Source organism: Anopheles nili, chromosome 2 (genome assembly GCF_943737925.1).
Source record: "Anopheles nili chromosome 2, idAnoNiliSN_F5_01, whole genome shotgun sequence".
Lineage (NCBI taxonomy): Eukaryota > Metazoa > Arthropoda > Insecta > Diptera > Culicidae > Anopheles > Anopheles nili.
In genome coordinates, this window is record NC_071291.1 from 27685852 (window position 1) to 27754635 (window position 68784).

Sequence of the window (68784 nt, forward strand, 5' to 3'; positions counted from 1 at the left end):
TTTCACGATATGATCAGCAGAAATACTATCTCGAAGATGGTTTGATCACTGGTTACATTGAAGCCTCTTTACTGCTACTACTGTTTTTACTTACTGCTATGCGAAGGGATTGATATTACCGGTCCTAGATTAAGGATGAAGGACTCAAGGGGTATCTCTATACGGTGTTGAAAAAGGATTTTACTAGAGTTTGAAAATGAATGCAGGTAGGAATCGAAAGAATTCGTAGATACATTAATGTTTGTATTACACAGGCATTCGTAAAAATACCCCCGTAAATTTTACCTTAAACAACATCACTCCGAATAAAACTGCGAAAAATTATCTAATGTAAAATAATTATACACTTCACTGGTGCAAAATGGCACTTACTAAATAAAGATAAGTATTTCAAACATTGTCCACAAATAAAACTCCGTGAATCTAGATACAAAAACCTCTTAAATGTAGGAAAAGGATAGCAACGTGCAAATTCAACTTGCATTTCGGTTATGACTCGGTTCAGACTCCATAATAAAACATGTCCTTTACATCGTAACGGTACCGTTGTCTCTGTAAAAGGTTCGCAAAGTGTCAAGACATTTGCTTAAACGATGGTTCAGTGTGGTGAATTTTCACACCCTCAGGATTGGGACGCGGCTCGGGATAAAAGCGGCCAGGCGATTACCTCATAACGCCCCGTAAGGTGTCCCTGCGGGACGAAGTGACTGCAAATACGATTGCAACTGCAATCCCTTATACCTGTACCGAATCGCCCTACCTGTCGACAGGCTCGAACTGTGTGTGCAATCCGGTTGACGGTGATCGCAGGTGGGTGTGATCCTTGCCGATTCAACCAACGAAACGTGCACCCCTTTTCGCAATCCCGTCGGTCAGCTGAGCCATCCGTGGTGCGGCTAGTCATGCGCGTAAGTGTGTGCGGGAAACGGGAAGCCTACATTCCTGCAGCTAGTTTTTCACACTGAGCTACCCTCCCAGTTCGAGCCCCATTTCATGTTCGCCAAAGGGGGTGAGGGTGCAGTTTCACCAGTCAGCAAACGGGTTCCGTTCCCGTTGCGACGGTGTAGGTGTACACTTGTGTCATTCCCCGGTGCACGAGGGAGTGACGGAGAAAGAAAAAATATAAAGAGAAAGAGAGAGGGATATCGTGGCGATCGAGAGCGATCTTGAGACGTTGAACCTGCGCTGAATGACGACGAGCTGCAGGTATTGGTGTGACTAAGCCTTGTCTGCTGCAGGGATGTCGAAGGAGCGATGCATTCTCAAAATGGAAGCTGTAAGTTTGCAGGATGATCTGTTCTTTATGTAAAATTGATGATCAGTAGTAACAACAACAAATTACAAAAGCTTAAGCGATAGCGATCGTGCAATCGATCATTTTCAATGCCTTATTTATTTGCAACACCGTTCTACCCATTGTCATCAGCTCATAATAATATATAGAACGGGAAATTAGGATACTTTGTAACAATGGCACAGTTTTTATTCGTTAAAATTAACATTTTTAGCAAAATTATAATTGCTAAAATTTTTGTTTCGTTTTTTCTGCAAATGTCCAACATTCAAAGTGCTTGTTTAATGGTTTTACAATGAAAATAGTGTACTGAAATGTCTTTTCAATTTCTAACAAGCCGCGTACAGACCTCGACACCTTCACCTCTATCGATTCTGATGCCTCGGACAACCCTGGGTGATCGTATCGCAAAGAAAATAAGGGAGGAAAACGCAGCAATGGAGAAACTCCGCACCAGGGTGGCCGCCTTCGCTCTCTCAGTCGAGTCTCAGTGGTCAAAGATGTCGGACTGAAGTGTTGGCAGCGTCATTCCATTTTCTTACCCGTCCCGTTGTTAACGTGTGTGTGTGTGCGTGTTTGTATTAGTGGTTGCTTGTAGGAGTGTGCGAGTCTACCATCGGTGGGCTTTTTTCTTCTTTGCGGCCATTCCAAGATCGCTGGGTTCCGTTCGTTCCGCGGTGATCTAGTTCATGTGCCTGGTGCGTACGCACCACGTCGATCACGATAAGCTTCCCGCACACTAGTCGCACCTTCCCTGACGTACCCTTCCGGCCCGGTGTAAAGCAATTGAGGTTAGGAAGGAGTCTACCGAAAACGGCAGTCCCTTCTGTCGATGTGATCGAGCCTTGCGATCGAGCGGTTTCGACGTGTGCATAGTCCTACAGGACGTGTCCTTCCGGCTAGGAAAGCTCGCTGGATCTGGCTCTTTCCTTGATACGGGGTGATCTTTTCCTCTTGCTCACGAGACTCATCGTCCATCATCACCAGTGCGAGCGATCATCAGTGATCTTGCATCCGCAGTGCCAGTGCTAACGTGTGTTTGTGTCTGTGTGTACGGTTGTGTGTGCGCTTTTGTACGTACACTACCAGTGTGAGCGAGAGCGACATCTAGCGGAGAAAAGGCGCATCCGGTCCTAGCAGTAGTATTATTTGATTTTCTTGTTTGATTTGCGCGCGCCCTGCAGCTTTTCCCGAGAGCTGTGTGGACGTGATCACGACTTGTGTGTGAGTGTGGGTGTGTGTACGCGACCAGCATCGACCCCGGTGATTCCCATCTCATCTTGTCGTCTCGTCATCTCGTTGAATCAACCGCGAAGATGCCCTGCAGTGCGGTAACGCTGTCGCTCGCGACGATATCCGCCATCATCGCCGTTGCCCTGTTGGCAATCGCCTTCTCGACAGACAACTGGCAGAGCTACGAGGTGAAGCGGTCCAACATACAGGTACGCCATACAGGTCGCTTTCTAGCGAGAACAAGATCTCCAACGCACGTTGGCAGGGTGGTTTTCCAGCACAAACAATGCGACACAAGCTACAGAATCGCCGCGAGCGAAATGGGCGAGAGAGACATCAACGCGAGCGCAAGTGACGAACCTGTTGCACGGGCGAGTTGGACGAACTCGCTGCACGGGACCGGTGCAATGGCGCGGTGGAACTTTCTATTCCTCGGCCCTTTGGCGTATGACAAACGGATGCTTTCATTGCGCATTTTTAGAGGGACAGGCTTTTGTGTGGTGACTTCGTCCCACCTCGACAGATGCATCTCTTAAAGAGGGGAGAAAAAAAGCTCGCAAAGGAATTTCGAGCCACAATTAGCGTCCATCCTACGGTTCCACGGTTATATCGTACCATCGTGCCGTTGCATCCTAGTAGCCCAATTATAACCTATCCCAGCTCCCAGGTTGCCATACGACAGTTGAACATTCCGTTCATTTTCGCAGAAATGACCTCCTGCGCAACGAAACGAACCTCAAACGTCGGAATGTTATTCAACCCGCGAAGATTATACAAACGGCCGGGCCATCTTCAGCCATGGGAACCCGGCAAAGGGGAATGGTAATAAACAAAACCAACAGCAACCGAATCCATTTTTCACGATCACGTCGCTGCGTTGGCCTTGACGTTGAGGCAACATTTTGCTATGTTTTGGAGACCGCAAAATTAAGCTCTACATCGCGAACCGTCAGTGTAAAAAATAATAACATCAAGCAGGGTATTGTTGATTTTTTGGCTACCAAAAAACTGCCAACCATTGGTATTCTCGTTCCAGCCGAAGGTTGTGCGTACGGTTGGTTGCAAAAGAAGAAAGTTCCCCCGGGGTGTTGGTTGTTGCTAACTTTCCTCGTGCCTACGTGTTGCTGATGCGGATGCGCCACATATGACCATTTTGCTTTCGTGTGTGGGCCCTAGCCCAGCGAGGGCAACCCCTAACGCAGCGTCACGCAGCAGCCAATTTGCATACAAATCGACACCAGCGGGAGTGTGTGTGGAATTTCTATCGTTTGACGAAAAGATGTCACCCTCTAGCGAAGAGCCAGAGACGCCTACCGATGGTTGCGATCGAAGAAAAGCTGCCTTGGAAGTTGCCATCCCATGGAATGGTGTTTCTTCGTTCGCACCCCGAGCCAAAGGGATCGTCTCCACTTCAGCACATCTCTGAGACGTGATCTTGCAGCGCTGCTGCCACGTATGTTTACACGATGCTAGCACCTCGAAGCGGGTGTGTTCCCGCATTGGACCATCCTGCGGGCTCATGCTGCATTCCTCTGCTCTGCAGCCATCTGGATTCCATTCCATTCAGGCAAACAAACACACGCGCACCCTCGAGACCCTTTGGCCACCGCACACAGGCACACAAATGGAACACATTTCGCACTCCCAGCACACATTAGGACCAGCACAATCCTGCGGCCTTTCGCTCGGCACAAAACCTGCCAAGGGAGCGCAATCGAGAGATAGAGAGAAGGCGATGGATAATAGCGAGAAGGAAGCAAAAAATCTCATCCAAGGAAGCGAACGATAAAAAAGGAACGTGAAAAAATAAATAAACACACAACATCGAAACCGTGCCCATCGACAAGCCACGCAGCTAGATGTATAGTCCGCAAGTGGTTTTTCCACTTTCCTGCCGCTTCCCGTTCGTCACCGTTTTCCGCCGTCCCGGTGCAAAAGCACCACTACCTGTTTGCGTCCGCTTTTGCTGCTGTTGCTGCTCTTTCTCAATTTCACCCCCGGTTTAGGGCCCACACGGTAATCGGTCCTCCGGGGGTTGATGCTTGCCTCCCTGGTGTTAGTCCCTGCTCTGTCGCATTCTTTTGCTCGATCGAGTGCCTCTCGCTTGCTCCCGGTCGATCGCATTCTCGTTCGCTCTTTCCAACGTCTCTAACGGGGAGTCAGAAGTGGCTCAGGACCCGCCGGTTCGCAATCACGCCGAACGAACGATCGATCGAAAAGCTGTTCTCATATTTTGTGCCTTGCAAGTCGTATGGAGCGAGCGAAGGAACAACAGAGCAAAAAATGGAATATTGAACCATTTTAGTACCAAAAGGTACACAGCCAGTTCGCGGTTGCTAATCGCTGACGGATCGCAAGAAGGAATTCATAAAAGCACCCACCAATATGGCGGCCACACGTCGCAGAACGAAAGCCCCAAGGGTTGGGAATTCTGCGGCCCAAATCGCTCGATGATTGGCCAGGCGACGAATTGTGGCATTCTTATTTTCATACATTTTTTCTTTTCATTCTCTCTCTAGTTCGTTCAATTTACCACTTCGCTGTTTGGATTTTTTTTCGTCCGCCCAAGCGTGATTACTTAAGCCCCCACCCCACACACACACACGGTTATGTGTGGGCTACAATTGGAATGCATGACGCCAGAACCCGGCGAACGGGTGGCCGCGAAAAATTCCCCAGCACCGGGGCATTTGAATACAATTTGTCATTGAAGCGAAGCGACGCCGAGTGCGGTTTATTTCAGCTTCATAACTGTGCCTTCGTTTTGATTCGTAGGCTCAGGAAGAGAACAAAAAAAAGCTGTGATACGGTATGAATTCTAAAAGTCACGTCGACTCGGCTGCGTGACGAGCCGATAGGTCTGGTGAATGGACGATTTTCGGCACCTAGGTGCTAAAACAATAAAAAAATATCATCATCATGGCTGACTTTTTGCCGCGAGCTTCACGTCCATGATGACTGCTCGTCGTGGAAGTGTGATAACACATGGTTTCTAATTTTTCTTGCCCAACAAAGTTTTACAACACATGAAACGGTTACCTTAACGATCATATGCCGACGTAAAGTAGCATATAAAATTGCTCCCTGTTATGCGTGCTTAATGCTCATATTGGAACTTTTCCTTCTGAGCGCTACTATAAAACGGTGGCAGCGATTATAAGTTCTTATAAAAAAATCTTTTTTATTCCACACACGTTTGCATTTGTACTTTACGCGTGCGTTACGGAGACTTACGCACAATTTTCCATCCAGCTGCATCGCTCGCGAGACCCTTAGATACATCCCTAGAAACGAGTCTATTTTCCGCTGCACCTCGCTAAGAACATTTCGCACCCTCGATCGCCCTTGAAAAGCGGTGTAAATAATCAACACAACACTACCACGCCGATGCAGACAGCGTCCGAGACCCGTAATTATCGCACCCCACGGCCAGTAGTAACTGAATTAATCTGCGCGTGCAACCATGCCAACGGTAGCACAGTTATTACGATTGACCGTTTGCGGGAAACGGCGTTCTTGCTCCAGACGGAGCTTCTACCAGGTTTTCCTGCTGCCTGTGGCGCGTGTTACTTCCCATACTAATTATCGAGTGATCTCCCCAACCGGGTGGGCCGATGCAACGCTTGATGCAACGCAGCAGGAGCCACGCGATCGCAAGTTCAGTTCTTTACAGTTCAGTAACCTTTCGCTTGGCTTGCGCATCGGCCGTCTGATCTGATTTATTTTCTGCAACAACCACCAAGAAACATTCGTGGCCCTTTTCCACGTGGCATTTCTTTCGCCGTATTTCTCTCCTGCGTGAAATATCCTTTTCTCCTGCTTCTGCTCCTGCTCGTCCGTTCGGTTAAACTGATTGATGGATTTCATGAGGCCATCTTGGTCAGTAATCGACTCGAAACCCGGTGGGGTGTGTGCGTTTGTACCCTTTCCACTCCTAGGCCACTTTCACGAACCGATCGCGCCATATCGAGCCGGTGGATCGCTGGTTTATTTTTGCTTTCCCGCCCCAGGCCCTCTGGTGCTCGTTTTAGCGCAAGTTCAGCCTCCACCGCGATGGGCCTCAGATGGGCTAGGTTGAAAAGACATAACCATTAACGGCATGCGAAAACGTGGACGAATCGGAAGGATAGGTGGAGTTATTTTTTGTCTTCTTTGATGTTACATCGCTACATTCGTAGGGTCTGGTGGGAAACCGGAAGAAAATGAGCAGAAGCAAAAAACATCCACCATCACCGATCGATCAAAACTTTCATTTTCGTCGCTTATCGCTCACCGGTGCTGTTACGTTCGTATACACAGATATATTTAATTCTCCTCCTTCTCTTCATCTTTTGCAGAGCTTTATTGCCAAACATCCGGACGCGGCCGCCCTGACGGATAGCTTCAACAACCGGCTCATCTACTACACCCGAACACGCGGCCTATTCCGGTACTGCTACCCGAAGGAGCGTCCTCCAGCATCGTCCGGTAAGTCGGCATCCACGAGATGGCAGGCTATTTTGGGGTTTTTAGGATGTGAGCTCAAACTCACGTACCCAAAGCAACCTCGAACCGGAAAGCGCACCCCATAAAAACTTAAACAATTATACAACTCATTCGGGCTCGGTCGGTCGTTTTTTCTTTCTTCTCTCTGATGCACGACCGGAAGCGGCTTCAGTGGCAGCCAGCCTCAGGTAGCCCGATTGCTTTGACCCCGCTTCGATTGCGGTGCGCTGGTCAAAGTGGAGGAAAAATGCGCTAGGCTAGGCTGAGAGCAGAAAAGGTTCGTCGCTTGCCGCGCGAGATTGGCCTTCGAAGTCTTTTGTTTCGTGGCCTCACACTAACACGAGCGGTGAGCTGCGGTCTCATCACGATCGTACACCGGTGACGAATCGCCAACGGTGGGTGATGCACACACAAATCCGTCTCCAGCGTAATGCGGATGCTGCATTGTGTTGGTTTTGATGCCACTTCGATTTTGTGGCTCGATCTTCGCCCATGCCATCATCTCGAATAAAGCGGGACGACGATAATAATGTATTCTTGTAGCATCATGATCGATCGCGTCTTGCCTCTCGTCTCCTTTCTGAAACACACATACACACCCACATAGCCATCAAAAGACGCTACCGATCGATCTACTGGAGCTGAAATGCTGAAATTGCTTCGCGGAACGTTTCCTGGAAATTTGAATTAATTGTTCTGACGCTACGAGAGGCGGTGGATGATGTTTGGTCGGTTGGTCCAACTTTTATGGCCCCTCGATCGCTACCACGTCGATCGATGTGCCGCCGGTGTGTATCTCAACTTCAGGATGTCTGAGATGTGGAGCAGTGTCTTTATGCCGTGGAAACGAAGCTCGGTTTCCATCTCAAGTGGACAGCCAGAACGGTGGTGGTCCGTTCTCACGGTGCTTTGAAAATTCACCCTCAAGTTCACATTTCCGTCGTCCTTGAGAGCTGCGAGTTTTCTGCCGTTAAAATTCTTATTTTTTTTTCAATGTTCAGCCAAGATCTTTCCCTGAAGAATATGCGACTTATTGTGTTTCTTTTTTGGTTCCCTTTCTGTTTCCTTCACTCACCTCCGAAATCAATTGGCACTGCCAAGAGGTGAGTGAGTTTACACTTTTCGCTTTTTCCGTTTTTCCAACGCACCACCCAGGCCGAGTGCCATCAAAGCGTTCGAGATGGGGGCCGAAATTAGCATCCACAATCGCGTACACTCCTCCGGTGGCATCGCACTGCCGGCCGAGAACGCTAATAGCCACTAAATGGGGAGCGTGCCCTTTTGGTAAGGCCCGAAAAAAGGGGGCCTCTAAACGGTTCGACGTTCGTTGGGTTCAGTTTGCGAGTGTTTGCTTTACCGCTAGCGGACGAAACAATGCAAGGGAAGAAGCGCACCAAGCAAACCTTGAGATGGGAAAGGTTGCTTCCCGTGGGAAAACGGCCGAAATGAAATAAACATAAACCCACCGCAAGAAGACAAAAACTAATCGTAGTGTCAAACAGCATCTCCTGCCTTCTCTCGCCTTTACATGTATATAAATATTGGGTGAGGTGCAATTTTTGCTTTCATCACCACCTTAAACACGTTTCGGTTGCTCTTCGGTGCGGCAGCTTTATGGTGGCGTGAAGTGAAATGAAGAAAGCGCCCTGCCGGCGGTGCTGTGTGGCGTAAATTATGCTCTCCGTTCAGCCACCCGAACCGGTCCGTAGCCATTTGGCGCGCCCGGTGGAGCTGATCGTTGGTGGAGCGATCGGTGCCTCGTCCACGGTCGTTGGGTTGCCGGCGAAACATAAAAGCGGTGAAAATGGGTCTCCCGAAAAGTGGAGGAAGAAAACAAAAAGAAAAAAAAGAATGAACACCCTCCCCGCACGTGACGGACGATCCTGCTGTGGGGCCGGTGTTGGGAGGCGGACGATAATCAGGTTCGCTTTCCGCAACACCGGCCCAAAGGGTACGTCCTCTCGACGAAGCAATCATAATTATCCGACCGTCGGGTTGAAGTTCCTGGCGCATTTTCGCGCAGTCCGCAATTTTCTAATCGTCCACGTCTCACGTGCCTATAGCAGCATATGGCAGCTACGGGAAGACACACTTACAAACACACACACAGTCACTGACACTGTGCTGGTCATATTTTGCCCCACTGCTTGCTCGTACACCCTTTCTTTGAGCTTTTCTGCAGCGATTGAGCGATCGTTAGGTCATGCTTTGCACCCAATCGAGGCATGCTCCCTTGAGACATTGCCCCCTTTCGCTGGGGCCCTGGGGAAGAAGGAGGTGAGAGAAAGGAGGAAAACGGGACGGGTGGTTGGGGGAGGAGTAAAGACACAGCTCTTGGAGATTGATTTTGTTTCGCGGCGTTACTGAACCGCGAACGCGATCGTACATACACACACATCAACACCGCGTAGTCATCGCGGTTACTCTTCGTGGTAAAGAAAGGAGAAAGCCCCCCCGGGGGGGTTTGGGACGGTACCGGGAGGGTGTGAGAGGTGAAAAGTAAGATACGGACTCGGTTACGTAAACGATGCGAAGCTTTTTAAGGGTAGCCCGTTAAGAAGCTGGAGGAAAACCACGCAAAGTGTAACCCATCTTACAGCACACAAAAACGAAGCTATATTTATGATACAGTGGAAAAAGAGCACAGATTTCGAAAACAAAACACGAAAAAAATCGAGAGGAAATGTACACTCGCGGATGCGCGGAAAATGAGGGAGGAAACTGAGTGGAATTACTCGGTTCCTTCGTCCGGCTTCTCCACCGCCCATAAATTGTTCGCTTTTAACCGATTTTATGCGCAATTAATGAGTTTCTTCACCGGACGCGGACCGAAAGCTAGAACTTTGCTCACGATCACGGCGAATAGGCGTTTGAGGGGGTAGAATTAATTGAATTTTAACCCCGTTTTAGGCAGCACTATCCACCCGTTTGGTGGTTCTGGCCGCCAATCGATCTTCTACGGAGTTTTTGAGAGTTTTTTTTTGAGATCTTTGGGGGTGGATTTTTCTATCGCGCCCTCCCGTCCATCTCTATCAAGCGGAAAGGCTCGTACCGCTGCGATACGATCGGTAAGGCTTGCCTCAAAGGAGAGGAAGGAAATTATTTTTCGTAGCAAAAAGATCACCCATTGTCCGATTAGGTGCGGCCCGATAGCGCGGGTTGTTTGTAGAATTTAATTCGCTTTTCTTTTGTGTTATCTTTTTGTGCTTTGCAACCATTCTCAAGACGGGAGAAGGCGTGAGGATTAGAAGTAAAATGTGCGGTACCTGCGAGAGTGGCCATTTTGTTTTGTGTGTTATCTTTTATCTTTTGCAAACCTTTCTCCTTTAGTGTGTGGCCAGTATGGTCAATCACCTTTGGTAAAGGATACCGCGGATGCGATTTAGAAGCTTCTTTTTATTATCATTGATCAAATATTTATTTTATGAGAGCTTTAATCAAAGGCTTAATGTGATTGAAGCAGTTTCAACTGTGTGCCTACAACAATAGAGCATGACATTTTTCTTAGTTTTGATGTTTACTAGTTTACTTTCAATGAGATGTTTAGAATGTAATCAAAAACGTTTGTAAACTGGAAAATAGGTCAATGTTTTTATCGAAACCTATTTCCCAGCTGAGTGCAGTTTGATTTTTTCATTGAATTCCATTACAAAATGGATTAACAATGCAGTAAAGGTATCCGTATCTTTGATAAGATTAAAATTGATGATATTTTTCGTTGCTTATTTTTCATCATTTTATAACTATCTCTAAACCTATTTAAAGCTCAAATGTAGCTCACCGTGTGGCGTAAGAAATGCTCAAGCACAACGAAGCCACTTCATTTTTCACTCCATGACACCTTTGCCTAGTTTCTTGTCCATCGGATTAAAACGGAGATCGGCAGATTGCTTTCCGGATCGCCAGCATGATTGATGACCGATCGCTTTTCAACAGCCAAAATCTCACCCAGCTCCACGCAGCTAGTGCTGATGGCCAGATGTGACATCTGAGATTTGGGTCAGACGCTGGAAAAAAAACAAGAACACAAAACGCTACTTCCCGTTGCACGGAAACCAATTTCAGCTAGGCGGATGTATTTTCCTCCCGCTAGCCAATGTGCGGTAAGCGAATTTCTGCCCCATTGCGAACGGGATCTTCGCGGTGAAGCGAACTTAAACGAGAAGCGTGCCAACCATTGGCTCCAAGGGAGGCTGTTCTGCCTCGTAAATCACTACATCCCGGCGTCCAGATGGGCTGATGAGCCCTAAACGATGTAGCAGCAAAATAACGTACCGCTTATGCGCGATTTATGGCAGCTGGCAAGCTAGTTTATTTTGCAAATTGTTTCCATTTTCTGCCACAAAACCCTCGAGCCCCTAATGGGCGTGTGGGCCAGTGGGCGAGTGTTTAACACCTTTTACTCTCGTTTGGCAGAGCGGAAAGCGTCCAGTTTCGCGTACGGTTAGCCCCAGAGCGAGAAGTTTTCCTATGCTCCTCGTGTTGCAAATCCACGGTTAATTAGTCACGGGAAACGGAGAAGCCAAAGCGGGCCGTTCCGGTGAGGCTTAGCCTGCAACAGTAGCGAATCAGCAATCTTCCTGGGGTCTAGACAACCCGGAACGCAGCCAGAATGGATGGCCGAGTCCGTTCGTTCGAAGTGGCCACCTTTTTGCTCATCCACCGAACCGTCAAATGTTTGGCCGAAGCCTCGCCTGCTTGGATGGGCTGATTGATGGCTCGATTGTTCGAACCGAAAGGCTTCCCACTCGCTCGTTTGGCCTTGCCGGATCGCACAAAAACGGTAAAGAATACGGGAATTGTGTAACGTGAATGTGCACGGGGTGAAACCAAACAAACAAAAAATTGCCAAACACACAAAGTTCGCGCAAAAATGGAGCACAAACATCGCAAGCTCGGGAGCCGCGTAATCCTCTCTCGGCTTCATCCGGTGTCCTTGGCGATCCACCGCGGACGTGCAATCTAAACACCTTCGATGTACGATTTGATGGACGATTGGTCCAATTTGCTACCAAACGAATGGCTTATCAACGATTCCGGCCACCGACTGTCCTTGTGCTGGTTGTTGTTTTGCAGAAGTAGCGCGAAACAAATCGAAATGTTGGACAAAAACGATCGCTTATTTTTATTGCAACCATTGCGAATTTCTCCCCACTTTCGGCGGACGTTTTTTGCACACCCCATTTGCGACCCCAGTCATTTCCATCCACCCCCGGGTTCGACTGGCCCGGTTGGGTATTGCGCCACATGAACCACATGTGTGATGCGCCGTAGCCCCATCCGCGTGCAAACACTTGCGGAACATGGCTTGCGTAATCGTGCCACGGATTCTCCGACTCGCGTGAACTTTGCCGCCAAACGGCAATACGCGCACGTGCGTGTCCACTGTTCGGGGGCGCCATTTTGTGCGGCGTGGTCCGACCGGCATTAGCGGATGATTGTTTTTGAAGGTTAGCGAAGTGATGCGATTGAGTCATTCCGTTGCAATGGGGGCCGGATCGTGAGGCGATCGATGACGACCATCGGTGGGGTTCATAACGGTTGACAGCATATTTATGAGCGGTTACGGTCCGTTGGAGTGACCGATTTCTTCACACCGATGGCGGTGTAATTTCGGTGGCCACAACCAGGTGAAAGAGGTGGAGGACGCGGTGTACAAACATCGTGACTGGAAGCCAAAATGTTTGTTTGAAGCTGGCGTAAAAGCTTTCCGACGGCTGCGTAAAGTTTATCAATCGACTGGTGAACGTTCGCATGGTTCCACGAGTTGATGAGGTACACAACAGCAAATGGCTATAAATGTCGTCAACCTGAAATTTAATTAGTTGATTATTTGTTTATCTTAGGCTTTGTAGGTCCTGGTGCATGGCGAAGTTTGCAAAGGGTAAATAAACCACGTCCCACTGGACTGTGGCCGCTTCCTGCCGATACTGACATCGGTAAAAAATCACGCCTTAAGTTGGGAAGTAACTTTGATCTAGTAGTCTGAGCACATTCTGAGGCATTGTTTATTATGCTTTGTTTCAACCAATGCATATTTAGCTTCTGCTAGAAGTAAATATGTAACTTTCCTCGATTTGAATTCCAATTGAAATTCATACGAAAATCAGCAATATATGATTTCGTTCGAGTTTGACTAACACAATGGCGTTAATCAGAAATAATAATCTTCATATGACAAGCTAATCTAATCTTATCAACTACTGCATCGTAAAACAATTCAAATGAGCAGAGCTGATTTGTGCCAATGAATAAACAAGAAATGGTATGGATGGTACAGATGGTTAAAATCAGCATCAAATTGAATTATAAATTACTCAAACAGTGGGAAATTCCACAACATAAGTAACTTCCAATCTACAACCCCATTACAGTCTACTTACTAAGCTAATAGTCAAACCAAATAACACTTTTGTTTCAAATAAATTAAAGATTGATCAAGTATGCATTCCCACATGCCTTATGGATACAACTCTATTTGATGCATTCAATCTTGAAAAGTGAACAATCTCAAAACATACTCAATTAAAGCGTCTCCGATTTCTGTTTTGTATGATGCTATTTTCCTCGCCTAATGCCGCCAATTCGCCGGTTCATTAAACAATGATTGCAAACTACTCCGGGGCTTTTGGCCATCGCACTTGGTCGTCATTAGCGTCCCTGATCGGTCACTGGCACGGTGCGCAAACGAAGCCTGACCAACGAGCGAACTCCTCCGCTCAATTTCCCGCCAATTTTCCACGGCCACACCGTCGGACTTATCAGACACACACACACATACGCCTTCCCACACGTACGGATTACACACCAGCAAATTGATTGACACTTGATCCGCCAACAACTTTCGACATAATTGCGCACAAACCCGTGCGGCCGTGGAATCCGAAAACCACCGTCGCTACGCATCAATCCGATGGGGCGTGGGGGTGGATGCCACATTAGGCGCTACAAAATGGTGAGCAAAAAAGAAGAAGAAAGAAAAATGAAAGAAAATTATGCGCCATTACGGAGCACCACGCGCGCATCTCGCGTGGCGCACTCTCGCTTTCTTCTCGCGCCGATGGTCGATGGCCTGATAGGCGCCGCATCAAACGCGAGTAGATGCGCTTTTCACCGGCCCCGAAAAAGGAAAGAAAAAAATGGCGATCCGCTCCGTGTGCCTTGCCCGGGCGGGTTTATTTTATTGCCCCATTTGATTAGTAGGCCTCAGGCGCGCAGCAGCAGATCGCTCGGGTGCCTTCCGAAAGGGTGCAATTTCTCCCTTTCGCGCTCATTTTCCAGACCACCCCCCCCCCCTCCCCTTCACTCTCCCACCCATCCCAGGTCTAGTCTGGCGTCTGCCATCGGCACGCGAGTGCAACGAACGCATAATGCGAACGTGCCGTTTCGTACGCGCAGCTCACATACATTCGCCGCATTATGCACTATGCAGTCGTGCTGCACTAGGAGAAACCGTCTATGGCCCTTTTGGGGTGCCGTACCGTTCCTTCCCGACGCGTTCTACCCCCCAACGAAAGGGGGCGGTATTTTTTTGAATGCTTGTTCCGATTTTCAGTTCCCTCCTAGCTTTGCGGATTTTAGGTGCATGCTATCGCGCAGACACGCGCCCCATTGGCACATATGTGCGTTCGGTATTCGGGGGTGGTTATTTCTAGCGGCGCAGATGAAACAAATAACGTGAAGGGAAACGACGGCACACACACACACACGTATTTCAATGGTAGGGTAATTGATCGCGACGCGGGTGCCCAATCGGTGGATGAAAAACGGATGCATGAACGATCTGCAATTCGGTCGGTTACCTATATAATGGTGAGGCGTTTTTTTTTTGCTGTTGTGGCTTCATTTCCCTCCACCCGTCCCAGATTACCGGTCGCGATGTACTGGCCCGGATCCGGTTTTCCCTTCACCGAAACTCGCACGTGGAGGAGCCGTTTTTCACCCGTCTTAAATGTGCGCCATTTTCACACCCATTTTTTTTTTGTTTCTCATTCCACACATCTCGCGTCCGCCATTAAACGCATGCCCCATGTTCGGAGATCGTATCGTTTTAAATCGATATGCACAGCTCGGGTGGCTGTGTGTGGGATGGGCGGCGGGAATGCGTTTGAGTGGGAATTGGAAAATTTCGGCGTCTTTACGCGGCTCGTGGAAACGGAAAATGTGGAGCACCCGCAGGAGGGCAAGGAAATTGGAAAAGAAAAGCGACACACTTTCGCCTCCCGCTTTTTTATTAATGAATAAAATAATCAAACCTCACAAACTACTGCATTATCTCACCGTCACTGTCGCCATTCTTCGCGCTCGTTCTCTCCACAGTTCAAATCTACCTTTCGCCCGTCGAAACGCACTGCTCCAACATCGATTACTTCCCTGCGAACGAGGAGCACAAGGAATCGGACTCGTTCACCGATGACATCATGACTCGGCTTCATCTGGCGCGTTCCGTCATCGCCGCCTTCATCCTGAGGTAAAGATCCCGGTGAAATCCGGTTGCTTAGTCGCTCATTTTCTGCAACACTCGTGCTTAACTCTGCTCTCTGCACTGCAGCTTTGTCGTCATCTTCTGCGCCTTCTGGACGGGACTCTCGGGATGCTGGAAGCGCTCGGCTGGCGCAATTACGGCGACTGCCATCCTGATGCTGACTGCCTGCCTGCTCGCCGCCGGCGCCATGGGTCTGTGGCACACGGTTGAGTTTTTCGAGAAGGAAAAGGTCGTTGGCGAGGAGTACTACCAGCAGTGGAACACCGTAAGTAGACAGAGCGAGGGTGTGAGTAACCAGGTTTTGGGATACATCCTACATCCAGAAATAGTTGGACTTTTCGGAGAGAGTAATCTTCTCATTAACCATAATATCGACACATGGCCTACAACTTTATTATTTCAATGGAAAGTATGCAAACCCATAGCCTTGGCCACCATTCAATGTTTCAATGATAGCGTCAAAAAGGCTCATTCGTGCTTAGAAATATACTCCTGCATGGGATTTTGTGTATAACATAAGTAAAACGATGTTAAAAAGGAGTAAAGACTTAAAGCAAGCATCTTATGGAGCCGCTCCCGTTCTCGTCTAAAGAAGTTAGAAAAATCTCCATTTTAAGCTTTCAATCCTACGGCTAAAATTAGACTCCCTAAGTGTGAACCCTACGCCAACAACTAATCACTCCCACCATTTCGCAGGTCCTTCGAGACAACACTCGTCTGTCGTACGACTGGTCGTACATTGTGGCCTGGGCCGGTGTGGCCTGCAGTCTGCTGGCCTCGATCCTGCTGTCCGGTGCGGCCGTCTGTCTTCGGGGCGAACGCGAAAAGGAAGAACAGTTGAACCTGCAGTATCTGATGCCTGGTAACACCCTCGCGGACCGCTCCCACCTTCCACTTGCCCACGTTGCTAACCTACTCTCTCCCGTTTCAGTGTACCCCCAAAAGCAGCCTCCCTACCCCTACGGTGGTTTCCCCCAGCCCCAGCTCTATCCGCAGCCATACTACCACGGATCGCAGTACGGACCGTACAACTATTGAGTAAAACTTTTCCCCCGCTGACACGGAGAACGACCGAATCGAATGAAAGCGTTATGCGAAACGACAAAAGCTTGAACAAAAAAAAAACAGTAACAGTAGGACGCGTACTGCTGCCTCGGATGGTGGTTTTCCCCACCGATCGGAAGGGATTTTCTCTCCGGCACTCCGGTGGCGTACGTTTAACCATGAATCAACCAGAACGCGCGTCCTCTCAGGATCGCATTTCTGCGCGTTCGTCGTGAAAACTTTTACTCAATACTCCATCCGATCCTCCCCATTTTGGGTTCGATTTTCCGAACAACCGATCGACCGTACACAGCCCCGTAACTCCTCTACGACCTTCAACGACCTTCATGGCCATGGCCGCCACCCCGCGTACTAAACTCCACACTAACGGGCTTCGGTCTTCCAGGGGTCCAAGGGTTTTCCATTTAACGCACCGATGTAACCGATGTAATTCCCCGAAAAAATGGGCGCCCTTTGCTTGAAGGCACGCCTCAATCGATCGATTTCCGTCGCTCAGGTGACCGGGAGTCCTGCGGCTTGGTCGCCTGGCGTCCGGCACACCACATCCCAGAATCACGCTTCTTCTCATCATGCAGCTAGGTTAGTCGAACGTGGCATGGCCGATCGCCGATCGTGCCCCTCTGCGTTTCCTTATGTATTATGCGGCGTATATGTAGAGGTAAATTTAGCGTAGTGTTTTCGTATTTTCGTGCTAGCGTAGGAGAGCGAGTTAAATATGAATCGGTAATTCGCGCGTAACGTAGATGATAGAGTAACGTATGCATTAACGGCGACCGTACTGAGGAGTGAGCTGCTGAAATCGTGTGTACGATAAACGGCGAGCGAGTCGATTAGAATGGAATGGAAAATAAAATTTAGAATTTTTATTTTTAATGAACCAACCCACGTCCCGTCACTGCGTTATGTGAGACATTTGCACATGTTGTGAACTGCTAGGTTTTTGAAGGCTCCAAGAGGTAAGATATTCGGATCAAATGAGCTGTAATATGATCGTAGCTGCCGATCGTAGCGGCTGGTTTAAATGTGCTTGTTTTATGTGGATTTTATGTTTTATTTCACTACATCAAGGAACAAGTTTTTGGTTAAACTCAACTTCAAGCCTGTTAATCCTTTGGCGGGCACCGTATGCCATCCAAAATAAGGCATCCTGAAAGCCCATGGCAATCGCTGAAAACGCTTTAACCTAGAATTACGCCTAAAAGTATGCAATACACGTGGCAGTGAGCACACGCCACCTCGCTCTACCGTCACCCAACTTTACATTGTAAAGCACCAAACAGCTGACGATTAAGGCCAGCTCCCACTACCCACCACCCACTAGTATTGGAAAACACGCCGCGAGTACAACGGTTGCACCGGTCGATAGTTTAACCGCATCGGATTCCGGTTCGAACCGATCAACGATCGCAACAACTGCAACTCCTGTTCCGTCACAGCAAGTCGCTTGGCTGACACGATCCAGGTGACCGTCTCCAGGCAGGGTGGTGTCGTCAAACTACCCTCGTACGAGAAGAACGACCACCCCATCGGACCGACCACGTTCTGCAGTGTGAACGATCGCGCAAACGACAGCACGACTTCAGCATTTGGTTGGCGAACCTGCGGCAGGAAGTGCGCCCAGTAGTTGAGCGTGAAGCTGGCCGAATTCGAGACAACTTCATACAAGAACCCAACCACAGCTAGCCCATCTACCTCGGTTTTGGCAGCATCAAACGAGCCGTACAGCCCGTTGTAGAACACCAGATGTACCTCAAGCGGGAACTGTCGACCGTTGATCATGTGTTCCGATCCTTCGGTTGCATTCGGACCCCAGTGGAAGTGCAGCTGTTCGAAGAAGTATGTCGTCCTGAGCGGTCCACCACGCATCATCGGTCGCGTTCGTCCACTCCACTGAGGCGTGAACTTCACCGAGTGACCCTCGTTCTCAACCGTCGTCTTGGCGGGCAGATTGTTGAGCCCCACGATCTCAAGCGGAATCTTACGCTTCACCACCAATGTATCCTCCGTTACGATGTTGATCGGGCTCTGGAAGCGACCACCACAGGCTGGTTCAACGATCGGCCAATTTGGAGGTCCTAACGCATCACTGAGCAAGTGACTCCACGAAGCCGCCACCGATCGATCGCCATGTGCGACAGCCACATCGAAGTTAACATCGTTCGGATGAGATGACTTCTGGCCCCAAAAGTGGTCCTCTTCCTGTGGGTAGCCTGCAACACGGAGAAGAACCTCGTGGCGTTAAACACGAATTCCATCAAGCACTACACAGCGAACTAACCTCGCCCAAACACCACGGGTTGACAGGCAAGTAGCAGTGACAAGCACAGAGCACTCATTGTGACTATTTCTCGTTCTTCGCGGTGACACCTTCTGCAGAACACCTACACTTTGCTCGACCTACACACTTAGAACGGTCTATTGATCTCGACCACGCCTCGGTGTCCTATTTCAAGATCCGGGTTTTCCACACGCCGAAGCCTACTCGATTGCGCTGTCAACGTCCACTAGACAGGAGCGCCGAGCTAATTCTGAACGCCACCGTCTTGTGGGAGCCTGTTTTTAAAGCGCGTTCCCAACTGCCGCGTTCCACCACAACGTCGGCTGGAGATAGCCTATTTTCCCACCACTCCCGTCACCGCCGACCCCCCATCCCGTGGGTGCTGTGGTGTTGTTGTATTTTTTTTTGTTCTGTATATTTTTTCTACTCGCTATTTTGGACACGCGGCGCAAGTTTGCGCAGCAGATTTGTGGTGCTGGCGGCTTTTGTGTTTGCGTGTGTCAAAACTACGATCGGCTGATCGGTGCACTTCGTTCTAGTAGTAGGTCTGTGGCGAAAGCACAGAAGAGAGAAAACGAGAGAGAGAAAGAGCGCTGACATGGGACAAAAAAAGGAGCCCCCACGTGGAGGCCACCGTTGCGCGCGCGCTTGCGTTACACGCGGTTCCGGATCTGGCGCAAGGTCAAGCTTTTACTTCGCGAGAGACGCAAGGATTTTCCCAGCTTACTGCTCGAAATGAAACCACGCTGTGTGTGTTTTCTGCTTAAGGTGTGCATATATGTATATTTGGTGCTAGCAAAAACCCGGTGGCGATACAAAACTCCTCGACGTCCTGGTGCGGGGATAGAAATGTTATACTCCACCCGGCCACGCCTTGATCCGCGCACCCACGGTGTGTCCGAAAAGCGTTGATTAATAGGTTGACCGTGAAACGAAAGCCCTAAGCCTAACGCCCGCCCGCTATGGAGGTTATGGTTCCGGGGCGGGAGCATAACCAGTTTGACTCCTTAACCGCTAGCTGCTGCTGCTGCCGCCGCTGTTGCTTTAGTACCACCCCCAGCACACGAACGCCGGTTCTTTCACTCGTTCCACCAGCGTGCACTCTGGAATGTCCATAAAAATGCACTCCATCGTCGGGGTCCGGGCGTTGGCAAAAGGAGTTCACGGAAACGCAGAACCCTCTAAAGCCCGTAATGCTCAACGGTGCGCCCATTTAGTGGTTGCACCGGGCGGAAGTTGTCAACCAACGGTTGACCGCTCGATTCGAGCAGATTGCGCAGCTCTTCTAAGTCCTTCTGCGCGACTGGGAATGTGCCATCCCGCACGATCCAGATGACACTCTCCGAGCACGGTGGCGTTGTCAAACTGCCTGGGTACGAGAAATACCGACTCCAATCGCCACCGGCCACCGAATCGAGAGCGAATACTTCGCGACCCTCGAGCGTGATCGTTGTCCCAGCTGGGCGGATCTTGGGCAGTGGCCGGGCCCACTTTGCACCAGGTTGAACCTTTTCGCTCTGAGCATCGTACACGGCTCCAAGCACGGTCAACCCGTCCGGGTGGGCGAGTGCTCGCTCGAAGGAACCGTACGCGTGCTTGAAGAACACGAAATGCGCCTCAAGCGAGTGCGCCTGGCCATCGAACGTGTGCTCTGATCCGCGCCCATTATCGGCACCCCAGTGGAAGTGCAGCTGTTCGAGCACGTAGGGTTCCCCGAGCGGCAGTGGACCACCGGCAAGGGTTGGCCGCTCGCTGTCCTTGCTCCAGACGAACGTGTACTGCGCCGTGTGGCCGTTGTTGGTCACGCTTATCGAGACCGGCTTACGGGAGCCGCCATCTAGCAGCAATGGTACAGCATGTTCAAGCGATGGAGGCGTCGCATCGGCCCGCACGATGTCGATTGGGCTTTGGCGCGATCCACCACAATCCGGATCTGTGTCCGCCCAGTGGTCCGGGTCCTCGTACGAGAAGTCGGCTAAGCAAACACGGACAAAGGATTGCATTTTGGAGGGTAGCTTTTGTACTGCTTCCGTCGCGTTTGTTCGTGTGCCAGGTTCTAAAGGCGCACGATCTACTCACCTTGCGAACCGTCGATGACGTACGCCGTGATAAAAAGCAACGCGCCGATCCGCCACCATTGCTGACCCATTGTGATAGATGGAGCGAGTTTTTGCTGTCCACGGAACTGACCCACAGAGCGGGATAATCGAATTGTAGCGCGCTATTTGCCGGCTTTTTGTCCCGAACCAATAATGGCGATCGGGTGCGACCGGGCGCATTTTATGTACCCCAAAATTGGTGTTCATTTTCTCGCTGGTTGCCTTTTTTCCCCTTAAACACGCCCTGCCCATCGTTCTAGAGGTGTTAGAGTGCGATACGCAAATTGCTCGATCTTTCCGGTCGGTGAAAATTGGCCGATGAAAAATCGCGTGATCTTTACCATAGCGCACAGTGTGGGCGAATGCCTTCGCACTCCGCGCTCGGCCAGACATTGCAAGTAGAGGAATTTTTTGCTCCACCTTTGATTTATTACAAATTTACCGGCGGTGGCTAGGCTGCCGCGAAGCATGCAAATGGCTAGGCATACCGCGAAGCGAAAAAATCCCAACACACAAATTATCTCGTGCGTGGCTTAGACCTTGTGCGTGTGATTTTTTTTCCGTTCATCACAAACGCACATTTTCCAGGGCCACATTTCGTGCTTAATCGCGGCTGACGGTAAATGCCACATGGCAAACAAAAGTTGCTAGCGTGTGTTAAGCTTTGTTAGCTGCTCTTCGCGAGAACACGAGAAAAATGAAGTGAGCAAGAATGCCACATTTAAATGCATTTCTACCTGGGAAGCACTAAAACGGCACCGCAGCTGCAAAACCTGCGTCCATCTGCAGGGGGTCAATCGACGGTAGAGGAAGCCCTTGCTATCATCTGCTCGCATCTGTGATTCGCGATACTCCACTAGCGGCCAGTTGCTACACCACTTGCAGCCTGCACAGCCTGACCGGAACCGTTTTGTAACAACAATTACGAGATAAGCCATTGCCACGTGCAACGCAGCATGCTGCGAACCTGCGACCTGGCGTGCGTGTGTGGCACAAAAATCCCCCAAAAACAAACCCTGTGCTTCTTCACGTCGTAGCTCTTTCGGTCACTGTTTGCAGAACGGGCGAGTAGATCGTTCCACAAGACGCCAACCGAGCGGGTTTTCTCGGGAACTATATTACACAATGTTACACCGAACGTTCTGGATTGGCGAAAACAGACTTCTGCTTCGGGAATGTTCAGTTCAAATGGTGGTTGTGTGTAATTTGCATGCCGCTTGGTGAAAAACAACTGCCTCACGCATCCTTCATGTCCTTGAATGCCCGAATTCGTGTTGGTCCATGTTTGTCATTCACGAGACCACGCGGAATCATTAATACGGACATCTGCTCTGCGGTGCGAAGCCCAATGTTGGCTTCAGTTAGCGAGAACAAAAATACAACCACAAAACACTTGTCAGGTGGTTGGACCGCACGTTTTGGGTAGTGACAAGTCACTGCACTGAATTCGTTCTGTACGCACGGTCGAGTATCGGACAAATATTTGCACACGTTGCGCGAATTAATATCCGCGGATTCCGCACGGTTACCCGTTCGATAACCGTTGCCAGTAAGGCCGTTCGTCAACCTGTTCCTGCCAAGGTTTCCCGTGCCTTCTTGATAGAAGTTTCCAATGGAACATCCGCAGAACAGTCGTCGACAGGAACGGACCATTCTAAGAGCTCACTAAGAAGGTTCCGTAGGTTGATCCGATGATGGACTGGCCATTTGAAACGCCAAGAAGCACGAATTTCTCTCCGTCAATTTGCACTGGTAAACTGGTATGATTTATTCTAAAAATTATAATACTTTGTTCGTTGAACACGCGCTGAGGCGTAGAGGTGGTAACGATAAGGTGCCACTGGGCGGGCTTAACACTAAGATTGGCGTTCCTTTGGTTTTCGCTGCGGAATGATGAAGATGAGCTAGTCAGTTCCTTTGTTCCGAGCGCGTGCTTGCGCGCCGGATACGTCCGTGAGTCCGATACCGGTCGTCTCAGTACAGGAACACACGACGGTTGTTGAGCTTCTGCACTGGCCGATAGTTGTTCACCATTCGCCCGGTCGGTGAGCGTAACTGACGGAACTGCTGCATCTCGCGTTCCGTCACCAGCAGTGGTTTAGTGGCCACGATCCAGGTGACCGTCTCGAGACATGGTGGCGTTGTAAGGCTACCCTCGTACGAGAAGTACGGCCATTCGACGTCCCCGATTAGTCCGTATAGTGGGAAGGTGTCGATCAGTGGGATCGTGTACTCGCTATTCGGTGTGATCACGTGGCGCAGGAAGCGTGTCCACGTGTTGAGCCGCTCATCGACTGTGTGCTGGTAGATTTCGTAGAACAGCCCCACGACGGCGATGCCGTCGACCTGCTCGCGAGCCTCCTGGAACGACTGATACAGCCCGTTGTAGAACACCAGATGGACCTCCATTGGATAGCGCTGGTAATCGTACACGTGTTCTGAACCAGTCGTGCTGTTCGCACCCCAATGGAAGTGGAACTGCTCGAACAGGTACTTCGTCTTGAGCGGACCACCTCGCAGTACGGGCCGATCTCCATTGCGCCAGTTATATGTGAACTTCGCCGAGTGACCATCGTTCTGCAGGAGGATCGATTGTGGCAGGTTGGTTTGACCATCCAGTCGGAGTGGCCTTTTACGGCTAACCAATCGAGCGCTGGAGGTGTTGAGCAGAATAGGGCTCTGATAACGTCCTCCGCAACGTAAATCCACTCGCGACCAGTGTGAGGGTCCATTTTTGTCCTTTTCGTTATAGGAGAAGGCAGCTCCAGCCGCAGACGGGCGAGGCTTTTGACGCTCCAGGACCGACGTCGGAACTTCGTCATCAGCTAGGTCAGCCTCCGGATCTGGTGGGAAGTAAAAATCTGGATTCGAGATGGTCGTCAGCTTCGCACGACGTTGATCCTGCGCGAGAGCCCTAGCCGGTGGCAGTTCATAATCATCGTCGAACGCTGATACACCTCCGGAGAAACCTTCTGACGATCGCCTCGTAGGACTGGTGCGAAAGTTCGCTCCGTAGCTGGGAACGTGCAGTCCTGTGGAAGATCATTTACAACCATTGAGACATATGCTTTCGTTGAATCACGCAGATTTCACGACTTACCCCGACATGGCCGCCACGACATGAACATTAGGAAGTTGAGCAGCACCAACTGCCCGTGCCATTTTAACAGCAGCATTTCTGTGAGATCAAACATGGGTAACAAATGAAATGAGATCAATTAGGCAGTCGGTAACCTCGTCGCCGGTAATTCTATTTCGCGCCGAATCCAACCCAATCGCGTGCTTGCCGTCGCCCGGTACTGTGGATACTGGCCGCGTGTTCACAGACCATCGCTCGAGACCACTAAGATCACGTAGCCAAATCCCAACTCTGCGCACGTCAAACACCATATGTACACACGGCGCGAGTGAGCTCGTGCGAACTGGACCGCGCCAATGGCCTGTTTTTCATGGTACAATGGTTCGCGGTGGCCGTTTGTTTGCTTTACCGGCGATTCTAACGCTGCTCTCGACGGAGGTCACGTTCTACTGGAACCGTACTCGTTGAAAGACTCACGGCCTATCGGTGGCGGGAACGGATCAACTGGCCGATCTAATCGGTACACGATCAAGTTCAAGGACACGGTGGCCGTCGTGGAGCTGGTTTATCTTTGGACTGCCCCGAAACATCACCGTGCCGTTTTGTGGCCATGGTAAGCTTGCGGTGGCTGGCATTTTAACGCAGGTACACGTTCTGTAAGCGAAAGAAGCATGTTTCGCAGGAGATACGCTTCATCGTGCATGGAATGGTGTTCTAACTCGATTTTTTTTCCCTCAAGCATGTTCTTTTATGCCAATCTCGCAGCTAAACGGTGAGGTTAACTTCATGCGAACTATCTTTTCTCGCATACCCAAAGACCAATAGCCCACCGGAAAAATCACAAACCGTACACCAAAAACATTAAAATGATAATTTGGTTTCAAATGGCACTTGTGACCAAGAAGGATGGAACATGAAGAAATAGTTTTCTGGCCCACACATTCTGAGCCCTCGTCACGGCTCAACTAATAAATTTGATTCGTCTTTGTTTCATCAAACTCCACTCCAGCGCTGCGGCATTCCATTCTATTTGCACTTTATTTACGTTAGTATCACCACCGCTAATCCGGGAGTCAACAAACCAAATTGAAAATTGCACACCCGTAACCCAGCGACTGCCCGTAACTTTCGATTATGATCTGCTGAGCTAGCAAAAAAATAGTTCACCTTTTATACCGCGCGTTCGAGTAGAACCTCTGCCGGTTAGGTAACGAGTCCTTTCGCGCAAAACCACCAACCGAGTGCCGAACGAATCGTAAATGACTGCTTTATGCTCTGCGGAACCGAGACGAAATTTTGCACCCTGCTTGGTACAGCAGTAACAGCAGCAGCAGCAGCAACAGCAGCAGCAGCAATAGAACGGGAGTACACGAGTAACGCACGCACTCAAATGCCGTCAACGGCGCGAGGTTCGCTGGACGAAGCTTAGTTGATCGTTCAATTAAATTACACCTCGATCTCCCCTCTGCTAAGAGCACTTCACACGCAACCTCCAAAGGGGCATTCCGAAACCGCGGATTTTTTCGCGCACAAACGCCTCTCCAGAGCCCAATTGTGCTGTTTGTGCAGGAGCTGTGGCGCATGGCGAGAGCCCAACGTGATCGTTCCCAGCGCAAACGGACGGGCTCACGCGAGCTAAAGAGGTCACTGAAGGCACGTGGCCGCGTGAGACCAATCGATGTTGGCCGTTGGGTCCATCACCATCCATCAGCATCGTCATAATTCGAACTGACCGACTTCAGCACACAATGGCTGGCAGGTTCATCAAGCGGCACCACCGCTCGGTACGAGCGAGTGTTTTGGGGATCTTGTACCTCAGTGCGCCCAAAAAGCGCAATTGCGCAATGGCACCAGCATGCGGTCAAACTTTCGCTGCAACATTACGATCGGCTTGGATCCATCATCCGGCCTTAGGCCGAAAAACGCGCCCTAACGCGTGCGGCTATCGATCCCGATGCAGCGTGCGGCGAAGCGTTCACTTTTTTGCTTACAGCGGCACCCACCGGCGAGTGCCGCTGGAACTTAACCGGTTTTCATTCATGAAACACGCGCGAACGGTGGAGTAGCACGCGGGTTTATAAACTGTCGACAAGCAAGCGTGGCGAGCGCGCGCGCACGCCTGTGACAAACCGGTGTTTACTAAAACGGGTGGGAATTTCTAGATTGCTTACTTACCCGATTTGTTGTGACGTTTGCGCAGACGCTCCTCCAGAACCGCGCGGGAAATTCACTGATAACGCGTCACTAAACGGTGCACACGCGAGTGTGTGTATGCTCGAAACGAATCCTCCCACCTCGAGACGTGGACGAGTGGTACCTTCTTGTCTCGGTACCGTAAAGCTCGATGTTTGTAAACCTGTCCACCGGTGCTTGACGCCGCTCGACCGGTCGTTGTGTGTTGTTGATAGTGTTCCGGTCGTGGAGCGGTTTGTTTTGTTTGGGTTTTGCTAGACGGGGCTCGTTGACGGTTGCGGATGACAAGTGAACCTGCCGGAGGTTGGCACACGATTGAACTACACTTCCAGTGCACGGTCTGTACTTAAATAGTGAGCCGGTAGTGTCGTGGGCTGGGTTCTCCACTCTATGCAGGCTTCCCGAACGGGAGGCCCGTAAGGCTGGTTGATAGACCATCAGTGCTTGAAAAGTTGATAGCGACACCGTTCGTCTCGATGATGCAATTGAACGAACGTTCCTGATGGTAACGGAAGATATCGACAAATCCTTTGATTCCTCTTTTCGCGAGTACCGAGCGTGGTTCGGGTTCAGGTGACAATAATGGTTAATTGCGGGCGACGATTTGAAAAGAAACAGGCTCTTGCTTGCGCCGGTGTCAACAGGATGCAGAATTAGCGAGCCATTAGCACTCTTCCGGAGGGAACCGATAAGGAACCACGCGAGGCACGCTGGCATTCTTGAATGGCACCACCAGACCGATCACGCAGCCGTAGCCGCAGTGTAAAAACGGGTAATTAAATTAACATTAGTCTTTTCACTTCGCGCTTATCGCGACAAGAATGCGTAACTTCACCACCCGACAATGTAAATGAGTCGCTATGTGTATGATTGGCTGCACTTGGGCGACCAATCGATGCTTTCCAGTCGCACATGCCTTCGAGTAAACCCCCGTCGCTGTATCAGCTCACCGGAGGTGCATACGCTTATTGCCAAGTTGTAATTTATGATGTCCCACGTACGCCTATCGGCGAAAAACGTTTCAAATAACACTAAATGGTGCATGTGCTTGTTGTTAGGGTAGGTGCACCTATGCAGTTGCATTTCGTGAACAGGCATTCTTGCTAGCAGATCCTTAGCGGCACCAGATTTGGGCACACCTTCGATTCGAATTCTCTTCGATTGGCAACTGTGAGTCACCTTACAGGAAAAGGGGATGGTAAGGGTTTTTTTTTCAACACGTTTACTAATTGTTTAGAATTTCCAGGAGTAAAGGGTCGGTTTGGATCATGAAATGTAAAATAAACCACCGAGATTGTCGTAGGCTATACGAGAGAAACCATGACTCAACAAGCAGCAGTAACGAAGGGATTAATTGTCCTCACTGATGGATTGAAAGCGTCTTTGATGAAATATCAGTGCATCACACATTCTCCCGTGGGTGGTGGATGGCAGAAATCCCCCTGGAAAGTTTCGCTGCCTAACATTATAAATATTAAACGGTGGCAACATGAATCAGTCTTGTGCCAGTCAGTCATTCGGATTCGCAAGCAAAGATTGTGACCGACAGATGGCGCCACATGAAATAACGCTTTTCGAGGGACACGAAAATCTTCCGATCGTACATGCACCGCTATGTTTTGGTGGAGATAAAAAAAGCGGTTCTACTTCCCATTTCATGCATTCAGTAAACTAGATGTAATCAATCTTATCGATGTCGACAGATCAAGAGCGCGATCGGGGACCTGTTTGGCAGACGTTTGATACTGCATGTATGTGCCGGTTTTATTATATTTTCAGACACGTTTCTCTCCTGCTTACACCTACATCATCCTCCAAACCAGACCTGATTTGCGCGTTTGAATGGTGTAGCGTATCTTATATCTGGGAGGGGGCAGAAAGATTTCACTTTTCAGCTTCTGTTGCATTCCTGCTCTAGAATGGATCATGGATATTGGCGCTGGTGATAGGGCGAAAGCGTAAGTACATTCTCGCATTAGATCCGATACTAATCCGTAACCGAAGTGGGAGACAAAGCTGCTAAACGTGCGTAATACGTTTGAGCATGAGATTAGCCTGTGGTATAATCACAGTCACTACCGGAAGTGCAAGTAACGCCTATCACATAACGCTAACTTAATGATTAATTGCTTTCATGTGTTTGATCCAATTGCCTTGAAAAGTGTTGTCACAAAGCGAAGCTTTTTGAATTAAGAATAAGTATTATATCAAAGCATTATTATTTGTTTTAACACAGCTTTAAATATTTGAAGAAGAAAGGCGTAAGTTATTTTATTCTTATAAGCGAATAAACCAACACAGTTATTAAATAACCAAGAATTACAAAAGGCAGTTGTTCTAAATATTATAAGTAACCTGTCTCTATAAAAGCAGGTTGTGATGTTCCTTATATAATATTATTTTATAAATGATCAATTAAAATATTGCATTCTAACTATCCCTGTATTTCAGCTCTTCGATCTTTGCAACTCCTGACATTAATTTACTTCTATCGCAAAATTTCTATTTTGTGGCCGTTTGGTTCCTTTCATTGCAGCTCAAACTAAAAAGGTCTTTTAGCACAATAGTTAGTAGCATATGTTGACCATATGCATGATCCGTTGGGTTGTTTAAATATGCATAAATTATTGTGATCTTAGCACGACTACCCTTGATCATATATGATTCTTTACTCAGCAATTCGATTTCTGCCATGCTTGACCGCATAAGCGAAGTTCTTTATATACGATCGTGCTCGATCGCCGTTGCGGTTCGCCTCGCCGAACGGAAGAAATCATTGACCTAGAGACACGATTAGGGACATTTCTCACCCACAGACAGCACTTGCACTCTCGGCAATAGTGAGCAGCAACAAACGATTCCCATAAATAGCCCAAAACTTCTTCTTCCTTTAAATCGTCACGCTCACCCGTACCCCACGACAGGAAAGGAAGTTAATGCTTCGACGATACCTCGCCTTGTTGTCTTCACCAATCGCCAATAGAGTGAAGCAGCAGGATTCAAATTTAGAACACCGCTTGCCCCACCCTGGCATGTTCGGTTCGTGGTCACGCTCTGAACTACAGCCAACGACATTGCGAACCACCACCGTGGCCTGTATATCCGTTGTAGATCAAGGGCAGGTGGTGCTATTTACACGTTCCACCCATAGTAGCAGTTGTGACTACCCCCCCAAGTCCTACCCTTCGGAAAAGCGACTCAAATGAACAACGATTACGCACCATCTTGCTAGATGCATATAGTACCAAAGGGCTTTTTTTCCTGCACATTACACTTCCAAAAAACGCTGCCAAAACAAACAAAGAAACACACCAACCGATGACGGGGGTGTGGGAATCGAGCGGAAGGTCGCCAAAATGGCCAAACCATCCTTCCAACCGGAGGGCACGATCATATGATCACGGTTGCGCGTGCATAGGGACGGCGCCGGATCGGTGCATTCGGCTGCAGTTCGTGAATTTGCGAGCGATTCTGCGCACCAGCACCGTGAGTGTCACGTTTCCGATCAAGGGCGGTTCGGATTTGGTATGGTTGCAGCGGGAGCTGCGTGTAAGAGCTTGATAAATTGAACCCAGGGCGTCACTCTCTGTCCTGCGATCTCTTAGTAAGGATCCCATCCTGCAAAGTCGCGATCTCGTGCCGTCAGTAGCAGCAGCCTACCGAAAGTCGTAGGGGATATTCGATTCCTCTGTTCTTCGTTACTCAAGTACGTATATCCGCACAGAAAAACATCGCGAAGGACACGCACAGCATTGACAAGTGTAGAAAACTCATCCCCAACGCGTTATGCGCAGTGTTGCATGATCAAGCTAGGGAACGCTATATCCGCGGTTACATAATTCGCCCAGCAGCGTCGCATTTTCTTATCAAGTTTGTGGAAATAGTGCCTCATCCTGCTAGTGGTATCGATATAAAAGCAGGTATTAGATAGCCATACCAGGATTCATAAGAGCATCAGCGATAAGAATTTTCGTGGTCACCCAACGACGTGTTGCATAATGGTCCCATCAGATGGTTGAAATAACCACAAGGGCAATCGATTGCCTTAATCCTTACAACGAGGGGTTTCAACAAGCAGCTTTATTTTTATTGTGTGTTAACCCTCTCTAGCCACAGACAGCGCCGCCAACATTGGCAAACGCCATCTAATCGTGTATCGATGGAAATAGAACAACCGCTCGAATACAAGCAGAAGCGAATAGGTAATGCATGCCGCGATCGATCCGTCGGTTGCATATGCAACTTGTGATGCAACAGCGGTGACGATCGATTATGCTGCTAGCGATCCTCAGAATGAGATGATTTGATTCAACAGAGCCATCTTCACGTGCAGGCATGCGATATACTTTTTACTGTCAAGTGCTTCCACGCTGAAATCTTCGATGTTCTTGATATAAGCGATGTTGATACACGATATCGCATCTTGACAAACGGAGTGAGAGCTGCAGTGCCTCATTTCCGTTTTATTTCCATCGACTGACGCATGCGGGCTAGACCACTGTCAATTATCGCAAATATTATCCGAGTAGATAAATAGGAAGAACCGTGTTCAGCAGCGGCAAACAAGTTTGCTATCAGATTGATTAGAGAGAAAAAATCACCCACAATCACCGACACTACTCAGCAGGGGCTAGGTGTAATGAAGTAAAAAAGAAAACGCTTTTCTTCGTTCACAGCCAACACCAACAATGCCAGGACTTTCGGATCCAGTTGCCTTCCTTAAGGATTTTGCCGCCGGTGGCATCTCGGCCGCAATCTCCAAAACGGCCGTCGCCCCAATTGAGCGCGTCAAGCTGCTGCTACAGGTTCAGCACATCTCGAAGCAGATCGCTGAAGCCGACCGTTACAAGGGCATGGTCGATTGTTTCGTGCGTATCCCGCGCGAGCAGGGTTTCTCCGCCTTCTGGCGCGGTAATCTGGCCAACGTGATCCGTTACTTCCCGACGCAGGCGCTCAACTTCGCCTTCAAGGACAAGTACAAGCAGGTGTTCCTCGGCGGTGTGGACAAGAACACCCAATTCATGCGCTACTTCGTCGGTAACCTGGCCTCCGGCGGTATGGCCGGTGCCACCTCGCTGTGCTTCGTCTACCCGCTCGACTTCGCCCGTACCCGGTAGGGATTGAACCTGTCGATCAACGCCAGGTTTGCGAACTGCTCCCTAATGCACTACCTTTCGTTGCTTTTTCGTTTTCTTGCATGCGTGGCCATCATATCACTGCAGCTTGGCCGCTGATGTCGGCAAGGGCTCGGAAGCGCGCGAGTTCAAGGGTCTGGGCGATTGTCTCTCGAAGATCTTCAAGACTGACGGTTTGACCGGCCTGTACCGAGGTTTCGGTGTATCCGTCCAGGGTGAGTCCTCTCGTCTCGATCTGCCAGCTTACGATCGCTAGCGACTAATTCGAATATGTTGTTTTGCTGCCGTCCCCGGATTGCGCGTCCTTTCCACAGGTATCATTATCTACCGTGCTGCCTACTTCGGCTTTTACGATACCGCTCGCGGTATGCTGCCGAACCCCAAGACCACGCCATTCTACATCAGCTGGGCCATCGCTCAGGTGGTGACCACCGTCGCCGGTATCGTGTCCTATCCCTTCGATACCGTCCGTCGTCGCATGATGATGCAGTCCGGCCGTGCCAAGTCCGAGATCGTCTACAAGAGCACGCTGCATTGCTGGGCGACCATTGCCAAGCAGGAGGGCTCCGGGGCCTTCTTCAAGGGTGCCTTCTCGAACGTGCTGCGCGGTACTGGTGGTGCATTCGTGCTGGTGTTGTACGATGAAATCAAGAAGCTCCTGTAATTCCTTACCTTCCTCTCCAACATCTTCCAACTATCCCCAAACCCGGCCCACCTGCATTCCTCCCTTGGTCCAAACCTTCCCCTTCCTTTCCAAGCCTTTCCAATCCTAGTGTCATTCCTACCATACTTTCCAAGCACCCGCACTCTGCACCGTGGAGCGTCCTACTCCGGATTCCGCCTACAGAACGACTCGGAATTCGGTGTCCGAACCATGATTTATTTTTTGTAACGATGCTCGATGAACGCTGGAGTCGATCAAGTATCTTCCCACCAACCGACAAGTAAAGTGTTTTATCGGGCCCTAGTGCCATGGCGACCGTATGTTAATGTATTTAATTGCGTTCGCAACGAACCGCGGATCACCGCACCAGATGTTGTGCGCTGTTGGGCTGCATCGGAACCACGTGTCATTCGTATACATGACGGTCGACGAAAGACAGTACACGAACAGAACGCAGTTTCCGTGCAGACGGCACACGCATTCAAACACCATCTCATCCTTCGTTGACCCACGAGTACCAATCACGATCATGATGCTTTTTTCGTGATCACCAGCATGTAGATAGGATGAGTTTGATAAACTCAACATTAGAAGTTAAAGTGACAGACGTTTGGAGCGTACGCGTGCGCAACTGCGCAGGAAGTAAAGTATTGACAAAGAAAATAAATCAAAAAACACATCATAAAATGACCTGAATTGGACGAGACGACGACTTTTTTAAATGACATGCGGTCAGAGGAATGCTGAAGTATTTATGGCAGAAGCAATCGTTTATTACAAGAGCGATCAGTTCGTTAAAAAGACCGTTACACGGACATGCATTTCATGGTTTCTGTTCATTAGTTCCAGTGGGCAGTTAGTGTACGTCATTTCTCAGTCGGTGAAAGCGTTTCCCTGGAAAGAAATGTTATCACTTTTATTGCACATCTTTCAGCACACCGCTTTGCGTTCGCTAACTTAGTATTTTATAGCAGAAGTTGAACTTAGTTTCAATATTGAATGAAATACTGTGTGGTCCTTCCTGAAAGTACACAACTGGCTAAACATATTTTCAACATATTCGCGATTGTTTTTGTTCCGATAGTAGTTACTGCTCAAGCCAGTGAACGAGTATTTTCAACAAACATGATACTGGTACAAAATTTATTGCTCTATGTACATATTGCAGAGAAAATTGACTGTACAACTATATGCCTTATAGCATCGACCTCTTCCTACCTCCTCCGAAGCAGCTTTATTCAATTCTTACAACGTTGATACTATGGAACCGAAATGAAAATGGTAGTGTCAAATCAATGAAAGCAGGAAAGATGTAGATTTCAAAAATCATTGTCTACAGTAACAGCCGCAAGGGCTTTATTCAACATTGTTGTTTTATTTCATTTTTTGGTGAAAATTGGCCAAGTATCTAATTAAAAATGAACCTAACTAAACGAGAACTGTCCCTAATACGTACAAACTTAACTAAATGAGCACAAATACTGTAATCAATGATAAGGTATTTGCCTTGCGTACTGGTTCGCATTTCAATTCACTACCGTTGAGTAGACCGCACAGCTTGTAGGAATTAAACACTTTCACCAGGAAGCCGATGATCACTGATCACACGGAATATGTACTTAATTCTATCATACCGTTGTTCTATCTGATTCTCCAGCAAGCCAGTCAACTGTTCTACTGATGCCCGGCATGTTGAGAATGTTCCCTAGTACCGGAACACGCCGCAAGAAATTAATGGCAACAGGGAAGAATCCACTGAACAGCAGTATGAATCCGTACATCTCAATGAGCATGCCGATCAGCGGATAACCGAACAACACGATAAGAATGCCTCCGAAGAACGAGATAGAAGCTTTAACTTTATGTTTTTGGAAGAAAAAGCGAAACGTTCGCTCCAATCCTATCACACAGGCTAACCCGCACACGAACAAAATCTAGGGAAAGAATTAAGGGACTCGTTTTAAAGTAATGTGCAAGATAATTTGAATGGCCAGCATTCGATACTCACATTTCCTATAGCTAGCAGTCCTTTGTCGAACAGTAAAAGCATCCCCAGAAACAAAAATGCTATTCCAAACCCAGCCAACCCGACTCCGATTTCTAAAAAAGGGTATAATCATATAGCGTAAAAACTACAGCATCCAGGGATACAATTTATTCGATATAGTCTTACTTTGAGTATCTGTTATTTCGAACATTTTGATGACGTTCTTGGATGGACACTCAAATCAAATTATCACTGCAATTGTTAGGAAAAGCGCTATTCTGCTGGGCCGTGTTGTTTCCTCCACGTCATTCGGCGCGGATCACCGATCCAACGCTTTTCAGGGCAACGTGTTATTGCAGATATTCTCTCCAGGTGGACTAACCGTTGAAGTTGGTGCCTCAGTGCATTCGAAGCTTTACAATCACTTTTTTCATAGAAAATAAGTCAAAAAAGTGATAAAATTAACACAAATTCAAGCACAATAACTTGCACTAGTTGAATGTAACTGATGACAAATCTTTGACAGATTGCTGCATTACTGATTGTTTTGTTCAGTTGTCGAAACAACCTCCCTTCAGAAACTTCGTATTAATTTAGTCTTTTAATGATTATTGTAAATGCGAACCAAACATTTTGGTAATATGATATACAAGTAAAGAGACGCAGAGAGTAGAACATAAATCAATATTATGTCAATGTATAAACAAAATACATTAAATATGATTATTTTTACGCGTGAAATATTTCAAAGCAACGAAGCACGGCTCATTTGTCAAACATAAAGTGTCAAATTGATAAACTAAGCTCGTCACATACATTTCGTGAAAACATTGAAGAAGGCAACTAAATTTCCCTTGAAATGTCTACTTTAACTCGTCCAAAATCACCAAGGACTCCCACTTCCGGGAGATCAGACAAAGAAGAAAGTATTTGGGATAAGATCGGAACGCTTGGAAGGAAGAAGCGCATCAAGGAAGGTAAGTAAATATTACTCTGCTGTACTACGTTCGTCCATGGTACATGAGTCAATGCACGGTACATATTTCCTTTTATGGAAGCTATTCCCGTTTAGCAACAGTGATATTTTCACTTCAGTTGTGTATTTTCTCGTATTATAATCGCAAATTGAAACATTTTTAGATGCTATGTTGTACTTTAATGTAAAGATTCAAAATAGCATCCGCAGTTGCTGAAAGAATATCCGCTTGCTAGTGCATGTGTGGGTCGATCATCTACGCCCAAACAATCAATGACGTAAACAACTCTCGGCCTTCTGTTATGAAAAAGGGTAAACAAAACATCTGTTGTGCTTTTTTATTTTTTCTACTATAGTGCAAGAAATTCAAGAAGAGGGCAAGTTTGCCATCGACTCCCCCGGTAGCCCAAATGCACCTATCATACCTCCGGAGGACTACAACTTGGAGGACAACGAGTCTCGCTCAATAATTCAACCAGCATCGTTGCAAAATCCCAAAGTAAAAGAGCTGCTGCAGGTTCTCATCGATTGGATCAACGACGAGCTGGTTGAGGAACGGATCATCGTTACCAACATTGAAGAGGATTTGTACGACGGACAAGTGCTTCAAAAGCTTTGGGAGAAACTATCGAATAACAAACTAAACGTGCCCGAAGTGACGCAGTCTGCCGAGGGCCAGCGTCAAAAACTGTCTGTGGTGTTGAACGCAGTCAATCATGTAAGCCCAGCACAGTAACATCACCATTTTCGAGCAGAATTACTCAATAGATATTTATATTTAACGGCTCATCTTACAGACACTTGGTTATCATCACAATACACCAAAATGGACAGTGGAGAGCATACATACAAAAAACATAGTTTCTATTTTGCATTTGCTGGTAGCGCTGGTGCGCCACTATCGTGCTCCAATTCGCCTTCCCGACAACGTCTTCGTTACTGTGGTGATGGTACAGAAGCTCAACGGAAAACTTACCAGCCAGCGCTTTCAGGAGCAAATTACTCAGTCTTACGATGATGTCGGCATGCGCTGCGAACCGGATGCATTTGATACTCTGTTCGATCACGCCCCGGATAAGCTAAAGGTGGTGCAGCGATCGCTGATTTCGTTCGTAAACAAACATTTGAACAAATTGAACTTTGAAGCGGCCGATTTGAACACGGACTTCAAAGACGGTGTATTCTTGTGCCTGCTGATGGGTCTGCTAGGAGGATTCTTTGTCCCGCTGCACGATTTCCACCTGACGCCAAAGGATGCGGATCAAATGACGCACAACGTGGCGTTTGCTTTCGAGTTGATGATGGATCAAGGATTGAGACCTAAAGCTCGTCCCGAGGACATCGTAAACATGGATCTAAAGTCCACCCTCAGAGTACTATACACTCTCTTCACAAAGTATAGAAATAATCCCTGAGCACTGCATTACCGAAACTGGTCGAGGTGCAGCCTCCATTAGACAGCTAACCAATGTGCCTTCTGTTGTATGTGAAGTAAACTTACATAGAGTATTAACATGTAAGTGTTTATTATGCCAAAATAGTTAAAACACGACTAGCCAGCGCCAGCAAAGGCAGTAACGTTTAATTTCTTTTACTTGCAGATTATAACTAATTGTATTTATATACGTCTTTTTACCCTAACCGGTGCCTAAAGTGCCTATAATCGTGTTTGATTTTTGACATTTAAACGAGAGATTTAATCTGTAACGATCAATGTTGCTAATGTTGTTGGTAAATTAAAACACTACGAAACTAACAAAAAAAAGTTCTTTATTGATTTCTTGTGATAACATAAATTGACGAAAGAAAGATACAAACGCTCTACAGGCCCATTAAATTGGATTTTCTTATTTTTCTGCTGAAATGCATTCATAAAGATCCCAAATTCTTACCGATAACGTTAAATTCGTTACTGTTTGGATGTCCAAGTCAAAACGGTATCAAACAACTTAAAAATGGTAACGCACAATTATTAGATACCCCAATAACTGCCATGAGAAATATTGAGCGCCTTTTTACGATTTCATTTCATAACTTCGTTTACAAAACGTGTTATCATTCTGCATGCACGACGAACAAAACGCATCGTACGCATGCTAGCAACGAGCGCCAAACGTCATCTGGAACATAAATTATTGCGTTCGCACAACAAAAACGCACCATGCTTACGGAGTGCAACGTGTTGCATGACAATAAAACCTTCTTCTAGCTTCTCGTACCGCCAAGTTCAAGTTCAGGCATCATTCGTACCAGGTACGACACGGTGGCTGCTTATTCTACACGTCATGCCGGTTATTTATACCGCGTGCTGCTCTCTTCCCACGATACGCAGCAGCGAATGCATGAGGAGCCGTATAATTGCACCAACCTGCACTAAAGATAGTGCGGATAAATACGTTGTTTCGCGCCGGCAATAGAGTAATTAACGGGTAAACAAGACGAGTGGTTTGTAGTGGATCTGCTTAACTATAGTCAACTCCGACAGCCATCCGGTGGATACCCCACCACTACGAGGGTTGATGAAGGCCAATGAGTAATCGAGGGGGTTCGGATTCGTTAATTGCTCATGCTCGGGATGCACACTCAAGTTAGATGAACGCATTACATTTTCGATTGGTTTTTATTCAAACATTTCGTTACAAACAAAAGCTTCTTTCGTCTCCTATCAGATCTTTCGACGGTGCGCGTTCAGCTTGCTTGAGGTAAGATTAAAACATATTCAAAGAAAGGCGGCTGTACGACAGCACTCGCGCGAATACTATAGTTACTATACTAAACATAAACAAACAAAACACAGGACAACATAAAACATCCACGGATCCTTCCACGGGCCTCCGGCCCTACTCCTGCTCTGGTGCGAATTTCGTTTGTAACTCGAGTGGAAAAATCAACCCTTCAACTCCTTGGAATGTCCGTCAGCGTCACGTTCGCTTGGTTGGCCCTTTGATGTGCCTACTCGTCCAGGCAGATCGTGCGCAGGATCGCCTCGGAAACACTGTACGGGTCACAGTTGGAGCTGGGGCGACGATCCTCGAAGTAGCCGAAACCTTGATCGGACACGCCGCGCGGAATACGAATCGAGCAGCCTCGGTTGGCAACACCTGCGAAAAGAAGGGCACCTCATGATGTACATCTGGCGTGAAGTGATGGATTCTAGGACGTTGAACAGAGCCCGGAAACCCTGGCTTACCCGCGTTAAAATCGTGAATCGAGCTGGTCTCGTGCTTGCCCGTCAACCGACGCTCGTTGTCCTTTCCACCATGCGGATCGTACGCGCGGATGTGCCGTTCATGGTGCTTCGACAGCTTCCCGATCGCCTTCTCGATGTCGGCAAGGCCACCAGGTTCACGCATCGTCTTCGTGGACACGTTGGTGTGCGCGCCAGCTCCATTCCAGTCGCCCTGCATCGGTTTCGGGTCGAGTGTGGCCACAATCTATCGCAAAGGAAGATATCATTAGGACCACCTTTACGAAGCACAACAACTGACACGTGACTTACCCCGAACTCTTCGGCCACACGGTGCAACAGGAACCGCGACATCCACAGGTCATCCCCAATCGAGATGCCCTCGCAAGGACCAACCTGGTACTCCCACTGAGCCGGCATAACCTCGGCGTTGGTGCCACAAATCTTCACACCAGCGTACAGACACGCCCGGTAATGCGCATCGACGATATCACGCGCGTACACCTTATCTGCGCCAACTCCGCAATAGTACGGTCCTTGCGGTCCCGGGAAACCATTCTTGGGCCAACCAAGCGGATGTCCGTCCACGTCCAACAGCGTGTACTCCTGCTCAATGCCAAACCATGGCTGCTCATCGGCCGTTCGCTGGCACACCTCTAGGCACGTCTTGCGCTTGTTCGACTCGGTTGGCGTGCCGTCGTAGCGGTACGTTTCGCACAGCACCAGGATGTTATTTCCGCGTCGGAACGGATCACGATAGATCGCGACCGGATGCAGGTAGACGTCCGAGTTGGAACCTTCCGCCTGGTAGGTCGAGCTGCCGTCGTAGTTCCAGATCGGTAGCTCTGTGATCAGTAGAAAGTGGAAATCAACGAGTTTATTAACCCACGGAAATGGGGAACAGCAACACCTGCCTTTCAAGGGCACAAACACACACACACTTACCGCTTGGAGACTGCGGGATGAAGTCCAGCGTGCGATCCTTGCAGCGGACGTTCTCACCGGTTCCGTCAATCCAGATGTACGTCGCCTGAATCTTACCATCCGGCATCGGCAAGGACATGTACTTGTCGAGCAGCGTCTTGTTGATGTGCGCGTTCGGCGACAGCTCCAGTGTTCGCGACATTCTGCGTGGAATTGATGAGACAAAGCGTACGAGACAAGAACGAGGTTATGTACCGGTGTCCATGATGTGCAAGGTGGAATTTCCACTGAGCAAACCAAACCCTCCAACGTGACCCAGAGGGGTTGTTTCTTTATACGAGAGTTCATTATCGCGTTACAGTACCCACACCCTACTCTGGTAGCGTTCTTGGTTGGCTATTTTTAGCGCCGATACTCTACGGACAAGGAACCTCCCGTAGTGTTTCTACCCTCGTAACTTACCCGACCATTTTGGCACGATTTGATTTGATCTGTCGCTTTAAACGGACTTTAAACCCCTCGAAAACGGATCCCTTCAGAACTTCTGTTATCTATTCCAAAAGCTCCAACTACCACGCCGTGACTGACGGGCCAGACCTGCAGTGCTCCATCTTTTATCGGCCACCGGGTGTTCGTCGTGTAGGTGTCAAAAGTCCGTCACCCATCCAGGATACTGGCAAAAACCCACCCAGCCATGAGGCCAATACACGCTAATTGGTGGACGCGAAGCGGCAACGAATCCATTAGGCCGGTCATGTTCACCTGCTGGAGCGATTGCAATCCGTGGTCCGGTTCGAGCACTCGACGGTTCCGGACAGCCTTGAGCCTTTCCGAAACGGACTCCGGTGTGCGTGTGTGTGTGGTTGGGAGGCGCGGCTTAAATTAGAAACCAGCCTCTGCCCCTTTTCTACGGCGCCACCAGACGTGGCTGATTCGATTAGGATGATTAGGCCGCTTAGGCATCGTAGTAGCCTTTGTCGGTTTCGCACGGGGACAGATTACTGCGTAGTATTTTAGGAGTAGCAGATCTCTTGGAGACACCCAACAAAATGGCCAGGAGCATTTTGTCACGCATGTCCTAACAACGATTCAATAAGGTGCCCCATTATCGTGCCATTTCCTTAATTACACACTACACTTTTGCAACGAACTACGTGTTTATGCAATGCTAATCCGTGTAAAGTATGTTTTCTACACGTTCATTACGAGAAAGAGTGTCATAAATTTGCACACATTTCTCCGAAAACCCTCAGACGAACAAAGTATAGCCACAAGGGGGTGTTTTTCTCTCCCCTTCCGCGTGGTATGCTTTTGTTTTTAGCTTCCCACACCCACTGTCGTCCGTAGCGCGGCGGAAATGCAGCGTGCGATTTATTGCGTCGCCATGAGACGATAATTTATTCTAAACATCTTCATCTCCACCACCGTCTCCGGCCATGCCTTCGTGCCCGATCGAACCAATTATACACATAGGCGAACCGGCTCTCGGGAAGCCTACCATTTTGTACTGGAAAGGCTGACGCCTTCAACGGTATGGGGCGGTTTGAAAACAAAAAAAAAGCCATCGTCCCCACGATGCATGTAGGCCTCCGTGTGGCATGGCAATCCATCAAACGATGCACCGAGCTAGGGGTGGTGGTAAGAAAATTAACCTAGTCACCCGTCACAGCTGTGATGTCCGGGTGGCCTCGACAGGGCCTCTCCGTACCGGTCGGCGATCTCGACTGCAACATGCAGTTAGATAGCACGATGCACTTGCGATCGCTATGTGCATGGACTGCACATTTGTCCGTCACTCACGTGTGGGAGATTCGTGTGGTGGAAGGCTGGAAAAGGGAAGCGCATTTATCTATACACATCTCGCTTGCCTGTGGAGGTGCGGCTGTTCGAAAATTGAGCTCATTTTTGCGCCCATTTGCGAGCACACGCGTTCGTACTCGTGAACCTGACCTTTGCTGACAATGACGGTCAAGTTCGCGCAAAAGCGTACTTCCTGCGTACACATCGGTGCCCATAATGTTAATTGAGTATCCCGTATCGGTTTAACATCGCATACGCTTATTTAGATGACGATATGCTTCTTGGAACGCCTGCTTCCCTAGCCCTAATTCTCGCTGTTAGTAATTTGTGTTCGACAACCAACAATGTCGGTTCTTATCCCTTTAATGCTTGCTTAAGTGATAAAGCACCGCAATCCACTGGTAAGCCAACGGCAGCATAAATAAGCTAACCCCACGTCAACTCCCGAATAGGATGAAGTACCACGCGCCTCCACCGGCGCGAATGGGTGGGGGAATATTCGCGTGAATTCGCTTTCGTTTTTAAAAAGTGGACACGCTCTAAACCGACATCAATTGGATAAGTGCCCCCGGTGAGGCTATTATGCAGAAAGTGTCCCATTTGCTCGGTCAAAATGGGTGCTCCAATCAACCGGAGAGACCCAACGAATCTGCTTGATAAATAAAACATTAAACGGGCAAAAAGTTAACGAAGAGATGGCACACGAGGGGACGACAATAAATGCATGTCAACAGATCTAATTTATGCTGTCAATGTGAGGGAAATAATGTATGCTCCAGGATCCTACCTGCACCTGCATGCAATATTAGGGTCGTTGATGTTAGTGACGCTAGGAAAAAAAAGGTCAGTACACTTCAGCTTAGATTTAATGCACCTATTGCAGGAGACTTCCATACGTACGCATGCCGAATAGTTGATCATATGCTAAAGTGCCACAACCCTAAGTGCACGTTATAAATCGCATCTTTTCGTTTGGCTTAATCCGTATCGCCGCCCAAGCTGACGATGTCATCAACCACTGGCAGAGACAGTGAAGCTGCTGTCGGTGAGGATCGCCCGAGGATCGATGGTTGATAAATTTAGTCTTCCATCCATCTATTTTAAAATCCACCCCCAAACGAGTGTGATGCGATGCACATCCGGCTAGTTGCAGTTGCACTTGGCCCGAGCTCCGAACAGCTGGTTCGGTCGGCGTGCAAGTTTGAACGTGCAAATCAGTCTGCAAAGGATGCAAGGGCCAACAGATGACACATCGCCCTATCGGAACCAGGCTCGGTAACGGTGATACATTCCGGCACGATAAAGTTCACTCCATCCTATCTAACCGACACGGTAACCGGTAGGGTTATCTGCCCTACCGAGCTGAGCGATAGTGAAAGGAATGAGAAATTCCTGATCGATCGTTCCCTCCAGGAAGCTGACTTATCGAAGTATTTGCCCACGGGTAGATGGTGGCCAGGTCGATCACTCACTTGTATGGTTGGTGTCGTTATGGAAATCCTGAAGAATGCCAAACAACGCGCTATCACACTACCGAAATCGTGTCCTGCTGGGAACCGAGAGGATCACCTCGTCCTCTGAGCTTAGGAGTCTCGGAAATACACGCGACTCAACAACCGGCACCGACCACACACACACACACTCAACGAGAGAAGGAAATGCAAGCACGTGCGACACACGCCAGCCAAGCGAACGGTTACTAACGGACTGTGAACCGAACTGGCGGTGTTCGGTCTCTTTATAACGCAGGCCGTCCGGTTCCGATCCCAGCTCGGCATGCGTCACGGTATGACGTCACAACATAGCGAACACTGTACGGAATGGTCTTGCGGTACGAACAGCGAGATTCAAAACAAAACGACCCCTTGCGGGTGGAACGTACCTGCCCCGAACGCACTACAGTGACTTGATCATGGTGCACGCATGCACACTCGCACATGCAGTGCAGCTAATAGACAATGGTCGATGGCAGATCAACCTGGCCGACGTGGTGTACACTTAGCCGTTGGTATGATGGTGTACCGTGGCCACAATGCTGCGTAATGATGGCGTCTGAATCCGGTGACATCGAGCGCGTATCGCATAGCGTGGATCTGGGATGGTTTTTTTTTGCGGACTGTTCTTGCCCTTCAAACTATGCTGGTTTATGATTTGCACACGCCTGGAAGGTCACCAGATCCGATCGGACGCGTTCACTCGTCGTTTGATCGTTCCCGCCAAAAGCGATAAGGCAAGATGAGGCAAGCGAACACGTGGCGCGTGCCCGCGTGAACGCGCGTTTGCTCTATTAAATTCGCATAAACGCTAGACGCATTACTGCCAGTCCAGTAATTGCAACACTGATGTTGGAGAAATGACCTTAAAGGATTCTAAGGCGTTCGAAAGTGAGCATTTTGTCAACCTCATTAACGAGTGCAGGTCAAAAGATGCAAGCTCTGGAACGAACCAGCAGCGTTGCACATTGGCATCTGTATTTGTTGCTCAAACACATTAGGCGATTTCAGCCTTGCGGGAAGACGGAAGCGCTAGAACGAACGGTGGATCGGTGAAGGATCTCAGCCCCTCACGTTAGGTTGACCCTAGCGCTTGTTTGCCTCCAAACTCCAGCTAAATCGTTCCTTGGAGAAGTTATCGAGTGGCTTTAGGGGTAAAGAATATTTTAAACAACGCAATCAAACCGACGAAGGAAACACATCAATCTTGTACTGGTGTTGAAGGTTGCTTTAATTATTACACAGTTCCATACTATTTTTGTGCCTGAACTCTTGACACGAGTGCTGCTGTGAGTAAGTTGCAAATGGTGGTCAAATTTAATCATTCTACGTGTTGCCGTAGTCTAGGGGACCATGTAAAATCGATGTCGTGTTTCGTATAAACCCCCCACACGCCAGAATCTAGCCTATTCGCGGGTTTCAAGATCAACAACATTGCGTAATATTGCCGCTCGTGGTTATGCGTCAATGATCAAAAGGTTGCCAGCGCCATATTCTAGCGTCTCCATCGATTATCGTCTTCACGGATGACAGCCATTGCGAACCACCTGCGATCGGAGGGGTTCAAACGTGCGTGTGAACCGGGGTCACCCCTGCTGTTTACGGATGCGCCATTGTATCGTGCCCTATGCGTGTGGAAATGCTACCCGAAAGCGATGTTCCTTGTAATGGCACTTGCTCCATCGCGATCGCAGTGGCATTAGGTCTAGGACGAACTCCTTGCACGATTTTCGATCAGACAACAGGCCTGGGTTGCTTAATTCTCGCCTGAAATGCAGCTCACGCGAGATGAGCGTACCGGACAAGGGCAAAGCACAACGATATCGAATACTTTGCGAAGCTGTGGCTTTAAAGTGCGTGCATGATAACGTGCTGTTGCTGGCAGCAAATTTTCGTGTTGCTAAAGAAACGTGTGCCGCCAATAGGAGTAGTAAAAACAACCCAATGCCTATCTTTCGCACACGATCATGATCGCGAGGCCATTATCGTCAACATTTCGCTCCGTTTTCGCATGTGCAAATTTGACATTTCGTCCTTTGCCACAACCACGGCCTGCCTTGATAGAAGAAGTGCCATTCAACCCTTGTTATTGAGCGTCGTAAAATAGGCGTTTATGCGCGGTACGTGAGAGAGATCAATTTTGCCACCACTTTACTACGTGTCGGCGTAAAACCTGCAGAACTACGGGCTCACATCAACAACATATCAACATGATAAGCTTCCCCGCGTATTCACACGCCGCTCGCGCAAGTTGTTGAGGGGATTCGGTGCATAGAAACAATTGATAAATTATGCATTTCCCCTCGGGCCACGCACTGATTATGTGCGATTTGTGATCACCAGTTTATGCTCGTGTGGAAAGGCCAACCTTTAACCCCTACCCAGGATCATTCCAGGCTACTGCACTTCTCTTCCTTATCAAACACCTTTTTTATGGGCGCATTCACATTGACCCACCGAATGTTACACTTTCGAAGGCACAATCCGAAAGGCTCCACCGGGCGCGGATTCCATTTCCCTTTTTCAAGGCCAAGGGGGTCGTTTAACCTGCCGTGCGTACCGAGTGTTCCCGTACGGGCGACGCAATTGCTCGAAATTGGTAGCAATTCGGTTTTGTTTTCGTCAAACAAGCCGGTCCACACACCCAACGGACCCCGGTCGGGGTGGCCAGGCCGGAAATAATCATCCGCACGCTACCCGGACCATGCCACGACAAACTAATCACCGAACGATGCTCTCGTGACGCGAGTGTCCCAGCGCACTCCTGGCAGGTTCACTTTTTCTACGCTGCCTCGGTCTCTAAAATGCGTCGCACGCTGGCCATCCCATCGGCGGGATGGTAATGATTGGATGAAGATTCAATTTGTGGAACCGCGCGATCACGCGACAATCTGCGAGGGGCGCGCGCGCGAGCACTCAACCGGAGCAATGGCGTCCAGTGGACACGCCAACAATGTGGCCACATTCAGCGGGCGGCCACTTATCCGTGGGGATCTTCAACAACATGGATCATTTTTTCCGTGCTCCCACGGCGGATCTAATTACGCCCTCGGGTTCCATTCATTGAGCCGTGGGTTGGTTTGTTCTCGCTTGTTGGCCACCGTGTGTCGATCGCGCGACTATCGGTGTTAATTGCCGCGTCAACGGTCGCGGTCACGTGGTCCGGGTGGGCTGTAGTTGTAGTGAATGAAAAAAAGCCCCCTGTCCTCGCTGAGGTACTAAGGTATCGGATACATTTTTAGCTCGCCTTCAAACGACCAGCCCCGTCAGCTTTTGGTCGCGTACGGTAACAAGGTCGATATTGTCACGCGATTGAAATCATCTTTGAAGAACGATGAACCCTTCGGCTCAACTAGCTTTGGGGTGTATCGATTGTTTTGCCTGTTTTACTTCAAGGCCGCTACAATCACTGTCATTTGGCGTTATTAATTCATCCCTGAAATTGTCCAAAGAAAGCTCCTATTGCGACTACTGTTTTCGAGTGTAACGTCCAGTCGTAGTAGCTAAGCATAAAAAAAAACAAATTTTTAAATCACCAGCGCGAGGCCGTTGGTTGCTTTATTACTTATTAAACATTGTTGCATTTTCTATTCGTTTTACACACGTTTCGTTTACCAATGCAAGGTCTGTGAATTACATACGTTATGTTTTTTCGCTACAGATTTGAAAAGAAACAATCATGAGTTTAGTCGCATCCATTCGCACCCTTACGATATCGCACATCAATCCAATCATTGGCCTTATATGACACTCCGCAAATGCTTATGCACATACAAACAAATATGAGAAAAAAAGAATACCCAACAAAACCGATGATGCTTTTGACGACGCTTTCTTGCTCGTCCGTTGTTAAATATATACGTGTGATGAGAGCCCTTGTTCTGGTGTACGGTATATAAAATTGGGTTTCGTCCACACGATCCTTCTACATGAATTTCCCTTTCTCGTCATTCACGATAAACCGCGCACAAGTTCTCTTGTGAGACTATCACCGGAACTGCAACTCCTTTGCATCGCTTTATTGCGATGACCTGACCTTGCCACGCCTATATCCTGTGCTTCGTCCTTGATGTGTGTAAGTGTTTCATGTCATCTTGGTGCGCTTCGTAATATCTCAGGGTGTGATGTAATAGTTTCCAACATCAGATTCGCCAATCGCTTCTATTGTTTCTAAAATCTTAAAGAGGAACACTCAACAAGTAAAATCGGAACGAAATTTAAATGTAAACCCCAAAAGTGTTTGGTTTCGGGTCGCTTATGCGGAATCTCAACGGTTTAAGTACATCTACTGGTACCCTTTTTTGTTTTATTCATTACCAACGAATCGTTGTAACGCGGAAGCTAGAGCGTTGGAATATCAATATAAGTATGCGAATGGTCAAAACGCTACTGTGATAAGTTGTCTATCAACTAAATATATTGTTGGTTAGCTAATTATCAAATATCGCAGCGCATCACAAGTGTTACTGTGTTTTGCCTAGGATCGACTGCTCATAGCTGCAAACGTATTGACAATGAGACTCAATGAGCCGCGGAAATATAGAATTAACTGTCTTGTCAATACCTGCAAGCAACTCCAGAATGCGAATAATGAAAATACCAACAATTTTTAGGTGGCTCACACTATCAATGTTCGCGTAGCCAGTCGCCTCTCACTGACGCGAATCCAATGAATTCGCATATATTTCGTTAGACTCTTCGTTTACTGTCTTTAATGAATTGCTACTGTTTTGGCACCCTATTACCTGTGTTTCTGTGCGTTTCGATTTCCTCTTCTACGCCTGACTGTATCCTCTTAAGTAAACCAATTAAATGTAGGTCAGAATTTGAACCATGCACACTCATTGCAACTACAAACTACTATCACTAATGTGTAACGGGAGATATTCTTTACTTCTAAAGTTTCGTTATGCGCGTCGGAAGCAAAAAAGAAAACGATAAACTGTATAATATTCACTCTCGTCATGATAGACGTTTCCAATCATCATTTTCGACTATTGTAGACATCTGATGTAGCTGCAGTCCCTTTTTCGAGTACTGAGCGTACTTTCTAAGATCCCTTCTTTTCCTCGTCATTTTTGTTTTCTTTTGGTGGCATAAATTATATCAATCGAATAGCAACGTCAAGCCATACACAAATTTACAGAATCTTGATTAATTTATTTTTTTCTTTCCCTTACTTCCTGCCTCGCTACAGGACACGAAAGAGCACACATCCCTGGTTACAATAAGTCGTGCCGTTCCTATTCTCACATTTCTACACAGAACCAAAAAAATCATAACGGAATTTACAAAACTGCAACGAAAGAACATTACAAACTAAAGCAGTAAAACAGCTCCTTGTCCTGTAGTAGGAGTAATTATGTGCGCGTGTGTAGCGAAGTTTCCACTCGTCTATGACAGATTCGTTCTCGTTTTTTGAAAGCAAGATCGCGTATGAACAAAGATACCAGACGGTTCAAAATAAGCAATAACAAATGTATATTCATTGCACGGGTACAGTTTAGAACTTATAACACAATACTGATAAGTTTGTGGAACAGTCGGTAAGGTTGGTAAGGATGGGAAGTAAAAGTAACGTAAGTTAAAAAATCGCACTCACAAACACTCAAATTAACGACATTTACAATGCCACAAGCACTAGAGAAAAGGGCGCAATGCCGTATTGCGAAAATCGGAAAATTGGATCGTTTCCGTATTACAAAAAAAGAATATGGAAGCAGAAAAAGATACGAATGCAGTTTTCGTACTGTGCGTTCTATGCGACAAGACCATAACACGAAAATCTGAATAAGATATAACTAAGATTAATCGCAGAATGTGGTCAACGTTTACTTGCAACGTTGCATTCAGCGTCCAGTTTTGCTACCCACGTTCAGCAACGTTTGTTAAACACTTAATACAAACTATACTTTTGAGGAACGACTTGTTTGTCCTTTCACATAGGACATACGTTATGCAAATCAGTTAGCCAGTTACACTGCCGCTGTCGTAGCGCTAGAATCGCGAGTGGAGAGCTGTAGTACAGTGCATAGTCCTCATTGCCATCATGAAAGTCTTGACTTTCTCTCTCGCAAAGTGTAGAGATAGAACCGTTGAAGAAGTAATCGGTAAGTCAAATACCGACAAGACTATCCGATGCCTGGAATGAAGGATGTGTTTTGCTTCCTACGCTCACGATGTGAGAGAGTATGCATGGTGAAGATGTCGGTTGATGCGTAGCGTTGCAGCAGCAGCTCTCAGATTTTCACGACGGGGAACCGGAACTAGTAGCCGGTGGTCCGGGAATGTGCATCTTGGACGAAAACTGCATCTCCGCGAAATCAATCTCGTTCGAGTCGATCGATTGTATCGATGTACTCTTGATTTTGCGCAGGTTTAACGCCGTTCCACGGCTTTTGATGGCAGTCAGCTGAGCAGGGGTTAGAACAAATGGTACAAATCGAATAATTAGATCGTACAAAAACGGAGCTACGCTAGTGACTACCGAAGTGTTTAGTATTATTCCGGAGGGATTTTGAGGCATGCGGAGCAGTACGATTATAAAACAATTCAGTTAATGGGGAAAAAAACAGAAAAAATCAGACGATAAGCAAATCTACTTTTTCGCCAAAATACACGGTGTTGAAATAAGGTGAACATGCATAAACAAGCAACTAGAAATTAGGGTGCGAAATACCAAAAAGCCACGAGGGTTTCAACGATTAATGATGTTAACCTTTTAATTTTTACAACATCAGGATCATTGTTTTTTCTTGTATTTTTGCTTCCATTTGCCACTTTGCGTCCTTTTTAGCCAGGTTCGATGTGATCGCGTAATTCCTTCCGCAACTGCTCCAGAGCGCTGTGTGTATGTTAGAATGTGTTATGGAATGCTCGATGCTTGAGATCTGCCCCAGGTGTCCTTGAATTCGATAGTTAAAATTAGTCTGCTGCTGATGGTGCTCATGCGACCATCATCAATTGATTCAGGATTTGCATTTTGACGTCTTGTATCCAATATGTCTCCCGCCATTAACACGACAATATCTATGATGATTCTCTCTATGATTGATGTGAACTTGCTCCAATAAGTTTTAGATGATTAAGGTAAGTATAGCTACTATAATTTAGTATTGTGCTTTGTTTTTTTTTCTTTAATATCTATAGTGAATATTATGTAAAACGCTCTCGTGGTCTACTCCCGCTGGAATTCATTGGATTCTGCTTTGATAGTTCTATCATCTGTTGCTCAGATTGAATGTCACTCTTCCAGGACATTTCCGGGCTCGTTCCCCAGAATAGAACGGGTGCATTCGGAGAAGGATCTGAGGCTGAGACTGATACTGCTAGGTGTCAGCGATTTTACGTGATAAAATTATAGTAATACTGATCGGTGCTTGATGTGGTGAGATTTCTCTTACGCTATCCATTTCCATGGTTCAGTCTCCGGACTGGTAATAGGGGTTGGAAACTACGCACACAGGGTAACAAAAAATCAAAAATCCCCAGACGATGAATTCGAATATATCGTTAGTTTTGACCAACACCCAACCGATGGTACGAGTTATAACACGACGCAGTAGATGGAGGTGTAAAGTGTGATCCAAAGATACGGAAAGAAAACGCCAAAAGAAATGCCACGTTATACATTTTGAATTATATGTACAATACAATATGGTGTCTCAATGTAGCTTGTTACGGTGAAGGGTTTGTGTGTTACTGTGTTGTGGATTTGATGTGACAGTGAGCATTAAAAACACCGAGAAGCCTTTCTTTTTGAACTTCGAGACAAGACATTCTGTTAAAACTTTTAAGTTGTTAAAGCTTATTGAAATAACAAAAAGTCTAGGCTCAAGTTCAATTCAGTGTTTGGCAAAAAGAATCACAATAGCGTGAAAGCAACAAACTATAGCATTAATTGTTGCTACTATTACGATTAGCTGAATTAACAAATTTATTATGTAGTGAATTAAAACAGCACCATCTTAGTGTTACTTCCAATTATGTATGTTTTGGTGTTCCCAACTGGGTGGGATGTGTATCAAAAGTGTGCTTGTAGCGACAAAGCACGGCGGCTGTGTATATACAGAAGCCCTCGCCAATGCCATTTGTTGTGCAATGTATCTTACCTCAGCCTTTAGCTCGGCGACCTTATCCTGCAAATCGCGAACACGGTCCGATTCATCCAGATTAGATCGCAACTCTCCCTCGGCAAGCATTTCCGAGTTCTGAAAGAGAAGTGAAAGAACATTACATTGGTAGGAATAAACAAAGCAAAAGCACGAATATCAACCTTAGTTTCCAGTCTTGAAATTTCCTGCTTCAGCTCCGCCACCGTTTGGCTTTGCTCGGTAAACTTAATCTTCACATTCATTAGCTCGTCCTTCATTCGAGATTCAAGATCAGAGTAACGGTGTTGCTGTTCGCGCGCCTTGTTGGCAAGCTCCCGTTCACGAATCAGAGCTTCTTCAAGCTCTTCCTTGATCTTCTTACTCTCTTCGTCCTGCCGTCGAAGTTGGTTTGTCGAGACCTGCACCTGCGTTTCTAGCTCCATCACCTTCAACCGCAGTTCCTTCAGCTCGGTCAACGTTTCCATCTCCCGTATTCGGGTGGTCATCAACTCCTCTTCCAACTTCTGCAAGTCTTGTGAACGGCCCGACTCCCAGAACAATAGCTTCTTCGCACCGGAATCGTTACTCTGAGTCGGATCATTGCGTTGCTCCGACAACTGCCTTTGCCACTGGGTGCTGAGTTCTTGGACACGTTGTTTGAGATCTTTGAGTGATAAACTGGCTTCCGCCTCACGCAATTTACTTGCGATCAACTCGTCCTGCAGGTGAGCCACTGAGTTGTCCGTAGTCGTTTCACGCAATCGTTTCTTATCCTGTCGAATGCCAAAGGAAACATTTTACTATTCGTGCTAGTGTACCGAATTGGTGAATATATTTCATACCTCTTCCAACTCTTGGATCTTGGTCTTCAAATTGCGAATTACATCCTCACTCTCGGCGAGGCTCTGACGTACTTTGACCAGCTCTTCCAGCAGACACGACACCATCTCGTCCCGCTGTTTGAGTGCTTCCTCTTTCATGATCAACTCGTCGAACGAATTTTGGCGGGAGTTGTTCTTTGTAAGAAGAAATGAACATTCGTATTACAATGATGCAATCAAATGCACTCATGCAGCATGCAATAAAGTAACAAATGATTGTAAAAAAAAACCGAAAAAAATCATTCAGTTTATTCTATTACACTTCAACAGCAATTCTTCAATAAAATCTAGCTTACACAAATTTATTTTCTGTCCGATACCAGAAAATTTGAACTCAAAATCAAAACTAAGCACTATATTTAAACTTGGGTAATCTGAAAAGACATGCGAAAATTTAACAATCCAATAGATGCAAAGCAAAAGGCAACAAATTTGATGAGTAAAGAACATGGTTTAAATGATCAAACTAAAATGTAGCTATGGATAATTTTATCTGAAAGTCGAATATGAACAATGAACAACGTTATTGTTCATACAACTTCTACATCTCCTACTCAATGATAAGAAATTGTTCAGAGGCATTTTACTGCTATTTTCATGCTTCTTACTACAGCGCATTTGATGTGTGGTGTACTTGTTATTAATTCACGCAGCGAAATCAAAATTCAAAAAAAATTATAGGACATAGACCAGCGTGTCGAATTTGGGAAGGAAACAAAATGAAAGCATTCCACAATGCTACAGCCAATTTTGATGACATATTTAAAAAAACTGCATTTCATTCCATAGAGCAACAAAACACGAATTGCTTGCCTGTCCTGGGAAACTTACGGATTCGAGCGAATTGTCCGGATGCTACGTAGTCGGCAAAGGTTGCGATAGCAAAAACACGCAACCCAACGAAAACGAAGAGATAAATAGAATGCAAGAAGAAAAAATACAAAGAGGAGGAACACTGTTACATCCCTGTCGCTAAGCGGTTCTAGTTCGGTTCTTCCGACGACTAGCACCATGCATTCGCTTATCATCTTAACCAGATACACTATGCTGCGCAGTATCGGGCCACCTGGTAACCTTAAACTTGAGCGCGTAACGTTTGGGCTCACTTACATTTTCCTGCAACCGCAAACTGAGTGCTCGCACCTCCTCGTTGGCCGTTTCTAGTTGATGTGACACTTCCAAATGCGTTCGACGGAGAGCCAGAAGCTCGGATTGGATGGCGTAGCTGGTTTCTTCCTCTTCCGCACGGGACACCTGTCCACGGACGAGCCGATCGGCCAGTTCAGCGCTTTCCGCTTCCAGTAGTTCGTTACGTTTTTTGAGCAAACGATTTTCGCTACGAAGCCGCTGCAATAGAAAAATTGGAAACAATGTTAAAGCCTGCCAAATTGGTAGGATCATCATTCAATGCTAACCCTGAGCTCGACCATCTCTTCCTGTTCCTTCTTGCGAAGATCAGCATACTCTTTCTCCATCTTTTTCATCTTCTTTGTGTTGATCTTCACCTGAAAAGCCAGATTAAACAGCCCATCTGCGTCGTTTTCAACCTTTTGAGGAAGCTCCTTCTGGAAGTACTGCACGAAAAACCGAACCATACAGGATATTAGTTCAACCACCCTTGGATCGATCACGCAAGCGGGCTGCACGAGTTAAAGGTACCTTTAGCATCGCTTCCATGTCCAGCGATAGCAGCGTGTCCTTGCCGATGGTGAGTAGTGCGATAGCGACCTTGAAAATAAACTCCATTCCCTCGGACAGGAACACGTCCATGATGCGGCAGCTGAGCGTAAGGTTCAAGGCGGTTGTGTAGAGTGTCAGGAACCAGCTCGAGGCGTACATGGACGTCTGGAAGCTTTGCGATTGGAAGTGCAAATGCAGCTCGGGTATTTGCTCCTGGACGATGTTCTCCAGCTGGTACATGCACAGACCGAGTTCTGCCATCGATGGTTTGAACATGTCGCGCATACGGTACTGCTGCATAATTTGTACCAGCACGGCGAATGCTTCCTCCTCGGGCATCTGGAACAAGCGTCATTGACAACAGCATTAATTCATCTGTGACCAAAAGGACCTGGCCCACGGGGCACGGGGAGCTCATGTTACCTGCATTAGCAACAGTCCGACGATAAAACCGGATCCCTGGCAGTAGCCAACCTCGCGGTCGTGCAGCGAGTACGCCTTCATCACGTTAAACAGCGCCTCCTGGCCGAGGCCATCCTTCTCCTTGAAGAAGTCATGCTCCGGATAGGTGCGGGCGATGTCCCGCCGGATCACCTTCTCGCAGGCGCTCGTCGCCTTGATGTATTCGGCGTACTGCTTCTTGTCGGCATCGGAAGCACCGCACAGCAGCTGCCATACGATCGCCCGAAAGTGGTGCGGTATGCCCTTGCGCACCAGCTCCTTTACCGTCGGGCCCTTACGCTTCTGGCTGGCCTCCCAGTCGGTCACGATGCTGGCCCAGGTTGACCACACATCCTCCTCCCCGACCGACGAGGCGCCCGAGTTGAGGCTGATCTGGCTCGTGTCGGAGCTTTTCCGGCTGTGCGCCGAGCTCTGGAGCGAGTTCAGACTCTTCGAGTCGCTCTCGATCAGCTTGTTGGCGGCCTCCAGTTTGGCTAGTAACGATAGTTCAGAGCTTGGTAGAGTTTCGGTCATGTCCGGGTTCCTTAGGCTATTGCTGTCCGTTTCCGACACCGTGAGGGTCATACTAGCGGAGCGCGGCGGGACTTGAATGAGGGAATGGTGGTCGGTTGGGACACCACACGCGACAGGATGATGGTAGATGGGCGGATGATTTTACTGTGGATCGATCCCCGGGGTTCGGTTTCGAGCAGTATGCGAGATGAGCCGTGTGAGTACGAATTGACGAATCCCTCGTGCAACGGATAATGTGAATCGCTTCATACACGCACCCGGTGGCATGCGATCATCACCTAGCTTACACCCCACTGGCAGGACTGGCACACCAAACAAGGATCTAATGGATTTCCCGCTCCGTAGCTTCACGACACAAAGAATCACAGTACATGTAAGCAGTCAGCGGCCTAGCCCTACAACCGTCAAGCGTAGCTTCGTCGTCCTTTTCCCAAATATTCTCTACCGTTAAGCACGTGCCTGCCTCACAAATCGCAACACTTTTACTATCACGTGACGTCTTAGCCACACTACGGTGGCTTTTAGCGATATCTAACGTTGCTTTAGTTTTAGAATAAATAAGTTTATCTTGTGCGTATCCTGCTTCGGTTTTGTGCGGATTACTTTTTATATCGTTTAAGTAAATAAATAAATCTCGATCTAACGCTGCGCCGACGTATTAAAAACGTTCGGACCGCAACACACAGAGCAGGTAGTTTGGGGAAAGTAACAAAAATACTGCTAATACTTTGCTATAAGTAGCACCAGTGTTCGTTTCGAGCGTTTACGTTTTCCTGTCCTCGAAAATCACATGAAACGGACCTAAAGGGTGAGCGGGAACGTACGTTTCTGGGAAGCCAAAATTAAGCATACAAAGTGACGACATATGCGTGTTACGCGAACTAATAATACAATGCATAAATAAAGCGTTATGAGTTGAGAGATATGTGATGAGCTAGCTTGTCTAACGAAGAAAAACAAAACACCTAACTTAAAATCTAAACCAAAATGAAACAACAACAAAATACAGCCAACAACTTGGGGACACTACAGCACAGCGATACAGGGACAACCGGCGCTAAGGAAACGAAAGCGTAACACTAACAGGACTATCGATCCCCGGAAAACCAAAGGAAACTTTAATACTTTAAAAAATCACCAGCAACCGTCGCGAGCGCGTACGGTGGAACAAAATGTTGCGAGAGTATGGAAGGCAGGCGACTGTGCTACAAGAGTTGGGTTTCTATGTCTTTTTTTTTCGTTTCTTATTTTTTTTGTGCAAAGGAAAACCCCACGGTCAGAGGACGGGAAATCTACCAAGGATTACGCGAGAAAAGCGGTTTGTGGCTTGTTTTACGGCGGGCTTTAGCTGAACTACGACGGTTAAAGGGTGAGCGGGCGCGTTTTCCGCCTCGATCGCAAAAAAAAGTTTGGCATAAAATGTGTACGCACTAATTTGTGCTCTCTTTCGCTTTAGCGCTTTCTGTCCGCACGTCTGTGATGTTGGGTGGTCGTCCCGGTGGGTGGTGGGTGTTGTGATGCTAAGGATGTGTCGCGGGTAGGCTTGGTGCGAGGTGCCGTGGGTCGTCGATATGAGCGAACGAGATGTCGAGCGCCAGTTCGTTTCTGCCCACGCGGTGGTGAATTCAACCCTTGCTCGGGTCCGGTGATGTTTTGTCTTAGATGAGGTGGTGTTGTTTCTTTGCTAGCGTTTTTGCTGCCGGCTTTTACTCTTACTGGTTTCGAGGCGATCGGAAGGACCGAGGTGTGTTCCTCCTTAGCAACTGCTGTAATGGTGGGTGGGTTTACGGCAGAACCTGCAAAGGAACGGAAAAGGGAACGATGTCCTTAGTATCAAATGGAAAATGTATCAGTATCAGCAATAACTAAAAGAGAACAAGCGAGCAAGAGTGTGCTTTTCGATAAAAAAAATTACTGCAAAATGGTACTGGAACAACTATCTAGCTAACCTCAATCCTTTATGGCGTGTCCCGTAGAACGTGGAATAAGCTATCCACATAAAATGCAACATTCTACACTCCCATTAAAGCGTTACATGCTACAACAAGCCCATAAAAAAGGGCGGTGTTCACTTGCCCGTCCTTCAAACAAAAAAAAAGAGAGCAACATCAAACGGAGAAATGCCACCGGAAAGTATCCCATTATCCTTGTTCTAGTGACAGCCCGCTACCTGAGCAAACCGGAAGCGGAACACGAAGCGCGAGGCACAGTTTTATGAGCTCCACTATTCTACACGCCACAATGAAATTTTCAACAATATCCCAAAGGACCACCACTCGGCGAGCACGATCGATTCAACTGCTCGCCGGGTAACAACATCAGCCTTTCCCGGTGGATAGTGTTGTCCTGATAGCTCAGCAGCAGCCTAGTTTTCCTCGTAGCAGAGATGCCGCTACGAGAGCTATGTTAATCACACGCTGCAACAAATGCAAAACAATACTCGACCCATTGCCATTCCCTCACGGCAATAGGCTTCGGGGTAGGTGGGGAGGTTTCTTTTCTCCCTACTTGTACCGGCTCCGGAAACGTGGAAATGCACCCGGAGAAAAACCATCAACCACGGTGCTACCACGACCGGTTGGTGTCTCTTTTTTTTTGCCCGACAAACGTCGCCACTTGCTTACAACCTGCGTGTCCCCTTCCTGGCTCGACCGGATCTTACTCATTTGTTATGAGCTTTCTTTGATGCTTTGATGCAGCAACATACGCTGATAAGTGTCTGGGAGCGCTTGAAGCGTCATGTTTGCGACTCGAAGCCACTTGAAGAAAAGTCGGAAAATCAAGGGTGAGAGAGCCGAGAGCCAGCAAATGAATGCATTCGGCTCTCACCAGATGCTTCGTTTAACGTACTTAAGCAACCGGACCAAAAACCGGAACAAACTGGATACGGGAAAATCAATCTTCGCTCTTATCGTCTCGTATCATGGGAAAACGCCATTGTAGCCGAACGGCTTCGTTCACGGCGTGTGATGATCTACGGTTGTTTCTAGTTTCGGTTGCATCCTGCACCATCGATGCATCGTGTGCAGTTTTGTTTTACCGGCACTGTTGCTAATGTTGCGGATAAGATGCCCACGGATGGAAGCGCGAAATGGAGTAGAAGGGCAAACACAACCGGCCCTTCTACGCCAGAAAGAAAAGCAGCACCGCGGAGGAGTGAAAAATGCAAAACACACCCCACCGACCGGAGAAACGGACGGATGCAGGAGAAAGGCGCTCGAACGGCGCGAACGGGCATTGTGTAATTGGGGCGCACTGTGGAGGGGAGAATGGGAAGAAGCGAAGTGAAAACTGCACTTTAGAAAAGGAAGAAACCCGCTCCGCCCATCGTTGCAGCAGCTGCCACGGAGTGTTTGTGTGCGTACGAGGGCTTAGTTTAGAGACGAGATACGTGAAAAAATGGAAGGCATTGAGCAGTGAAAGAAGAAGCAAAAACCCTCTACATGGGCAGAAGACTACCTACTACTGCTGCTACTGGACGGACTTCTGCTTCATCACCGGCCTAGAGTCTGAGGCTCGGTGCTCAATCAACGGTATTGTGCAATATAGCCGCGTTCGTTCGCGAATTGGAGCAGAATACCAATTCGGCGATCTCGTTCGACGTCCGTGGCACTTGTAACAGTTCATTGAACATACCGTTTTCTCTGCACCGAACCACTACGCCACGCTTTGGAAGGTGTGGAAAATCGGAAAAAATGAAAAGCGCATTCACATATTAAACGCTCGCTAGCCTTCGCGTAAGATGCCTGTGTGCTTTTAAAGCCTCTAAAATAAACTCCGCAGCGTTAATTGTCGCTCATCTCTCTGACGGCAAATACGCTTGGTTAAAAGTCGCATTAAAGGGGGGAACACACATTTTCTAAAATCCCACCATCAAAGAACGCGCTTTTAGAGCAGTTTTCCGCCCGGTTCCATGTACTCGGCGCCATTCTCGCAGCGATACACGCAACTTTTCCGGTTGGAGCGTCGGATAGGGCCGCCGAAAAAACCAACAGCCCCGCATGTTTTTTGTTGTGATTTCTGGGTTTTTTTCCTCTTCTTCTGTGTCTTGCTAAGGCAAACAAACACACACACCCGGGTATGGTAACACGGTCGGTTAAATGCTCCATTTGCGGTTTCGTGCGATAATCCCAGCGCCAGCTTTTCATGATCCGCCGTTCGCAGCATGAGCATGTTCCGGTGCCCGCGGTTCTAACGACGATAAACGCACTAATTTCCTTAAACAAAACGACTTTCCGGCACAGCGAAACAACAAAGAAAAAAAAGAAACACATTATTGCCGCCCCATCTTCAACAGTATCTGTCTTGGAGGGGGTGGAAATTCCTACCGAAAGACATAGAAAAACTCACTCCCAATTCCTGGTCAGCCATTGGAAGTGAATAAAAGCATTTCTTGCGTCGAAATTTAGGCACAAGTGTTCTATTATCGTGGCACGCTACTTACGTAACCATTTAGAAAGTTTTTCGACGTCACCCGGGAATCATGAATAATGAAATTTTGTACGTGTTTACGAGACTTTGTTTGAGTACAAACTGAAATAAAACATGATAGTTAGCTAAACAAATTGACATCAACATAGGTTTGAATTACGGTTTTTGATAGATACTAGATGGTTTAGCTTTTGAGCAAACAACGTCCAGATCGATTAGAATTCTTTAGCTTTTGAGCAAACAACGTCCAGATCGATTCAAAAGGCGGAGGTCTTCGAGAACGACTTTTAGCATCAAATATTTATGCTAATCGTGGTTAAATGCAAACGATTAATTACGTACGCACACAAACCATCGACAAAGAAACAAATAATACAAAACTGCAGCTAAATGCTCGAAAAAATGACATCAATCCATCGGACGCATAGCACCCGTGCCCAGCAAAAGGAATTCAACTGAATGTGCGAGTAGTCCGCTAATGCGAAACATTCTTTTGCCAGCGATACAAAAATCACGACAAACGTGTGTCGGGGATTGTGAGCGGAACAAAAGGGAAAACCGCGAGAGAAAAAAACACAGCCACCCATTACCGGTCACCACCACCAGGACAGGCGTATGACAAACTGCAACCGTAAGCACAATCCGGCGTCCGGGACCAACACTGATGGATTAATTAACGCCAATTACACCTCAACAGCGGAGAAGAAGCTGCATCGTGAAACTGCGGAAACGCGATCGTGATCCGGCACACATACATCCGGCCACACGCGTTGGTGCACACGCGCGATCAGAAAGCCACACGAGCAAAGCACGAAGCCAGCTCACCAAGAGTACGCAGCCGCGAGACACTTTGGCTGCATTCTGACGGGACGAGTGACTGCATCCAGCTCCAGGCAAACGTCATTGCAATGGAGCCACGGTGGAGCAATGCACATATGCAGGATATGGATATGGCAATGAGTATGCACCTGTGTGTGTGTGCATGTGTGCAGGGAGAGATGTTTTTGTTCTTTTATTTCCGTTCCATGACCGTACCCGTACTGTGATGCTTACTCATGCGTTGGGGTTTTGTGCGTTTTCTTCATATTACTCGGGTGTTGCCTATCCTCTCTCGTGATTGCTATGTTCGCTTCGCGTTACGCTATTTTATTTTATTTTCCATCACAACGGCTGCAGAGTGGCCTCGGGACGAGTTTGGCGTCTCGTATGGCGCAAGATCACCCTCACCATCGCGTTTACCGTATCATCCCCTTCGCAAAGGTGGTGGCGATGATGATACTACTATTTGGTAACGTGGGCGAGTTTAGTTTCATCCATGCCGCGACGTAAGACTCGTAAAAGCCAAATATTTTATCGATACTCGTACGAGTGTAACGAGACAAAAAAGCCATAAAGATGACAATGGAAAGAGACTTGATTTTCAAAGCAAGTGAATTGATCAACTAAAACACGTAAAATATTGAGCAAAGCAATTGAATTTTTAATGAAAATTTGCTAAAATATCACTCAAAAACAGAGATACCGCAAGAGCATACACACACAGGAAAGAAATGACGTAAGTAGAGTGGACCACCAGAGACCAAAAAAGTAAAAACAAGAAAATCTTGCTAGAAGGTGGCAAAAGCCACACCTATTTACACGCCCATGGTGAGCCACAGGCGAAAAACTAGCAAATAACGAGCTCCACACAGCACGCTGCCACCATGGGGTTTGGGAGGTTGGCTCCTGCCCCCTCCTTTGGGGTTGATTCCTCCCCATTGCCTCCTACATTTGCATCGTTTTCTCCTGCCCAGGTTTCGTGCGAATTCATCATCATCGCGAATGACACTTGTTTACCCTATCCCTAACCCCCGACGGAGCTTGCCAGACTTGCACTCGCACACACACACACACACACAACCCCCTCGTCCGACGGGGCACAACCGGTGGAAGTGAACAAAAAAAAATACCGGAGGGAAAAGTGATCGTTTTCCTCGGGCAAAGGAGAAAGGTAAAGAGCAGCGATAAATTAGGTTAATACGAAATGAAAGTGAATTTCTTCCCCTGTCTGGCTTCTAATTTTCAATTTTCTCGCCCGCCGACGGGGAGAAAAGCAGCAATGATAACGACACTCTAACGCTATCGTCCCCATGGGTAGACTTTGAAATGGAAACTAATTCCCGAAACCAAACAGGCGGTTTATCGTTAGTGGAGTGATAGACTGAAATCACCGGTTAATGAAATGCGCTTTTTACAGGTTGTTATTATTGATGAGGAATGTAACAAAAAAAAAGCTCGTTAGTTGCTTTTTGGTTGCAACGGAGATTAGGAGGACTTATTTTAGAGAGCTAAAAGAAAGGTGCATTCTGAACACATGCGGCACTAAAAACAGTGTTTTTAACGCTCTAATAAAACAAATACCGAAACGTGTTCCAGCTCGCTCTACCGAACGGAAGTACGCGATATTTTTCTGTCTAAAAAGCTACACCAAAATTAATAAAACAAAAAACCTCCTCTATAATATCTAAGTTTATGTTACCACACAACCCCGGGAGCTTTTATCCTGACATACGTGTTTGCTGAATGAAAGAGAAAACGGCTGGCCTGGCTTGGGCGCTAGGTTTGGGTGCTTTTTTTGCGCGACCCTGGCTTCCTCCACCCCATCACCTTCCCGACCGGACCATGCACACCATGCGCGATGCGTTCTAGCTGGATCTAGTTACGCAAATGTACGCCAACGAGGCAATGGCGAAAACAAAGCCCTTTCGCCCTTCTGCCGGTGGAACGTGCTTCGGTGCAACGATTCGTGTCTAAAAATCGCGTGCAAAGTAATTAGTACCGGGCCGGGGAAAGAAACGAAGGGGCGCTCCCTTCAGTCGGGAGGTCGCACAGGGCGTTCTTGCATCCTTCCTCCCATCCCAAGGAGGCCCTTACAGTCGTTACAGTACAGGTGCCGTGTTGCACATTCAACAAGAGAAATGCATCGAAACCGCCTGTGCAAGCTTCAGTGTACAGTTGGCTCACATTACGAACCACCTACGTAAGGATTTTCCCAAAAAAAAAAGAAAGATAAACATACCGCAAACATACGTCTATATGAGCTGCCCTTAATAAAACCCCCCAAATTGTACCCCCATATAAGTGCACGGAATAGAACTGATCGCTGTTTCTATTCCAATATATTGTCTATCCTCACTACCTGCGTTCTGCAACGTGTTGCTTCGTCGGATGCGTTTCCAACAAATCATCGACCATTTCCACCTCCTTTTTCCAAACCCACCCACCAAACAATGAGGAAAAACAGGGCGTGTAGTGTGCCCGCTGGAACAGGTGCGTTCTAGGTGGGAGAGATGGTGGGGGAGTTGCTCTATTTTTTTCGCTCTTCATTACACTAAACCCTACCACCAGTACGGTTGGCAGAGCAACACCAACGCGAAGGCCACAGAACGGTCGGTGCCCTCAGGGTGGCCACCCATCATCAAGGGACTGCGCCGGTTGGCTGAACTCGGAACGTGTCCGATTGAGATCACGAGAGAGAGAAAGAGAGAATATACTGACTGGTTGGTTGGGAGGAAAATGTATGACACGCTCCAGCAACCAAACGCCGACAAAAACGCATGCCACACACACATGATTTCCCACAAAAGGGCCGTGGCTTTTTAAAGGCCACTCGGGTTGGCCGGTGTGGTCGACCGAACGAAACTATGCCGGCGGAGAAAAACAACGAAAAAATCCCAAACATAATGCACACACATACAGCAAATGTCATGGGGTTTCTTTGCGTAGAACAAATCACCCATGGGGACGCGGAATTCCAACGGTGCCCGGCAGGCGTTTAGTCACGCGAAAAAATGTGCGGGGCAACGAAAAATTCACTCAGGGATGCGCGAGACGACACTGGACATGTTAGGCAGCTTGGTGGGTTTTTAGACGGGAGTTTACACCAGCATTTGACAAATTAGGGTGAGTCTGGTTGTGGTGGAAAATGTTTCTTCCCATCTCTGGATCAGAATTCCGACGTGCGCGAGTTGTGGACTTTGTCGCCGTCTGAATAATGGAGTCTCATTTCTTACCGGATGTTTCAGGACTATTTATGGGGGCACCACTTTACCAAATCGCGATTCGGCCGAATATCGATCAAACAGTGTGAAGTAACTGTTTGCCGTGCGTTGTACTTGTGAGCGGTATTATCAGACTCACGCTGCTGGATGGCAAGTATATTTGTTTGATTTTATTTCAAAAATAACATTTATTCCCAATAAACGAAAGGTCAAACCAACTAACGTTTGGAGCGAACGCTTCCATTCTCCATCAACTTCGTAGACCAAAAAATTGGCCAAATTTAAATTGATTCCATACAGCTCCGGGGCGAAATATCCGGCCACTGGAGCACGGTAAAATATCGGACACTCAAGCTCAACTCCCAACTCGCAGCAGCCGCTCCTAATGAGGGACCACAAATTTTCCCTTTTGGCGATTCGGTAAAAGCAACAGCAGCAGCAGCAGCAGCAAAAACATCACGATAAATATTAAAAATTAAATAAATGGATGCCGTTCTTGTCCGGAAACGAGGTCAAATCCCACACCAACCGCTCAGCTCTCCCCTGCTCGTCTATGAAAAGCTCCCTGAGCCGGAGGTTTGGAGGTTTACGGTCGTGTACGTGTGTATGTGCACCGTCCTAGCCTCCATTCCTCGGCTCGTTAGGACGCCCAAGCCAAAGGGTTACCTCTCGGACTTTTACCCAGCCCCGAGTGGCTCGGTGGTTTCGGAGGACTATTATTTATTTATTATTTTTGTCACTCCCAGCGTCGAACTTCGGGCATTTTTTTGTGTTGTTGCCGCTTCTTTCTCGCGAACATTTCGGCGCACGTCCGTCAACGGGCGAGGAAAACGTAACGTACTTTCGCTGATGAAAATTTGCTGCCGTTTGTTTGGTTTCACGCAGTGGCGCCCTTTCACGAGCGAAGGGTTGGAGCGCAAAATAAATTTGATAACTTATTTCCTGCCACGAATGACTATCTCCTTTTTCTTGGGTTTTCAGCCAGTCGCATTCACAAAATACCACGCTAAAACAAACGCCGCCTGTAATCAACATCACGCCGCCAAATAAGTTTACTCGTTTAATCAAAAATCAAACGAAAAGAACAACGAAAAAATGTACCTTCCAAGGTACAGGGCGCCGCCTTGGGTGAGGTTTACCCTGGGAATTGATTCGTTCTTGAATCGTCTAAATTTTACTCCACACACCAACCCAGCCCCGAACGGCGTGTACACACATAAATTGAACACCCACCACCACTCAAACAATGGCTCCCCCAATGTCACACAGAGAGCTTTCGTTCCGTGTCGAGGTCCACCAGAACAGCCAACAACAGCTGCCAACGCCATCGAACATCGGGCATGATGTCACCGAGAAACAACCCCGGAATAGGTTGCTGGCCACCCCCATCAGGTGGTGGGTTCTTCCGTTCCCGATTGTCGCGACCGAAAAATGCTTTATTACCGCGCTCTGTCCTGCTGGCCAAGGCCAAATCCGTCGAACCCCTACCTGACCTCCTTCTAAGGAGCTGCATGGGGGTGCGATGGCCTGCGAAAAGGTAAACTTTAGTCGTTCAATTACACACCCCATAACCCCATATCCAGGGGGGTGGCCTGTTTCACTTTTTCCGTGACCCTTTTCGGTGTCGGGATGGAGGGGTTCTACACCCAGAACACCAGCACAGCTCTCGATAAGAACGCACCAAACGCACGGACAAGGCTAGCTCGTTGCAGTTAAATGTCGAAATCCGACCCACTTGAGTGAGTGGCGCACGTTAGGGGGGGTTTGCGTTTGAATCGGTTCCTGGGGTGGGCTCGGTCGACCAACAAAACCCTCCCTGCTCGATCGCGTCGAACACTGTGCGCACTTGCGCCTTTTGCCTTTGGTGGGGTGAAATCATTCATGCGTTTACATTGAAAGTTGAAGCCTCTCTACACGCCTCACCGACGCGACGATTCCAACCCACCCCAAGGGGGGTGGGTGGAACGTGGCCACACCAAGTGGCGCTTGCAACATCCTTGGGTCTCGATGGTTATCGAAAGCTGAAGTGCGGTTGGCTTCGTACCAGGCAGTGTGCATCGTGAGATAAGCCTCCTGGACGATCCGTGGCGTACTTTGTACGAAAGATACGCCACCGTTTTCGAGTGCGAGAGTTTTTGTGAAGTAGAGAGATTAAAAATAAACTAATGCTGCGCCATACGGACAGCGCCGGTTTGGTACGGTGGCTTTTTACGTCTTTGCAACGAGCCAAAGGGCCTTCTTCCGGTCCTGCGCGAACCGTAGGCAATTCATTCATATTTATTCCCCTTCTAATGGGACACCAACTTGAGCGTAGAGCGAAACTTCTCTGACAAATCCCCTTGACGGAGGGAAACATTGAGCGGGTTAAAAATATTCATAGAAAATGCCAGTCTTGCGTAGCATGATGGACATAATACGGAACCAGTCCACGACAGGGCATCGGAGGTGAAACCTTTGTATGGGAATCAAGACAAACGAGGCTGTGGAAAGGGAAGAGGATAAACCCCAGCAAATTTGTTCGATTTTGGTCACCTTTCCTAGAAAGGAAACAAATAAAATTGATCTTCACCATTCCAATGGCGACGTGAAAGGACGCGCCATTTCGTAACGATGCCCAATGCCATCAATATTCGTACGCCCCAACAACCCCACGAGTGTTGCGATGGGACGGAGAGAAGGAGAAGAAAAAAAACCTTTTTCCCTCTCCCAAAAAAGAAACTCACTAATCATAACCCGTTGATTGTGCAACGCGGGAGCGCCTTAAAGAAGCCATCTTCTAATCGCTAGTGTGTGCTGCACAGATGTGCTGCCAGATGTCGAGTTCTAGCTGGAATATCCTTCCAAAAGCAACATCCATTTCACTGGCTTTCAGCACGCGCAAAATAGAAACGATGAATGATGTTGCTTCTTGTACGAATCCATCTTTGAATCGGGCTCATTCACGACACCACAACAGGTATGTCTCCCACGCAACACACCAGCCCACTGTCACCCCACATGCGATGGTTCCAAAGAAGGAGGCTGTCTATGGCCATTTGTTCAACCCACCTGGACTGTTTTGCAGATGAAAAAAAAACACACTCATACACCAAACCGGTAGAACATACTGTTCGATTTAGAAGAACCCGCAAAAGGAAACTCGCCATCGGCCATACGGGTGGAGTTAGAAACGGATCTAAGCTTCTATTGCTGGTGTTTGAATTAAATTGTAACAAACACCGGGCAGATAAATGAAGCTCGTTTTCTTCGGTGAACTAAGCCACGGTCGTTTCTTTTCTATATTTTTCTTTGTACATATTTTTTTTTAAATTTTCAAGTAACCTTTTCATGGTGGTGGGTAATTTGCGGCGAAAAAACAATCCCCCTTCATAAAAGAAATGATACAAAAATGATTTTGGAGGGCCGTCCATTGTTTCGATAATCCATTAAGCACCACAGTGAGCGAAAAGTGTTTGATTTTTCGCGATTTTTTTTCCACCGTCGACGCGCGCGGAAACGTTTTTCCTGCCATTACGAGACAGTAATTATGATATCTAGGCGTTACAACAGCGGAGAGGAAAAATAAATTACGGAGGACAGACGAACAGAAGTTGACGGGCGGTTGGGTAGACGGGCGGTGTAATATGTAAGCAGTTGCGTTTCGCGAAACTTTGCAGAAGAAACCAAAAAAAAAGCCCATACACATTTCCAGCTGCGTAGACGCAGGTTTCTGGGACCAACTGGGAAATGGCTCGTATTGGATGCGATTCGTTCTTTTGTGCAATTTTACCCCAAACCAGACGCGACATGTGTACCTAACGATGACGACGACTACGCCAATTCCGCCATCGCAGATGACGCATAAGTTTTCCGGAATGTCAACGACCGCAGCGAAACGGCCAGACTAACCGAAATCGACGCCTGGCGCTAAGAAAATGGGGTAGGGAAATTTGGCAGACACGCCGTAGGGCTGGAGAGGCTTGTATTTGTTTTGTTTTCCATCAACCTCCTCCTCTGGTGCTCGGTCTTTATCTCTTTCTCACTCTCGCAACCCCTGTATGTGGGTCAACGTGATTAGAGTTGAGGAGGCGAAGCGAGTGCTATCACATTGCAACCCCAAAAAGCGGGTTACGACATCTTGGTCGGCCAGCTTTTTTTTACGATCAAACCTTTTTTTTCTGTGTGTTACACCCATTGCACAGTTCGATGAGAGTGGTGTCAGGCCGTGAAGAGAACAGTGCCACGTGGATCGTGATAAGACACGCGAGCGTGAAAAATGTGATTGCGATACGTGCCGGGAGCACTTGACAGTGGAAAACAATAACATGTTTGGAGAATTTACGCCGCGAGCCATTAAGGAAAGGGTTAAAGCTCACAGTGTCAATACACACAGCAAAATGGAGCGTTTAGCAAAAATGAGCTACACAAAAAAAGAGAACCGATCAACAACCGTTTTTCCCGCCCAATTCGAGAGCAAACCGAACGCGAAGGGCTCTAATTCAGACCCAGCCTCAGTAACCAGGCTTCGACCTCAATGACAAACGGCGCAAAGTAGCCGGCAGACGGGGAGACATAAAAGAGCCGGAACACGATGCCGGCGGGAAAGGTTCCGTTAATGAAACACGCACATCGTGCGACTGGGGTCCGGGGGTTTGGCGGGAAGGTTAATTTAGGAAAGAATTTGCACCATGGCCGATTCATACCCCCCCCCCCCCGATAGCCTCCAAAAAAAATGGGGTGGCTGGGAGGAACCTCCCTCGCGTCGAGGAAAGGAAGGTAAACTAATTTACCATACGCCCCAAATCATCTCCAACCGCTCCTGAACGAGAGAAAGAGAGAGAGAAAGGCGGTGCCGTGAAGAAATTCAAGATCCAGTGCGGCAAGGGGTGGTTTCCACCGGATGGAAAGGGGGTCTCGAGATGAAGGCGGGATGCGTAATTTCATGATCGAAGACGGAAGAACGGAAAACGTGAAGAAGTAGAGCTGCCTGGCTCAACCTCCCCCATTACGCTTGATTGCCTCTGGCTAGATTTGAAGCTTGCAGGCGAAGCAATTGGCGGCATACTGCGGGATTGGGGAACCGGGAAGGGTGAGACGAAATTATAAGCAAAAAGAGAAAAATAAAGACAAGTCCCAGTCGATGGTTGGGCACTTGCCGCGATGCAGCGATGGAGAAGGGCCACGGAAAGGCGTACTTCAAAATGCTGATAACTGCTATCGGCAGGCAGGGCACACATGGGTGCTCCCGCGATATATCATTACACGAGCTCCCTAACCACTCCAGGGTTGGTTCAAGCCCTTTCGATACACCCTTCACGTACCCATGCCAGCGGCCAGACAAAAGGCCCTGCGAGGGATAACCTCGGTAGGGGGGTTGGTTTTTTACCGACATTCCCAGGGACTCATTAGTGAATTTTATGAACCTCCCTCGATTTGTTTCCGCCGTTGACTCTGTGTGGGTTTATGTTCGCTTGAACAAAAGAGAGAGAGAGAGAGGCAGAGAGAGGGAAGAAAAGAAAAAAAAAACGTCGACCATTTCTAGCTCGCAAACCAAACATTACAAGACAAAAGCCCGCTTCGATCCCAGCGATCCCAAGCCAGCCGCGTAATATATGTCCTTTTGTCCGAGACCGCGTCACTTACCATGTGGGCCACCCACACGGGGTCACATTTGAATGCATCCACAGCCAAGGATGGTTCCCTTCCGGTTCGGTCCTCACCCTCTCATGGAACTGGAGAGAATCAAAATGGAATGCATTCCATCATCGGCGGACAAATATTGACCCGAATCGGTCGGAAAGCGAAAGGAAGAAAGGACATTCGAAGCGGCAAGGATACGCCAGAACAAATGGAGCTATTGAATCGAATTTTTCCACCGTGGTGGGCATGTTTCGTATGTCGATGGCGTGGTTTCAAATTTCCACAACCCAAAACCCCGATGGTGGAATCGAATTTTGCAACGCCTCAAACAACGCTCCACTACAATCGATCACGTTGGCTTCGTGACGTTGGCTCCGTGAAAATCTATGTTCCCACCCCTCGCATACTTTAGGCTCCATTTTCCCGCAACCCCACTGTTCGCTGCATTTCCCCCGGCAGATTAAACACGATTAACGAGCGTCGGTAGGATGGGGCGCCCGTGGGAGAAAAACCAGACACACGACACTAAACGCGTATCAGTCGGGAGCTAATGGTGGAACGATAGTCTTCTCGTGGAAATGGAAGAAACCGAACGCCGAGCAAGCTAAAAAGCTCGCGACAGAGAACGCCCCTGCGGAGGTTAAAGTGTTTGAATGGGAGGAACGAAGGGATCGATCCACCGAAAACA

The 68784-nt window shown here is 47.9% G+C and overlaps 9 protein-coding genes across 10 annotated transcripts; 3 read left to right on the forward strand and 6 right to left on the reverse strand.

Annotated features, from left to right (window-relative positions):
• The first annotated feature begins 2610 nt into the window (after positions 1-2610).
• LOC128730845 (transmembrane protein 235) lies at positions 2611-17399 on the forward strand. Its single transcript, XM_053823927.1, has 6 exons — positions 2611-2736; positions 6865-6994; positions 15332-15482; positions 15564-15762; positions 16194-16359; positions 16429-17399. The coding sequence occupies exons 1-6, from the start codon at positions 2611-2613 to the stop codon at positions 16533-16535; spliced, it is 879 nt and encodes a 292-aa protein (XP_053679902.1). The 3' UTR covers positions 16536-17399.
• Positions 17400-17879: 480 nt separating this feature from the next.
• LOC128720686 (carbonic anhydrase 7-like) lies at positions 17880-19971 on the reverse strand. The gene is made up of 3 exons (XM_053814376.1): positions 19892-19971; positions 18841-18929; positions 17880-18772 (listed from the first exon to the last, which is right to left on the reverse strand). Exons 1-3 carry the CDS (start codon positions 19969-19971, stop codon positions 17880-17882), a joined length of 1062 nt encoding a protein of 353 aa, XP_053670351.1.
• Positions 19972-20021: 50 nt separating this feature from the next.
• On the reverse strand, positions 20022-20989 carry LOC128720694 (carbonic anhydrase-like). Its single transcript, XM_053814389.1, has 2 exons — positions 20920-20989; positions 20022-20815 (listed from the first exon to the last, which is right to left on the reverse strand). Exons 1-2 carry the CDS (start codon positions 20987-20989, stop codon positions 20022-20024), a joined length of 864 nt encoding a protein of 287 aa, XP_053670364.1.
• A 1744-nt stretch (positions 20990-22733) lies between these two features.
• LOC128732187 (carbonic anhydrase 13-like) lies at positions 22734-24115 on the reverse strand. The gene is made up of 2 exons (XM_053825357.1): positions 24040-24115; positions 22734-23971 (listed from the first exon to the last, which is right to left on the reverse strand). The coding sequence occupies exons 1-2, from the start codon at positions 24113-24115 to the stop codon at positions 22914-22916; spliced, it is 1134 nt and encodes a 377-aa protein (XP_053681332.1). The 3' UTR covers positions 22734-22913.
• A 5688-nt stretch (positions 24116-29803) lies between these two features.
• LOC128731688 (ADP,ATP carrier protein 2) lies at positions 29804-32720 on the forward strand. Its single transcript, XM_053824819.1, has 4 exons — positions 29804-29917; positions 30888-31324; positions 31434-31561; positions 31661-32720. Exons 2-4 carry the CDS (start codon positions 30900-30902, stop codon positions 32008-32010), a joined length of 903 nt encoding a protein of 300 aa, XP_053680794.1. The 5' UTR covers positions 29804-29917; positions 30888-30899; the 3' UTR covers positions 32011-32720.
• Positions 32721-33396: 676 nt separating this feature from the next.
• LOC128731689 (vesicle transport protein GOT1B) lies at positions 33397-34272 on the reverse strand. Its single transcript, XM_053824821.1, has 3 exons — positions 34184-34272; positions 34019-34110; positions 33397-33944 (listed from the first exon to the last, which is right to left on the reverse strand). The coding sequence occupies exons 1-3, from the start codon at positions 34206-34208 to the stop codon at positions 33639-33641; spliced, it is 423 nt and encodes a 140-aa protein (XP_053680796.1). The 5' UTR covers positions 34209-34272; the 3' UTR covers positions 33397-33638.
• Positions 34273-34848: 576 nt separating this feature from the next.
• Positions 34849-36719, forward strand: LOC128731812 (beta-parvin). The gene is made up of 3 exons (XM_053824953.1): positions 34849-34974; positions 35330-35691; positions 35771-36719. Exons 1-3 carry the CDS (start codon positions 34857-34859, stop codon positions 36386-36388), a joined length of 1098 nt encoding a protein of 365 aa, XP_053680928.1. The 5' UTR covers positions 34849-34856; the 3' UTR covers positions 36389-36719.
• An 855-nt stretch (positions 36720-37574) lies between these two features.
• LOC128720469 (glutamine synthetase 2 cytoplasmic) lies at positions 37575-42579 on the reverse strand. Of its 2 annotated transcripts, none has more exons than XM_053814138.1 (5): positions 42357-42579; positions 39106-39287; positions 38473-39005; positions 38164-38407; positions 37575-38074 (listed from the first exon to the last, which is right to left on the reverse strand). In XM_053814138.1, the coding sequence occupies exons 2-5, from the start codon at positions 39284-39286 to the stop codon at positions 37926-37928; spliced, it is 1107 nt and encodes a 368-aa protein (XP_053670113.1). In that variant the 5' UTR covers position 39287; positions 42357-42579; the 3' UTR covers positions 37575-37925. The 2 variants fall into 2 exon arrangements, with proteins under 2 accessions (XP_053670113.1, XP_053670112.1); XM_053814137.1 differs by lacking the exon at positions 42357-42579 and adding an exon at positions 39547-39740.
• A 5933-nt stretch (positions 42580-48512) lies between these two features.
• LOC128731200 (ecotropic viral integration site 5 ortholog) lies at positions 48513-54057 on the reverse strand. The gene is made up of 9 exons (XM_053824305.1): positions 53455-54057; positions 53011-53370; positions 52767-52925; positions 52462-52698; positions 52183-52206; positions 51313-51486; positions 50653-51243; positions 50489-50587; positions 48513-48789 (listed from the first exon to the last, which is right to left on the reverse strand). Exons 1-9 carry the CDS (start codon positions 54055-54057, stop codon positions 48625-48627), a joined length of 2412 nt encoding a protein of 803 aa, XP_053680280.1. The 3' UTR covers positions 48513-48624.
• Positions 54058-68784: the final 14727 nt, after the last annotated feature.

Coding starts and splice junctions, on each gene's coding strand:
- LOC128730845 (XM_053823927.1), top strand. CDS start 2,611: ATGCCCTGCAGTGCGGTAACGCTGTCGCTCGCGACGATATCCGCCATC. Junction 6,995..15,331: donor GCGTCCTCCAGCATCGTCCG/GTAAGTCGGCAT, acceptor TTCTCTCCACAG/TTCAAATCTACCTTTCGCCC. Junction 16,360..16,428: donor CCTGCAGTATCTGATGCCTG/GTAACACCCTCG, acceptor CTCCCGTTTCAG/TGTACCCCCAAAAGCAGCCT.
- LOC128720686 (XM_053814376.1), bottom strand. CDS start 19,971: ATGGAGTGCATTTTTATGGACATTCCAGAGTGCACGCTGGTGGAACGA. Junction 18,930..19,891: donor GCGTTCGTGTGCTGGGGGTG/GTACTAAAGCAA, acceptor GTTCTGCAGAAG/GTGTCACCGCGAAGAACGAG. Junction 18,773..18,840: donor ACCCGTGGTGTTTGGGCGAG/GTTAGTTCGCTG, acceptor TCCGTGTTGCAG/GCTACCCACAGGAAGAGGAC.
- LOC128720694 (XM_053814389.1), bottom strand. CDS start 20,989: ATGGGTCAGCAATGGTGGCGGATCGGCGCGTTGCTTTTTATCACGGCG. Junction 20,816..20,919: donor CGTCATCGACGGTTCGCAAG/GTGAGTAGATCG, acceptor GTGTTTGCTTAG/CCGACTTCTCGTACGAGGAC.
- LOC128732187 (XM_053825357.1), bottom strand. CDS start 24,115: ATGCTGCTGTTAAAATGGCACGGGCAGTTGGTGCTGCTCAACTTCCTA. Junction 23,972..24,039: donor GTCGTGGCGGCCATGTCGGG/GTAAGTCGTGAA, acceptor GATCTTCCACAG/GACTGCACGTTCCCAGCTAC.
- LOC128731688 (XM_053824819.1), top strand. CDS start 30,900: ATGCCAGGACTTTCGGATCCAGTTGCCTTCCTTAAGGATTTTGCCGCC. Junction 31,325..31,433: donor CTCGACTTCGCCCGTACCCG/GTAGGGATTGAA, acceptor ATATCACTGCAG/CTTGGCCGCTGATGTCGGCA. Junction 31,562..31,660: donor TTTCGGTGTATCCGTCCAGG/GTGAGTCCTCTC, acceptor TCCTTTCCACAG/GTATCATTATCTACCGTGCT.
- LOC128731689 (XM_053824821.1), bottom strand. CDS start 34,208: ATGTTCGAAATAACAGATACTCAAA. Junction 34,111..34,183: donor CGAAATAACAGATACTCAAA/GTAAGACTATAT, acceptor ACCCTTTTTTAG/AAATCGGAGTCGGGTTGGCT. Junction 33,945..34,018: donor GACTGCTAGCTATAGGAAAT/GTGAGTATCGAA, acceptor TTCTTTCCCTAG/ATTTTGTTCGTGTGCGGGTT.
- LOC128731812 (XM_053824953.1), top strand. CDS start 34,857: ATGTCTACTTTAACTCGTCCAAAATCACCAAGGACTCCCACTTCCGGG. Junction 34,975..35,329: donor GAAGAAGCGCATCAAGGAAG/GTAAGTAAATAT, acceptor TTTCTACTATAG/TGCAAGAAATTCAAGAAGAG. Junction 35,692..35,770: donor TGTTGAACGCAGTCAATCAT/GTAAGCCCAGCA, acceptor CTCATCTTACAG/ACACTTGGTTATCATCACAA.
- LOC128720469 (XM_053814137.1), bottom strand. Junction 38,408..38,472: donor GTGTGGCCGAAGAGTTCGGG/GTAAGTCACGTG, acceptor CCTTTGCGATAG/ATTGTGGCCACACTCGACCC. Junction 38,075..38,163: donor GATTCACGATTTTAACGCGG/GTAAGCCAGGGT, acceptor TTCTTTTCGCAG/GTGTTGCCAACCGAGGCTGC.
- LOC128731200 (XM_053824305.1), bottom strand. CDS start 54,057: ATGACCCTCACGGTGTCGGAAACGGACAGCAATAGCCTAAGGAACCCG. Junction 52,207..52,461: donor GTTTGCGGTTGCAGGAAAAT/GTAAGTGAGCCC, acceptor CCGACTACGTAG/CATCCGGACAATTCGCTCGA. Junction 51,244..51,312: donor AGATCCAAGAGTTGGAAGAG/GTATGAAATATA, acceptor GGCATTCGACAG/GATAAGAAACGATTGCGTGA.